A 58,552-nucleotide genomic window follows, 5' to 3' on the forward strand; every position below is an offset into this window, starting at 1 on the left:
TCTAATAGATTTTGTCGTTTAGTCTCTTGTTGCAGCTCGTACCAGATCATTGCTGTTGTATCTAATTATGGCAATTCTAGAAGCTCCCCGAGTCACTGTTAACTCTTAGTTTCTGGAAGATTGTGAGTTTTGAAAACCCCACAGCTAGATAATGTAATGTTACCCCCAATGAGATGTATGCATATTCTTAGATTTGAGATAATACTTTCTAAAGTCATGTATTTGATTTTCTATTTTGCTTGTCTATTTTACCCATTATGTATTTTCCATATGTTTTGATTTTGTCTTATTTTAAATAACAAAACTGTTGTGCATACTTTCTGTCAAACTGGATTACATTGCATCTGTTAGTGTGGAGAGAATTGTGTTTGTCTTGCACTTTAAAAGCATGAAATGTCAGGATTTTATGTATGTAAATCCACTTTTTTTCCCAGGTACTTCAGTATGTCTACTAGCACATTTTTTATTTGTTGTTATATTTTCTTTTTGAGCATTCATATTTTAAATGTTTTTTATTTGACCCTTTTTGTTTAACAAACATCCTAAATTCAAAATGTCAAGGTCTCGTCTTCTACTGGTATTCAGCAGTATGGTACAGTGTTACGACATGTCGTCCTCACTTGCGCACACAAATTACTTTTTTGTTTCAATCAACGCTTTTAATTATACATTTGCCAGTTGTCAATTACCATCAGTTTCTACTTCAGTTTCTTCTTGCTTTGAGGCTAAGGGTAATGACTGCTGTGGGGTTATTCTTCCCTCTTCTGGTTGAAAATTTACATTTACATTTATTCATTTAGCAGATGCTTTTCTCCAAAGCGATGTACATCTCATAGTAAATACAATTTGTGCATTGGGCTACATTAGGAGAAAGAGGCATAGTTGCAGACGTGTGATTCTTAAGTTAGTTTCTTTCCATCATATGCACCAATGTTCATAACTCGAGCAGCTGCATAAAACTCAGAATATCGACAATTCCTGATCAAATTCCAGATTCCTGAAAATGGTAGAACATTTCTACTGCTCATGTTTGCTCTCCCTGAAGACCTCATGATGTCTGTGGGACAAAGGATTTGAGAGAGGGCTTGGTGAGTTAGCAATTACTTAAGGGCCAAATTTTTAGTGACGCAAATAATATCGTAATCTTTATGAGTGTGTCTCAATTCTTTAGCTCTGGCTTTTATGTTTGGAGTGGGAGGAGGATCTTTTCCAGTATTTCTGTTTTTAACCGAGGTTTTGATGAGGATAAGATTAATGCTGGTCTTCCAAAAGCTTCAAAAGTTCTTGGCAATCCATACATTTTGTGACCAGGCCAAAATCTTTTATTTATTGGTCTCAGATAGATGCTGTCTTAAAGATAAATATTTAACATGGAAGCCTGGATTTTGTGTCTAAAGACGGTGTTCCTGATGACAAATAATAGTTATTTCTTTCTGGACCTACTGCTATGATGTAACAATCAACTTATTGTTTAAAAATCAATAGAACAAGGCTAGCGGAGTTCTGAGAAACACTTCCTCACATCTCCTTTAAATCAAACTAGATGCCTCTGTGAAACAACAGTATGAGGAGCTCTAATCAGCGATGTTCTGTATTCGGATCTACTAGTGGAAAGTCTGAGTCATTTTCCATGATGGATATGTTTTAGTGTCCATTTCTATGTCACTTCCTTCAGGGAGTCCAACCTAGTTCCTATGCCTCAGATAGGCCCAGTTAACTTGTTCTGTCTTTTGGACTCACCTGCAGAAATGCCATTGTCCCAACATACAGCTGCAGAAAAGACTGCACCAGTTACAACACACTGGGAGGACATGAGCAGCAGTGACCTAAATTTGACCTGAGTCATCTCCTCACAAAATAAAGGTAACTCTTTCTTGTCTTCTACGTAGCCTCATTGTTGCTAGACCACTTTATCTTCTTGTCCAAGTGCACCCCAAAGTACTTCTTTGTTCCCAAAACCTCTATATCCACTGCATCAACTGTGACTGGTCACACTGAACTGTTGGCCCCCCTGAAGCTGCAGCTGGTTCAGTTTACACTACTCAGTAAAGTCCTTCACTAAGTCTCTGTACACAACTTCCAACTCCTTGATACACCCAACAATTACTGTATCATCTGAGAAGTTCTGAGAATTTCTGAGGGTTGTTCATGATGTGGGATGTCAGAACTACTGGCCAATGGTCATTTCAATCTGTTGATCACCCTTTCTTGGGGACATACAACAAGCAACATTTTCAGTATCTTTGAGACCTTTGCCAGCCTCAAGCTCAGGTTGAAAACATGCTAAAGAACTCTCCATCACTGCTCTGAGCACACCTTCAACATTCTCGGGTCAATACAATATAGTCCAGTCCAGAAATCTTGTCCTGTCAGAGTCTTCTCAGCCTCTTCCTCACCTAGCCAGCAATGAAAGATAATCCAGATTTTCTAGAGGCTGAGGATAGCGGTGGGGATTAGTAGTTAAACACTAGTGGTTCACTGGATGGGTGGGGGTGTCTGTGATGGCTTCATCTGAAGCCATGGGTTTGGTTGAGTTTGTGTTTCCATGGAGAGTGACGGAGTTGGGCTGAGGGTGGGGAGAGGCTGAAAGAGTGTCTCATGGTGAGATTGGAATAGGAGAGGGCTGTGGCAACATGCATTTCCCTGAGGTGTGAGCTTGAGAACTATAGAGGTAATAGTTTGAGAGCCTTTTGCTGAATTAGATAACCTTTTATTTCTATTATGCCTCTAATCCTTTGTTCAGCGCTCTATGTCACTGTGTGAGACGAGAGCGCTATTAAAAAATGTAAATTCAACTGAATTGAATGGAATTTGCTGAAGAACTGGCTTAACTCATTTGCACTTCATGAGCAACTTCCAGGCTTCCACACCTCTTGGACATCATTCCTTCTGAGCTTTTCACCTACTTTCCTCCTGCAGAAGTCCTTGGCATCCCACATTATTATCTTCAGCTATTTTATGCACTTGCTTGACCTCATCCATGCCTGCTGCCCTGAATGCTCTTTTTAATGTTTGTTTATTGTGATTTCAAAACTTGCCAAATTTAGCAGTTTAAAGAATAGACACACATAGGCTTTGATGCGAAATAATCTCTTCTGTGGGCAGTGCATTTTTATATTGCCATACCAATATTGAGCTGAAATTCCACCTTAAATTTTGCATGAATTAACCATTCTGTCATTTTGTAATGTTCTGTTTCATAAAAGGGTCTATTTACTTTCATTTTTCCAATGAAACTGTATGTAAATAACAGAAGTCAGGTTTGGAAAAAGTCAATTTTTCATTTTTCATAGAAAAAGGGAAAAGCAATCATAGTTCAGTGTAGCACGCCGGGGCGGTCCGAAGAGGGGGCGGAGTCGGGGACAGGCCAGCAGCAGCTGGGACTGATCACAACCTCTATTTCTTCCTCCGGACCCGCCAGTGAGAGAGAGAGAGAGAGAGAGACACAGACACACACACACACAGACAGACACGGAGAAGTCGCTGAGACAGAGCGACCCGAGACGACCACAGCCACGACCCCGATCCCGATTGCAACCCCACGCTCAAAGCCCCCTCACTGTCTACCCGTTCTCCGCCCCCCCTTTGTCTCCTTCCCCACACGACCCTGAATAAACACCCCGCTTTAAGACAAAGTTCTTACCTTTCCCAGCACATCCTTTACATTCAGATTGCATAACAAGTTTTAAAATCATCATCAATACCAGAATGATTGACTAAAATGCACCAAAATGTAATATTCTACTACTAAATACCATGTCTTTGTGTTGTTCAATTTATATAATACAATATAATATATTTGGAATGTATTACATAATACTAAGGGCAGGAGTGCAATGGGGTGATGGCGCAGCAGGTTTGGCTGGGTCCTGCTCTCTGGTGGGTCTGGGGATTGAGTCCTGCTTGGAGTGCCTTGTGATAGACTGGCATTCTGTCCTGGGTGTGTCCCCTCCAGCCTTGCACCCTGTGTTGCTGGGTTAGGCTCTGGCTCTCCATGCCCCCCCACTTGGGACAAGCGGTTTTAGCCAATGTGTGTGTGTACATAATAATACATATGTGGAATAAAAGTATTGTTTCAAAGTTAAAAATTCAGTTTTTGACATTTTGTGACCTTGATTGTTCTTTCCATGGACTCAGATCTTGGATTTCAAATGTTGTCATTCCATAGACATATTCTGTGTAAACTCAATTTCATCAAAGCTTCTTATATCCCTTCCATTGCCCTCCCTCTTAAAGTTAAATGAAATGGATTTCATTCTCAAGACAGCATGGAGCGATAACAAAGCAACCAGTCACTGCAGAGATATACTTTTGGATCCCCCCTCCTTTTTACTGAGGGTTTGGTGCTATGCCCAACAGTCCAAAGATGCTCTACTACTAATTTCATTTGTTTTTGGCCTACAGCCTTGCTTAAATGCAGTGAGCTTTCCCTTTCTTTTTAGTGGTATTTTTGGTAGCTCACATCACTTTCAGGGCCCTTTCCAGTGGGACAAGCTCTGTCCCTGTTTCAACTACAAATAAGCAATTTTTTAATTTAAATTCAGGAGCAGGATTGTCAGAAACCTCGATATCCGTGAGGTTTTATTCAGATATAGTCATCATTTGTGGTTCATCATTTAAATTGACAGATTTATAATGAGGTAAACATGAAATTACATTTTGTTTTGATGTATATTGTATTTTGTTTTGGCGGGTGACCGAAAGGATTACTGAAAATTAACTGTGCATGCTTTTAGCATGTTCACCAGGGCTTCCTTACCTGCATTGCAATTTCAGTGAGTAACACATTTAATCTTTTTGTTTAATCTAACCTTAACAAAAAAAGAGAAATCTGTGGTGGCGCAGTGGGTTGGACCACTGTCCTCCTCTCTGGTGGGTCTGGGGTTTGAGTCCTGCTTGGGGTGCCTTGCGATGGATTGGTGTCCTGTCCTGGGTGTGTCCCCTCTGGCCTTACACCCTGTGTTGCTGGGTAGGCTCCAGTTCCCTGTGACCCTGTATGGGACAAGTGGTTCTGAAAGTGTGTGAGTGTGAGTGTGAGTGTGTGTGTGTGTGTGTGTGTACTAACTAAAGGTTCTTGCTATCACTCCTACACCATTAAGTCAAATGACTGCACCTGCTGCTTATCAGAGTGACCAGTGATAAAGGAAGCTGTGCCAATGCACAAGATTGTGGAATCTCATTGAGCCCACTGATTCTTCTGTGACAACCAGTGAAACCCATTTAACTCCTTGTCTTTACAGTCCCTCCCTGTTCTTTGTCCTTGATCTCCTGATCAAACTCAATTCCTGTCTTGCCCGAAGAACAACGTCTGCGCCTCAAACGACCTTTGCCTGTCCCTGGCTACAGTTCTTGCTTATTCCCTAGTTCATTCCTCCCAACATACCCAAATCTGCAATTGGGTCCTCACCTACACCTTGATCTCCTGTTCTCATTCCTGACACTTGCACATGTTGAATTCTTGCTCTCATACTAATCTGTATCTGTGGTTATTTGGATGTACCAGTCAGGGAGTGTTACACCTGTTTTGAGTTATTTTTCCATCCATCATCAACAACCGCTTGTCCCAAAACAGGGTCACAACAAGCCGGAGCCTACCCAGCAACACAGGGTGAAGGTCTGAGGGGACACATCTAGGACTAGACACCAGTCTGTCGCAAGGCACCCTAAGCAGGGCTCGAACCCCACACCCACCACACAGCGGGCACCGGCTGAACCCACCATGCCGCTGCACCCCCCTTGAGTTATTTTATTGAGTTTTATTGAGTTATTGTGATAAAGTATCATGAATTTCTATTCTGGTGTTTGCTGTGAGTAACAGTGCCACTCACAGCACCTGGGTGGTCTGAAAGAACATGGGTTTGATCTTCTTGATCTCTATGGAGGTTGCATGTTCTCCCCATGTCTATGCTGGTTTCTCCAGGTGCTCTGCTTTCCTCTCACAGTCCAAAGACATGCAGCTGTGGATTGGTGATGCTAAATTGCCTGCAGTGTGAGAGTAGGTGAGTGTATGCATATGTGTGGCAATCTGTGATGGGCTGGTGACTCATTCAGGGTCCACCCGTCCTCAGGCTTGTGTCTCCTCCGTTCTTAAATAAATGTTTATTCTAATTATGCGAGTAATTTGATGACTATATCGCTTTTCCATCTAATTATTGACAGACTGATTATGTTCTTAAGAAAAATAAGTCAGAACTGAGGTGCTCAGAACCATGAAATATATACCTACAACTTTTAGCTGGTGGCAATATTTTCAGTTATGCCAGAAAGGTTTATTGTGAATGCCTTAGTTTTTTCTTTTTTTTTTATTGCAACAACACTGGGTGGATCATAACAGCATCTAGAATATGGTAACTTAGAGTAACACCGGAACTGAAACGCTAAGAATAAATCAAGGAAAGCAAGTAATGTTTCTCAGAAGTGATCATTCACCATTATCCAAGTCAATTGTCCAAAGAATTATGAACTCATGAATTGTTGTTCAGGTCAGATTTTATCAGACAGAAGAAAATTCATCACTAACATCCTCCACGTTCAATTAGCAATATGAGCATAGACCACAACTACAACAAACTACTAAGTTATTGAGTAGAAATACATTAAATAGAACTGACAAGACTTTGAAAGAGTTCAACGAAATTGTGAACAGACTGAAAATTTAGGATATTTCAGCATATGAATGACTTCCAACCTAAAACTAGAAACATTCCAAACATTAATCATAACTGAAGACTCTAGTTTACTTTAAAATAATTTCCTTAAACCTGCAACTTTTGGATCCAAGGGCAGCAGTGCTATTTACTAAGGTACAAGGTAACATGGCTCATAATTAGAAATCCCTGACCACACCTCAGCCCCAGGACCCATCCTTAGTGGAATAAAAACGGATGAAAATTAATAAACATAAAAAAACATGGTGAAACACATGAACCAAGAAAGAAACACAAAATTATCTAAGAGCAGAACAAAAAGAAATTTCACTTTCAGTCTCAGTGCTCAGTGCCAGGAAAGCAGTGGTGGATGACGAGTAGATCTTTCCTTCATGGAGACACCTTAATTGGGGAGGAAAAGCAAAACCTTAGCAGAGTTTGTGTTGTTTAACCTTTAGCTTCTTCAGATTAGCATCTTTTCCGGATGACTTCAGTCAGCAATTTCAGGTTTAATTGCACATGAAAATCTTTACAGGTGAAAGTGTTCTTCTTTCTGGATAAAACATTTTATGTGGCCATCTGGAGAAATGCCAACTTGACCCGTATGTTTAGAATGCTAAATCACACAGCATGTAGTTGACAACAGCAGAGCAGTCGTAATCTTATGCAATCTCTGCCTTTCTTACATACACACATCAACTGAAACTGCTTATCCTGAGCAGGGTTGCAACAAGGTGGAGCCTATCCTGACAACACAGGATGTAGAGCTAGAGGGGGAGGGGACACACCCAGGACGGGACGCCGATCCGTCGCAAGGCACCCCAAGTGGGACTCAAACTCCAGACCCACCGAAGAGCAGGCATAGGCCAAAGCTGCTGCACCACTATGCTCCCTGCCTTTCTTACCACCCACAGATTTCATGCCATCTTCTAGTTTTTTAACACTTTGCAATGCTATTCATGAGAAAAAAATAGCCATAACAATGAAGATGATGGTTTTAACTGTGTAATTGCCCTGGCAGATTCTCACGATGCTGTGCTAAGATTCAACGCGGCTCCTACAGGGGGATACGAAAAGGATGTGGGCACCAAAACAACAGTCTGACTCATAAATTCCCAGGTACCAGTGTTTGTGACCATGGCTGTTTGTGTAGTCCAGTCCAGCCTGCGGCCCCTATTCACATTCAGCGCAGCTACCCCAGTTTCACCGAGTTCCTATCTATCTATCTATCTATCTATCTATCTATCTATCTATCTATCTATCTATCTAATACTGAAAATTTTAGATAGGCTACAGTTTGTATTATTCATACAGAAAGATGAACATTGCATAACACTTCCCCTGAAGTACAGATATGGTTGCATTTTATTCTTTAATTAATGTGTCAGATTATAATGCTTTCTTTGTTATACTCAGTTGTGATATGTGCTTGTCTGACTCTTAAATATTTGCTTTGTCACTCCGTTCCTTAACCGATTTGAAAATTTACAAAGCAAAGCAGTCACGTCTGAGAAGGAGTGCAACTATTACATTGTTCTCAAGACATGTTTGGAATCCTTTATCTGGAACAAATGCTAACATTGTGGTTTTACTTTGGCGTGAGGTGTTGAGCAACTAACGTTTTGGCAGAAATACTAAGCCCTGATAGATTTTGGTTGGACTGTGGCATTTTATTGCCCCAGTCCCTCTGATGCTACATTTCTGCTTTCCTTCCATCTCCTCAGTTTGGACTGTTCCTGAAACACATATGCATTGAGAGAGGTTGTACTTGCCTGGTAACCTATGCTAAGCCAAAGGTGTCACATATTTTTGCCTTTTGTGTTACTGAATGTTTCAGCAAGCCTAGAGGTACTTCTGTGATCAGTGTGTCATAGAATTCATTGAGACAGAAAGGCACAGGCTTTGGCATGAGCATCATATAAGGAAATGCACAAATGAGGGTCAGAACACTACTGAAGTACTTACACTAAAGATATATTCAATCAGGTTTATATAGTCTTTCATAGCATAGCGTACAATAAAAATCACACTTAATGGGAATTTATTATTGCTTTGTATCTAAATAGCCTAAGTAGAAGACGCCCTTCTGATTTTCAGTTTCTTTACTCCATGTCAGATTGATCAGTACATATTGTAATGACCTGAACGAGCACAGAACTGTACTAGGGATGATTCCAAAAGGTCTTGGGTTTATTTAAGGTGCTAATCAATAAGATGGCTCTTGCCTTGTCCACAACCAATGCTCTAAACTCTTAAGAACAACTCTAAGAGACCACGCGCACTCCCGAATCACACAGCTCCTTTCTCTCAGTCCCCTCAATTGTTCTCACACATGCGCACTCCCACACCTCTCACGTCCCATGCATTCCCTACACCCCACGCCCTGAGATAAAGAACACAATAAAACACAAACGTGACAAGAAACTATTTACAATTAAATAAGAAATAATACGGCAAGGTATTACAATATGTTATAGGTGTATGAAGAAGCATTTGTCACAATGTCATTTCGCTGTAAACGACAAGGTGACACACCCCTAGCACCAGATTAAGATGAGCAGTTCAGGTCAGGCTCACTGGGGAATTCATGTTACAAACTACCCCTTCTCCTATTCTTAGAATCACGAAATAGAAGAAGTCATCTGGATATATTTTTCCTCTGTTCTTTCATTGTCTATGCTGGCATCAACCATCAGCTCAGGATTCAACTGTGAATGTATCCTCAGAATAATTTACTTAGCCTGTAATGCTGCCTTAGTGGTCTTGATGCAGCAGACAAATACATCTGACCGAGTACTACAAATACCAAATATAAATATTAATACACTTTCAAGAACTCCTTTACTTCATATGCAGGAAATAAACCAGCAAGGCAGAAGAATTGTATAAATTATGTATTTCATGTGTTTGGAAGTGATACTTCATATCAGGATTAACTTAAGCAGGGTAACAAAAACAATGACTTGCTTTGCCTTTGTAGCTGTTTTTAATTTTCTCTAACCCTGTTACATGATGGCACCATCTATGCATATAATGGCTAAATTTAAAAAAATCTGAAAACTCAAAATAAGAATAATTTGCTGTCACGTCCACTCCCACAACTCAGTCGACAGCAACTGACTCCAGTTCAGCACCTACCCTTTAAAAGACACTCCGCAACTCCCAGACCTTTGTGGAATCTCATCAGGGACAACCGCCCTTTCTCGTGACTCTTCGTTCACAAGCATCGCTAACTCTTCGTTCACGTCCTCCGGTTTCTGACTCTTTGCTTCGTTTCCCGACCACATCCACAGATCCTCGTTCCTGTCCTGTTCGCCGTTCGACCGACCCTTCGCTAAGTCACCTGACCTCGCCCATGGATCTTCGGTCTGCCCCTGACCGCCGATTGACCGACCCTTCGCCTGTCCCCAACACCGAGAACTTGCCTCATCCCTCGTTTCCGGATGAACGACGCTGCACTTGGGTCCAGCCATCCCAGGCCCCTATGTTTCGTGTGACAACTGCTTCTTTCGTTGGAAAAATACAACTTAGCTGAAAGGATTGACAACAAAGGACTCAGTAAACAAAGGTTTGCATCTTGTATTTTTTAAGTGCAAAAGCAGGCTCACATGCTTAATTTTCCCCATACAGAACAGACAGAAGCCAGCAGTAGACATGAAATGCCATGGTACACATAGTGGCGGCAAGAAAAAAAAAGTTTTAAATATTGCAAATAAACCGCAAAGAATACCCACGTCAGTAAGAGTTCCATAACAGTACCACAAAACCTTTTATAAACACAAGAAATGCATACACTAAGCAACAAGGATCACCTCACTCCACCGCTGCAGTGTATTGTAGCACGTTGCGCTGTGGGTTTGGATGGGATGAAGAAGGGTGCACGGACAGCGTTCATTACAAACATTTATTGGAACACCGGCACAAAGCCAGAGGTACCGGCATAAACACATGGAAATAATGCTCTTGGTCCGAAGACCCCTCTTCCTCAAGGACCTGCACCTCAAGCCAACCTTCCCAGACTGCTTAGCGCCCCTCAAGCTTTCCTCCTCTTTCACTGGCCAACACACTCATCACCCTCCTTACATTCCCAACAGTGGTTCCCTTTTACCCACAATTCAGTTATTTTTAATAAACCCATTTTTCTGCTCAAACTCCCAGTAACACGCGTCGTTACAGTATAAAGCAACTTATACTGGTTTGCTCATTTGTACAGGAGGGCAATTTCAGAATATCTGTCTTGTTCAAGGGGGTGCGGTGGCGCAGTGGGTTGGACCACAGTCCTGCTGTCCGGTGGGTCTGGGGTTCGAGTCCCGCTTGGGGTACCTTGTGATGGACTGGCGTCCCGTCCTGGGTGTGTCCCCTCCCCCTCCGGCCTTACGCCCTGTGTTGCCGGGTAGGCTCCGGTTCCCCGTGACCCCATATGGGACAAGCGGCTCTGAAGATGTGTGTGTGTGTGTGTGTCTTGTTCAAAGGTACTGCATCAGGAGGGGGATTCAAACTGTGGTTCACTGAAGCCAAATGTGGCCCTGTGAAGAGTCCCATGCATCACTTATGCAAGTCCCATGCATCACGCTTGCAAAGTGCCTAGTCAAATCTGACCCATAGCAACCACTTGTGTGGTTTTCAAGGCAAGTCAAGGGAGGAACAGAGGTGGGGTGCCAGGTGCTTCCTCTGCATGTTGGGGGAGGCAAAAGAAGGGAGAAGCATGGAGCCGCCACACACCCCAAGCGGGACTTGAGCCTCAGACATGCCCAATGGTGAGGCACTGGTCAAACTTGCTGCACTACCACACCCCCCACCCCCCATAACTGTCTACCTCTTTCAAAATTCTCTGTCATTTATGTCACCACATTGTTTATCAGAAGCATCAAGCAGTTCCTGGTTTGCGCAACTCCTTCCAACGGCATGCGCTCATGCTGTATCACGCTTATGTGTTTGGAACACAGCGACCAAACATACGAACAAACCAAAACTTTTCAGGCAGCGACCGCACCCCAGGCTGTGACGTGAAAATGTCTACATGTGTCATTTTGGAATTGTTTTGTGTTCTCCACTGATGACGTGGTTGTCTCACATAAGTGTACCTTTAGTGTTAGCAGTCTTCTACCTTTCACTGAAAAAAATTAAACAATAAAAATGTCATGCTTACAGCATTTTTCACCCTTTCACAGCAATATAGTTAAATAATTTGCCGATAATATATTACACAGGCCATATCATGCTATACATTATGTACACTTTAAGTCACCTGTCCAATCTAATAATATCTTTATTGGCAAACTTTTCATTTTGTTGTTAATTCGTTGTTCGTTGTTAGATGTCAAAATGTGAACCTATGCCTTAACCTTAGGCTATATTTGGGGGAGGTCCTTTTATGGCTTTGCCTTTTGTGTAGGACGTGAAGGTCTGTTGTAAATTTAGTATGGCCAGATTTTCAGATGGCTTTATGTCATAGCAGTCTGCATTAATGAGTTTGTAGATTTTGCCAAACATCAGATTTATCACAGTTTTTTTGTGTGAGCCGACCTCTGAATTCTGTTTGTATGTGACACACAAGGCTGAATGCCGTTTCTACATGCATTTGGTACCCCTATTTCCAGCTGGAGCTGTTAAACAATGTTTCCATCTTTGGAAATTTGTATCTCACATATATCTGAAGGTCAAGGTGTTAGTGTACAATGTTTAATCCCTCATCTAAAGAACCAGAAAATCTCCATGTTTGCCATGCCCCTTGTCTCCAGCCTCAAATTCAGCTTTTAATTTCATGGAAACTGTATGATTAGATTACCCTTTACTTGCTGCCCTTCAGCTATTTTTGTTTCCTCTTATTCAGATCTGTGCTATTCACTTCTTTGATATAACAGAAGCGGCCTTTAAAAATATTGCCGACCTTTAAGTTTGTTTAGATGCCTAGGACCTCAACGAGGTTACTAAAAGAGGACATTTCAAAATATCGACAAGGGAAATTGTTAGTATCATGATTGCAGATTGAAGTAATTGGTTCAAATAGTCAGAATCTGAAGCGGGACAAGGAAAAATGTGAGCTTGAAGTATTTAAGCTTATATTTATTACTTTCTTGCATTGTCTTGCACACATGACCAAAAAGCGAGTTGATAAAATCTAAAAAGCACTATATTACAGAAGCAGTGCTTATGTTCTATGACCCAACCGTGGTGTTTACCTGTAACCTAACATCTTGTGCAATGGCAAGTGTTGAAACCTGATGTGCACTACTATAAAATGAATTTCTGAGGGCTTTTCGAACTTTTGCATGTGAACATTTCCCTCTTTACATACTGTATATGGACAAACTTTTGTAGTAAAAGTAACAAAAGTTTTCAAGAAAGTCACATCTCTGCAGTGGTGTCACTAGAATAATGAGACACAGATTCTACTTTACATTTATTAATTTAGCTAACACTTTCCACCACAGCAGCTTACAGTGTTAAGATATTTCTATTTACCCATTTATACAGCTGGGTAGTTTTATAGGAGCAATTTAGGGTAAGTACCTTGCTTATGGGTACTTCAGCAGAAAGTGGGAATCAAACCTGTGGCCTTGGGGTCCAAATGAAACATTTCCAACCACTACACTACTAGCTTTCAATGTTTGTGTGTTTTTATGCTTGTGTGTCTTGGTATGGGGGGTGCGGTGGCGCAGTGGGTTGGACCACAGTCCTGCTCTCCGGTGGGTCTGTGGTTCAAGTCCCGCTTGGGGTGCCTTGCGACGGACTGGCGTCCCGTCCTGGGTGTGTCCCCTCCGGCCTTACGTCATGTGTTACCGGGTAGGCTCCGTGACCCCGTATGGGACAAGCGGTTCTGAAAGTGTGTGTGTGTGTGTGTGTGTGTGTGTGTGTGTTGGTATGTCTTAAAGAGATGCACACCCCATTCTTGTGTGCCACACTATAGTTTTGTTATAATTGCTAAAGAAGAGTCATGGGAAGGTATTTGATGAGTTGCTATTTTTTAATTTTTGGTAAAATGGAGTATTTCTGTTTCTAATATGAGTGATCTTGTGGATGGTACACTGGACATTTTCAAAATTCATATTAACTTTTTATGATTTTCATGTGTTACTGTACATTGTACCGTGCTTTTTGACCTGAAAAAACCAAACATGACAATTATGACAACTGACAGTTATTTTGGTCTGTTGTTGGGATGTTGTTTGGTCTGATGTTGGGAAGCATTGGCTCATTACAGAAGGCAGTTAAAAATCTATTTTATATAGGCAAGTGACCAAAATTACTATAACTTCTGAACAAAACAAGATAAACCAACAGTTATGTAGGTGACACATACCCTTCATCATCTAAGATGGTGCCGCAACTGGGTGCCTCGGTGTGGTGCTCTACAGTACTTTTGTTGTTTTTGTTTGTTTGTCCTGTTTTTAGTCACTTTTTTCCAACCTTTGTCTATAAATACTGGAAGCGTCTAAAACCACAGCAAATTCCTTGTGTGTGTCAGCACACTTGGCCAATAAAAGTCATTCTGATTCTGATTCTGATTGAGGTAGTACAAATCTTTTTCTCATACAGAAAAAATAAAGTATTGGAAAATGAAGATATTATTAATGAATGTCTACTTTCATCCAAAAAACATTATTTCGTACGATAATAGCAAATTTTGTTTCATTTTCAACAATATTACAATCTAAAATGTCCTTTCAAAATCAATAACCAAAACAAACACACACACACACACACACACATTTTCAGAACCACTGGTCCCATACGGGGTCGCGGGGAACCAGAGCCTACCTGGTAACACACGGCGTAAGGCCGGAGGGGGAGGGGGCACACCCAGGACGGGACGCCAGTCCGTCGCAAGGCACCCCAAGCAGGACTCAAACCCCAGACCCACCGGAGAGCAGGACTGTGGTCCAACCCACCGCGCCACTACACCCCCTCAATAACCAAAACATCCTACAAAACTTATCATGCTTATCTACAAGAAAAGTTAACTTTTCAGTCATTGAGACAATCTTTCTTGAAACTCTCAAATCACTGTTTATCGTACACAACATCTTGTAGCAGAGTCACATTGCTTTGGATCTGTTGCAATCATATTTGCAAAATCATTCATAATTTTTACCAGAGCCTAACCTGGCAACACAGGGCGCAGGGGACACAGTCCGGACGGGACGTTCATCCGTCGCAAGGCACCCCAAGCAGGACTCTAACCCCAGACCCACCAGAGAGCAGGCCCTGGCCAAACCTGCTGCGCCACCGTGTTGTACATTACTTGAGTAAAAAATAAAATTTCTGATGGAACTGCTACCAGTACCCTCTAGATCTTGGTTCCATGTGCCGATAAATTTCTTAACAGACCTTCCCCCATCGAATGGCCACACTACCATCATCGTTGTACTTCACCAAAGTCTGTCGTCCAGTTCCCTTACCCCAGCTACACTTGGCCCTAGTCGCCGCTGAACTCCTGTTTCAGCAAGTGTTCCGCCTCTACGGTCTTCCCGAGGACATTGGGTCCAACCGAGGGCTGCAGTTCACTTCCAGAGTATAGAGGGTGTTTTAGCATAACCTAGGTGTGTTTGTCCGTTTAACCTCTGAATATCACCCACAGGCTAATGGCCATATGAAATGCCTGAACCAGGACATAGGATGTTTTCTGCTTTGCTCCCAGAACCAGTGGATGAGATTCCTACCCTGGGCCAAATATGCTCATAATGCACTACCTCACTCCTACACTGGGTTGTCACCTTTCCAGCGTTTACTGGGGAACCACCTTTGTTCCCCTGAGACCTGAACCCTGGCGAGGTACCAGCTGTGGACACCTGGAATCAGAGGAGCAGGAAGTCTGGCATGCGGTCCAAACAAACAAAACAAACAAAAAATAAAAAAAATTGTCTGTTTATACAGTATACTGTTATAAGCAGAAATTAAATTATGCTGTTAATTTGGGTTTTGTTCTGCATTTTAGTCCTGGTGGCTTATTGTTGCCTCAGCTCCAGCAGCCTAACATATCCCTGCATCTCTCTTTATAGAGAAATTAAGAAATGATGAAGGGATTTAATGGTCTTGACTAATCTTTTTTGATGTGCTCATCTAATCCACTGTGTCATTTTCTTTTGGATGGCACGTAGCGTTATATCATGTTCTCCTTACTTGCACACACAGTGTACTTGTTTGTCTTGTTTGACTTGTGTTTCAGTTCTTTTGCTCTGATTCTCACATTTGGTGTGAGAAGAGGATTGTGACACGCGATGCATACAATGGCCGGTACATGCTCCTGCTCCTTTCGGGGGGGGTACTCGTTGGGCGTGCGGGTCTGTGTGGGGTCATCGGGGTGCGTTGTGTGTGGTGTGCGTTGTGCATCCATCGGCTCCATCTCCCTCCTTCACTGTTGGGCACAGGGGTTAAAAGAGGTTATTATTAGCCTCAGGTGTGATGAGTCCCTCCCTCTCTCCGGCAGCCCGGGCGTGCTACAAGTATCTTTTCCAGTATTGCTGTTTTTAGGTTTTGATGAAGTTAAGATTAATGCTGCTTATCTTCCAATAGCTTCAAAAGTTCTTGGCAATCCATACATCCATACTTCTTATTTAAAGGTCTCAGACAGATGCTGCCTTAGAGATGAATATTTAACATGGAAGCCTGGATTTTGTGTCTGAAGATAGTGTCCCCAATGACAAATAGTTATTTCCTTCTGCACCTAGTGCTATGAATATAACAATGAAGTTATTGTTTAAAAATCAATAGAACAAGGCTAGTGTGTCATGCGGAACACAGGGAGCGGAGACGGCTGAACCCAAGTGCAGCGTTGTTTGTCTAAAGTTGAGGGAAGAGGCAAGTTCTCAAAACCAGGGACAGGCGAAGGGTCGGTTGATCGGCGAACAGGACAGGAATGAGGATCCACTGACGTGGTCGGAAAACAAAGCAAGGAGTCAAAAACCGGAGATAGTGAACAGAGAATAGAATAAGTGTGCGCGTGAAGTAACGTGAGGAAGGGCAGTTGTCCCAAACGAGATTCCGCAATGGTACGGGGGCTGAAGAGGGTCTTTATAGGGTGAGCTATTAATCAGGAGCTAGCGCAGAGTCAGGTGTTGTCGCTTGTGTTGTGGACGTGGACATGACATAGTGGAGTTCTGAGAGGCACTTCCTGACATCTGCTTTAACTCAAATTAGATGCCTTCTGTGAAACAACAGAACAAGGAGCTATATTCAGCAATGTTCTATATTCAACTACAGGTGGAGAGTCAGATTCATTTTCATATCCATGATAAATATGTTTGTTTAGTGTCCATTTCTATGCCACCATAAGGATATATAAACAATTAGCATGCATGAATGCTATGTCGTATAACAGGGCTTTTCCAGAGTTTTTCACTAATTTTAAAGACTATTTGTGTTAATCAAGAGAGGTGAATCATAGATACAAAGACAGAATACTGAAGTTAATATTGAACAGTATTTCTTCAGGAATAATGAGCATTCAGAGAATCACTAACAAAACGTTCTGCAAACAAAACACAATTTTTGCTAAACACCCAAACAGTTACTTAGACCCAAACAATGACAAATGCAGCTGTCTTGTGGAAGTCTGGTATAGTACCCTTGAGGAAGGCACTTACAGTAATTTCCCCAGTAAAACTAACCCATCTGTATAAATAACTGTAGGTAGGTTAACACTGTAAATTACTTTGGAAAAAAGCATTAGCTAAAAAATAAATGTATTCAAATACCCCAAACAATGTCACTGGAGGCACAAATGATGAGGAACTAAAGATCAGATTATCAAAAAAGACTAATGTCTAGGAAAAGCAGAAGGAAAATAAGAGGTTGACTATGAACCAAACTGATGGATTCAGCCACAGTGTGATACAGAAGAATACAGAAGATCGCTGGTGCTGGTTAATAGTAGTTGTTAGTCGGTAGTGTTAAAGCGCACACTGGGAGTGGCAGTTGTGTGTTTCCATTTAATGGGGACCATTGCGTGTTAAGAAGTATTCTTGTGTGTCTGTGGGGTTACACTGCATGTACTTTATGTTATGAGGGTCTTTTGCCCATGTGCTGATTAGAAAGAGTGGGAAATTGCCATTGATGGGTGAGCGCCAGGCCAGAGGTAGACAGCCTAGTTTGGGGTATTATTGCTGATCCCGCCAAGACCTTCTGTAGTTTTGGAAAAATCAAAGTGCATTATAATGATTATTGTAATGACATCAGATACTTTAAGTCCAGACTGTGGTTTTGTGTTTCTGGTTTATGTTCAGCTTTGTTGGGCTTTATTAATTAATGTTGTTTTGTTTTGATGTAGTGACAGCTAACTTTATAAGATCTCTTTAATAGCGCATGAATGCGTTCTGCTGTTTTAACCAGAATGCGAGTTTTTGTTTTATATTACAGTTTTCAGCTGTGTTTTTGGGTTTTTAATTTTTGTAACTGCGTTTTTTAAACACGTTCACTTCTACTTTAAACCGTTTTTTTTCTGCAGCTTCAGGGCAGCGAAGTACACCCATGTATTATCCTGAGAGTTCTCAGTCACTGCCTGTGCCTGGGGCTTAATAATCTCTGCATTAATCATGCCATCATGCCATCAGCAGCTCCATCTGACATTTTAGAATTCCACACCCCCTCAACCGTAGAAAGTTGCGAGTCACCTGACCGAGTCGTCAACGAACGCTGGCTTGAATTCCGTGGTGTAATCACATTTAGGTGAGAGGACGTGAACAATTTTTACATTTAACTGTGGACCACATTTGACTTCTGCACTAGTCTACAGTAACAGTTACTAACAGTGCACACGGAAACTCAGAAATCTTTTATACTATAGCGACGAGCCAGTAAACTTTCATCCTTTAGCGCTTGTGACACGGATGTGAGAATCGTAAGTAATTTTAAAACAAAGAAAATCTGATTTGTGTCGGTTTTTTATAAGGTAAACGATTTTTTTTTTTAAATTAATCAGTTTATTTTTTCGACTTTCTGCCTAACAACCTGTTGTTTTGTAGCTGGAGTATTGTAACGAAATTCACTTTGTCAGTACACTGACTGTGTACAGAGTGTAACGTTCATTGCACGTGGTAAACATGACGTTACTTTTAATACGGAAAACTATATAGGTCGAGCGTTTGACAGTTTCCAAACAGACAACTCGGTCAGTGCAACTGAAGATGACACAATGTAACTGAAAAGTTATTATGTCTATTTTCTTTGTATTTTCCATTCAGTTATATTAATCATTAAGAACACTCTGCCCGACACTGACTGTTGCGTTTCCTCTGGGTGTCGTGTGAGCGAGACGAGATTTTACATGACGATATATACTAACATTTCATTAGCAGACGCTTGTCCAAAGCGACATCTCAGCAAAAGTACAATTTATGCATTACATTGAGAAAGAGACATAGCTGCAGACGTGTGATTCTTAAGTAAACCTAGTTTGTTACTTTCCACTTGTCTTGTGACTTGATGCACCGATGTTCATCGCTCGAGTAGGTGCATAAAACACAGCATAGACAATCCTGATAATGATATCCTCCTACAAATTTTTCCTTTTTTTTTAAATATAATAATTATAAGATACACAAGCAAAAACAATGCTGGAGTATAGGCTGAATAAAGGCTTGGTGATGCTCATGAAGTTACTTACGGTGCCTGAATATTTGCACTGTATGAGCTGGAGAGATTTTGGGCGGAATGGGTCCGGAAAAGGTGAGTTTTCAGAGGCTTCTTGAATGTAGACAGAGATTCGGCAGTTCTGAGTGACAGGGGAAGGTCATTCCACCACAATGGAGCCAGAACCGAGAACCTCCGTGCTTTACCTTTCGTGCTTTTACACTGTTTACTGTAAACAGTTGAAGATTCTGGGCAAAAATGTGAAATTGTTCCTCTACCTCTCTGTGGGGGCTCACAGGGATTTTGAGAGGGTGAGTTTTCAGTGAGGAAGAGAAACTTGATAGACACTAACCAACCAGACTGGGAAGGCTGGTTTAGGTGCAGGTCTGGTTTCGGGAAAAGAAGCGGGTCCTCGGACCGAGAGCAATATTTCCATTGTGGTGCACCGATATCTCTCACACTGTGTGCTGGTGATGTTCCAGTAAATGTTCATAATCAATGAACGCTGTCTGTGTGTTGGGCGGGAGCTACAATATGTCAATTTTGAGAAAACTATTCCACGTTCTTGAAATAAGCTAATTTTGGCAAATTTTGGCACATGGTCCAAGCACCCAATATCCCAGTACCTGTTAGGATTTGATATTGGAATGGTGCCTTCTAGAATCTTTCAGTGACTGTAAAGTACCAGACTAAACATCTATGTCTAACATCTATCAGAGGGGACATTGTAGAGAGGGTCAGCAGCTTCAAATTCCTAGGGGTCACTCCCACTGCCAAACTCACATGGACTGAGCACACAACATCAACCATCAAAAAGGCCCGTCAATGTCTCCACTTCCTCAGGTGTCTGAAGAAAGCCAGGATGTCCACTACAGTCCTCACCACTTTCTACAGGTGTGCTGTGGAGTCCATCCTCACAGGGTGTTACATCCTGGTGTGGCAGCTGCTCCACAGGACAAGAAAGCCCTACAGAGGGTGGTCAAAACAGCTCAGGGAATCATCGGCACACAGCTACCAGCAGTCCGGGACACCTACACTACACGCTGCCTTAGAAAGACTATGCGCATCATGAAAAATCACAGTCACCCCGCATGGGAACTTTTCTCTTTTCTGCCATCTGGAAAGCGGCTCAGGTCTATTCGAACCCGCACTGCTAGGTACAGAAACAGCTTTTACCCTACTGCTGTAAGAGTATAGAACACTCACTAATGTGCCACCTTTAGTAACTAGAGTTGGACTGCTCCACCCAAGCACATTGGTAAATTACACTGTCACTTTAAGCATTCTCACGTCCTGAATTCTCTGGCTGTCTACTGGTATTATTGTTATTGTTACCGTTATTTATTGTTATTCTTATTAGCATTACTCATCGTCATTGTTTTGTTTTGCGCAGTATTTCTATTGTTTTTGTTCGTAGTCTGATGAGAAGCATTCAAAAAGAATTTCATGATACATATACACAGTACTTGTCCCTATGAAAATAAATTTGAAACTTAAACTTAAAGCTGACACTCTAGAAGAACTGGTGGTATTTGTCACGACCCACAGGGACAATAGCGCTGAGGTATAAAAGGGGTAAGTGGCTAAGGATAGATTGCAGATTCTTAATTAGTGTTTCTATAATTGTGCTCTCTTCATGATCATTAGTACCCTCAGTTTGTTACATAGTTGTTTATGTTCTGGTCCCGAGTGCCTGTCCTGTCTACTCCTGCCTCTTGTTCATTCATTGTTTCACCTCTACCCGGTACTTTACAGTGTGCATTGCGCACTTATAGATACACTCTGCACCTGGGGTCATTTACTTCTCGTCTGTGTTCGGACATAAGAGCAACGCGTGTCCCTGTCTGACTCCCGTCCGGACACTATTAAAGTGTAACGGCGGCGAGGGGAGCTGAAATAGCTCCGTGGAAATAGTTGTTAGTGTTCATGTCTGTACATAGTTGGGTGTCCTGTTGTTCTTGGTTGTTTTATTGTTTACGTGTAGTCTGTTACGGGGAATTTTGGGTAATTCTAGAGGAGGTCCCCTAGCTGTTGGGGACTGGGCATGACTTAGGGGAGCTTTCCACTGTTCTGTATCGCTTGTACTGTCTTTGTTAACAGCGCTGCCAAAGACAAGTACACAGTTAGTCTGTTCCTTTTATCCTGACTACTGAGCCCGTGTCTAGTAACTTCATGGGGGGATGCTACAGTATTTTTGTAATGAGTTAACTTTAACCAATTATAATCAACGCAAACAGCGACACACAACTAAGAACTTTGAAAACGTTGTGATTAATTATCAGAATCAGAATGAGCTTTATTGCCAAGTATGTTTACACATACAAGGAATTTGTTTTGGTGACAAAACTTCCACATGACAGTGTGAATGACAGTGACAAGACACAGATAAGAAAAAATAGATTAAGTGAATAAAATATATCTGTAAAATATAAAGTACACCATATACAAAATAGGCACTAGACATTATATGTATGTACAGGTATGTGCAAGGGAGTGTAGGTAAGAGATACGATGTGATAAATAGATATAATTATAAATAGTGTTGTGTATTGCACCAGTTTACTCCCTAGGGGGCATTTAGCTGTTCATGAGGTAGATGGCCTGAGGAAAGACACTTTTCTTGTGCCTGGCTATCCTAGTGCTCAGTGCTCTGTAGCGTTGGCCAGATGGCAGAGGTTCAAAGAGGAAGTGGCCTGGATGTGAGGGGTCTAGAATGATTTTGCCAACACTTTTACGCTCTCCGGATGAGTACAGTTCTTGGAGAGTGGGGGTGGGGGGGTGCCGATGATTCTTCCAGCAGTCCAGACTATCCGCTGTAATCTTCTGAGGTCTGATTTCGTAGCTGAGCCGAACCAGACAGTTTTAGAAGCGCAGAGGACAGACTCGATGACTGCAGAGTAGAACTGCATCAGCAGCTCCTGTGGCAGGTTGAACTTCCTCAACTGGCGAAGAAAGTATAACCTCTGCTGGGCCTTCTTCACGATGGAGTCTATGTGGAACTCCCACCTCAGGTCCTGTGAGATGGTGGTGCCCAGGAACCTGAATGACTCCACTGTTGCCACAGTGCTGTTCATGATGGTGAGTGGGGATAATGCTGAGGTGTTTCTCCTAAAGTCTACAGTCATCTCCACCGTTTTGAGCGTGTTCAGCTCCAGGTTGTTGTGACGGCACCAGACAGCCAGTTCTTTAACCTCCTGTCTGTAAGCAGACTCATCACCATCCCGGATGAGGCCAATGAGTAATTATCATAATTATGTTCTATTTCAACCAACTGACGTAAAACGAATTATGTTAAGTGGAAACATAGCTAAGATTGACAGAACATGCGTACAGTGAGTATCAAATGAAAATGAGCAGTAAAAGATTTAACAAGCAGCAGTTTTCCCGTTGTGTTTCACCACAACATGGTATGGTGAGTGAAGTGGGATAGGTAGGCTGTATATGGACTGCAAGTCATGTAACAGTACATGTTATGAATATTGCCAGAAATAACGTGCCATATAATCAGTAATATCTGAAATATCGGAGTGATGTTACTTGTAATATATCCCTTAATATTTAAAAAGTAAAAGAGATGGAACCGTGGTTCAAACGGCAGAAATCCGCACAAACGTAGCACTAACGAATGAGCCCGAATTCGAGCATCTGTGGCATTAGGGAGGCTGGTGACGTCACTTCCAGTGTAAACAACCTCCATTGTCTCAAAGTAAGAGGGAGTATGGGGGTTTGAACTGCACAAACGTATCACTAACGAATGAGCCCGAATTCGAGTTCCTACGGCGTTGTAGGGGGACTGGAGTGACGTCACTTCCGAAATATGTTAATATCTCAAAAACTGCAACGGCACAAATTCTAGTTTTTATGGCACAAATGATTATCGGCGATGGAGTCTATGTGGAACTCCCACTTCAGGTCCTATGAGATGGTGGTGCTCAGGAACCTGAATGACTCCACTGTTGCCACAGTGCTGTTCATGATGGTGAGTGGGGATAATGCTGAGGTGCTGTTTGTAGGGGGGCCCAACTTCACGGAGCTCCTCTAATGGGTTGTTTCATGTTACTCTTCAGTACAGTGCAGTATTTCCTCAAGTAACCAACCAAAACACACGTAGGCAAATTGTAGGGAAATTCTGTTACTGTATTACCCTAACACTATAAATTGCTGTGGAAAAAAACACGTCAGCTAACGTGATGAATGCAAATGTAGAATTTGGAGTCTAAACTTGGTAAATAATGAATGTGGATCTTGGGAAATATTTGGTGTGTAATCGGTGAAGGAACAGAAGTTAGTTAAAACTTGTGAAAATTGTGTATAACTTTTTTTTTCTTTTTTTTTAATCTGTGAGAATAAATTACTTGTTATGGGTGAATGACATGATTTTATTCCTCTATTCCCTTTTTCCACTTTTACTTGTAGCTCCAGGATTTTGTTTCTACACGTGAAAACCGGTATGGAGCCCCACTCCATCACAATTTTTCTCAAAATTGTCACCCTCCTTGTTATGATTATCTTCTGTGGACAAATACTTGGAGGAGTCCTCAGGCTAAAGTAAGGAACGATCTGTGGTTTCATGTCTCTCTGCATAAATATGTACAGATGCACTTAATTCATGTTTCTGTCTCTTGTTTGATTGACTCCCTCATAGTTTAAATACATCTTTTTTAATACTGTATCTGTTTTCATGTGTTTTCTGCTTTTGCATATTCGAGTTTTACATGATATGGGAGGAGAAGTTGTTAAATTGTAGCTGGCAAGATTGTTAATCCTTCCATTATGAAGCTCTGTGTTGTTACGCCCGTGATAATCAGGAAATGTTGTGATCTGTGTTGTCATCAAGTCAGCTGCCAGCTTAATTATTGTCTTTGCCTGTTGGATACCTGCTTATTACAAGGCTCATAAACTGTTTTGAGTCGCAAAATTAATTTATTCAGCGTAAGGTGAAGATGCAGATAAAACACGATGAGGAATAAGTAACGGAAGAGAGCAGGGCTGTACTGTATATTAAGCAATTCTTTGTCCCACCAAATTTGCTGTTCAGAGAGACATGTAAGCTTTGTCAAACTGTCTGTCTGGATCTTCATATACCTCTAACAGATTGTTTCATGCTAATCTTCAGTACAGTGCAGTATTTTCTCAAAGTAATACCAAACATAACATACCTGTAGGTTTATTGTAGGGGAGTTGTCTTATTTTTGTTGCCTTAACACTGTAAAGCGCTTTGGGGAGAACATGTAGGGTTTGGAGTTTAACACCACCCCCTGAATATCAAACCCCCCCCAGGTGTCCAAATATTGTGTTTATTATACTTCTGACAATGTTTGATTTTTAGCAACTATCCTGTGCAGTGCCCATCTATCCCTGTCAGTGGGCTTCATCTTGACACTGCTGTTCTCCGAACTTTTTCAGATGTTTAATCTATGATACTAAATTTAACACTGAATATTATTTTCAAGATTGTTGTGCTTTGTGTTAATTTTTCAGTCAAAAAATTCAAGTAATAGTTACATTTATACCTGGACATTTTGATGTAGTAATTTTTCAGATTTTCTTTCTTATTCTCTTTACTCATGGTCATTCCTCTCTGCAGTTGCCAAAATACAATCCTCCCTGGAAGAGCGACTGCTTCCTGCCGTCCCCACAAACACATCATGTTCCTGAAGACTCATAAGACAGGCAGCAGCACTGTACTTAACATGCTGTATCGTTTTGGAGATGAGAGGGGTCTATGGTTTGCATTACCCACAAGCGATCATTTTGGATATCCTAACTACTTCTCTGCCCATCATGTAAGGGGGTACCAGTCAGACAGTCAGCAGCATTTTGACATCCTTGCAAACCACATGCGTTTCCAAAAATCAGAGGTACAATTATCCTCTCTCTGTGCTTTGTGCTCTTTATCTGGTCACATCTGTGCTTCCCTTTTATTCCTACCTCCCTTTTCTCAGCTTCCACTCAGAATTTGTCCATACTTCATTTTTGCCTATTTGTAACAACTCTTTTTCTCTCTCTATCAGGTGGAAAAGGTTATGCCCCCAGACACTTTCTACTTCTCCATCATGGGTGATCCTGTTACCATGGCCAAGTCAGCATTTTCCTATTTCAAGACCATATCTCCTGCCTTTTCTCAGGCAGAGAGTTTTCATGCCTTTGTCTCCAAACCCTGGAAATACTACAACCCTTATGTTCAGTACAGCCATTTTTCTCGCAACATGATGTGGTTTGATTTCGGCTTTGACCACAATGCCAACTACTCAGAATCTCTGGCCATGAAAGGCGAGTCTGTAATCCGCAAGACATTTAATATGATCCTGCTTCTCGAGTACTTTGATGAGTCACTAGTGTTGCTGCGACATGCCCTCTGCTGGCCGATGGAAGCCATCATTACTTTCAGCATGAATATGCAGCAGTCAGGCAGCAATGAGGAGATGCTGCTGACTGAAAATCAGGAGCGAAGGCTGCGAGACTGGAATGCCCTGGATTGGCACCTCTATAAGGCCTTTAATCATACATTCTGGGAAGAAGTTGAACGCTTTGGAGTGGCTCGTATGGAGCAGGAACTGGTGATTCTGCGGAACTTGCGAGCTAAACAGATGCAAACTTGTCTGTTAGAGGATGGTAAACTGGTAGAAAGCAATAAGATCAGCGATGCTGACCTTAAGCCCTTCCAGACTGGTGTGAAGAAAATTTTGGGCTACCAGCTGAAGCCTGACCTAGACAATGCTACTCACAAAGCCTGTTTAAACATGGTCAGGCCAGAAATCCCATATAGGAAGCTGCTAGAAGCCAAACAGTCTCTGAGTGCTCCACCTTCTTTAGAAAAAAATTCTAAAATGTGATACTAAAGTATGAGAGTGCTTGGAACAGTTTTATCTTAAGATACAAATTACTTGAATTAGTGGAAACCTAGGTCTTCATGAAAATAAGAGATTAATTTCTTTCATATGAGAAATAGCCTTTTACTGGTAGAGGTGTAGAAGTTAAACTTTTTCTGACATTTTACTTCTATTACTGTTTCTGAATTTCTCCCTTACTTAGCAGTTGTATTATTTCTCTGTCCACACACTCCTGATTTTGATCAGAGCAACATATGTATGCAACTACATGAAGCGCATTGTGACTGGTTGTTTACTTGTTAATCAAATTCATATAGTGATTTGTGAAATACCCTAACTACTGATTTGATACTGGTAGTAGTGAGAAGGTTGTGTTCAGAATTGAATACCTCATTGCTTAGATAGCAGAAGAACTTTACACCCTGATACTTGAACTTTGATAGTCTTCAAACCCTTTGTATTTACCTTTATTTAGCTCTTTTATCCAATCCAATGTTTAACAAATCATTTCACTAACAGAGAAACACACACACACACACACACACACACACACACACACACACACACACACACACACACACACTTTCAGAACCGCTTGTCCCATACGGGGTCACGGGGAACCGGAGCCTACCCGGGAACACAGGGGCGTAAGGCCAGAGGGGGAGGGAACACACCCAGGACGGGACGCCAGTCCGTTGCAAGGCACCCTAAGCGGGACTTGAACCCCAGACCCACCAGACAGCAGGACTGTGGTCCAACCCACTGCGCCACCGCACCCCCCTTCTTGCACAATAGGAATCTGAAGAAACATATATACATTCAGACTATCATTGCAGCATGTGTGTGTTAGGTCAAAATGTCAGTTTAATCATAGATTGCTATATGGCAAGAGATAGCAGGACTTTTCAACCAAAAGGAACTAAAGCACACCCCCCTCAGACAAATTGCAACAACACAACTTATAAACCTCTTCTCTAAGGTCACTCTTCCAGTCAGTCCTATACCCAAACTACCCCTCCCAAAGACCTCAGGTCAGCTACCTTTATAGTCCCCCTTATTGTCCTTCAGTAGGTGCAGCTGGTCATCATTGTTCAGTTAGGGCAGGGACAGGTCCCTGGGAGCTGTCATTCATGATGCTCCTGCCCTGAGCTGGGCCACTCACCAGCACACAACTGATGTTGTTTCATAAACCTTTACAGACCCGTCAGTATATTTACCTGTTTATTGTGACTACAGTTGTTCCAGGAAACTGTAGCACATCTCTGGGAAGATTGTAAATTTGAAATAAATTACGGCAAGATGCAATAATGACCCCCTCCAGAAATAAGCACATGAATGTTTTTGCTGTCTGGTTAGGGATGGTGTTTTTCGAACATATGTATTAGTTGAGGGGTGCGGTATCGCAGCTAGCTTGACTGGGTCCTGCTCTCCAGTGGGTCTGGGGTTCGAGTCCTGTTTGGCGTGCCTTGCAATGGGCTGGCGTCCTATTCTGGGTGTGGCCCCTCCCCCTCCTCCTCTAGCCTCGCGCCCTGTGTTGCTGGGTTAGGTTCCGGCTTGCCGTGACCCCGGTTACAATAAGCAGTTTCAGACTGTGTGTGTTTGTGTGCGTGTGCATTAGTTGATTTAATGTCTGTTTTTACTTTGTGGTGTGTAGCATGTACTCTTTGTTAATTTATTAAAATATTAAACTTGTACACGCTTTCCATCCAGCTGGATTCCATTATGTTTGTTAAACAATTTGGGAAAAATGCGTGTTGAGTTCAGTTGATTCTTTTAACTGAAAAATGTACTGTATAAGCCATTAAAGTGAGATATTTGCATCTGTATGTTCGTCTAATCTATTTTGTCCTTCCAGATATTTAAAGATTTATTTCACTTTTTTTATGTGCTGTTACTTTGTTACATTTACATTTATTAATTTAGCAGACACTCCTCCAGAGCAAGGTACAGCTCAGACAAGAATGCATAAAGTGATGCCAACATGTGATTCCTGAGAACAGTCAGTTTGTTACATACCACCATATAAACCAGTATGCATCACATGAGGAGCTGCATAAAGACTTTTCTTTCATTGAAGAAATTATTGAAAAGTCATTAAACAAAAACACATGTTAATCATGCACTTATGAGATCAGGGAAATGTTATTTTGGGTTATTTTTATTGAGAGTCCTAAACTACATTAAATTTACATTTATTCATGACTATCAAAGTTGTCATGTTTTCTCGTGGATTGTTATTAAACTCAAGTGCATAGCCGTGTCAACAATATGAAGCAAATGTACTTTGCTGTGCAACTGGTGCGGGGTATGCGGACACAGGCAAGGGAAGATACAAAATGTTGCTTTAAAGCATCAAACACTGAGTAGAACACAGACAAAATAGGGTTTGGTGTCATGGGTGTGGGACTGAGTCATGATCCAGATCAACGTCTGAAGAGCCAGGAGTATAGAGCAGGGAAGAAAGTGAGGGGCAGGCCCTGAAAAAGTCAATTTTTAATTTTTCATGGAAAAAAGGGAAAAGCAATCATAGTACAGACTGCATAACAACTTTTAAAATCATCATCAATACCAAAATTATTGACTAAAATGCTCAAATGTAATATCCTACTGTTAAATACCATGGGTTTGTGTTGTCCAATTTTTATACATGGCAAATATATATATGTGGAATAAAATATTGTTTCAAAGTTAAAAATTCAGTTTTCTCCATTTTGACATTTTGTGACCTTGATCCTTCTTTCCATGGATTCTTCAAATGTTGTCATTCCATAGACACATTCTGTGTCAACTCACTTCCATCAAAGCTTCTTATATCCATTCTATTACCCTCCCTCTTAAAGTTAATTGGAATAGATTTCATTGTCAAGACAGCATGGAGGGACAACAAAGTAACCTGCAGAGACATACTCTTGGCTCCGCCCCTCCTTTTGACTGAAGGTTTGGTGCTAGGCCCAGCAGTCCAAAGATGCTCTAGTACTAATTTCATTTGTTTTTTGCCTACAGCCTTGCTTAAATGTGGTGAGCATACCCTTTCTTTTTAGTGGTACTCCTTTGACTGAATCCTGGCCCATGTGCCTTCCTCGAGCCTGAATGAACTCCAGTTCCTCTCCTCTCGACCAGTATCTTATACAACGCCCTGTGCCTGAGGAGGGTTGCTGCCTTCACCCTGCCCGCCGTGGTCTTACTCCACCTTACAGCATGGCTGTAATGAGTGGGCTGTGTCTCAGCATTCAGCCCGATGTTGGACCTGGACTTCACCAATTGGCGCATCAGAAGGGGCAACCAAAGACGCACAAAGTACTGATGGCAACGCTCGATTGGAGCTGCCAAGTGGTTACATACCTGGGAAAGGAAGAGACAATTAATTTTGAGAGGTATGTTGGGCACATCCTTCCCTCCCTCCTCATGTACTCATATCTGCCCCCTCAGGTAAGAACTAAAGCATCTTTAGTGAGGCCTCTCTGCATCATGCAGAGCAAGGGTTGCACTTAGATTCCTACACTTCCTTGTGTCTTAGGCATTTACATTTATCTGACACCTTTCTCTAAATCAACTCACAGTGTTAAGATCACAATTATTATAGTTACAAGCATGAAATTATTTACCCATTTACACAGCTGGGTTTCTTTTTTTTACTGAAGCAATTTTAGGGTAAGTACCTTACAAAAGGGTACAACAGCCAGAGGTAGGGATCGAACCTGGATCCCAAGGCAGTAACTGTACTCCTGCACTGTAACGCACTATTCCTGTAACGTAATGCAGGAGATACATATACAACGTAATTTTAATATGTATCTCAAAAAAAAAAATTACTAGGAAGGTAATCAGAAATCGTGGATATTCTGATAAAGTTGCTATATGGTGGAAAGAAACAAACTAACTGTACTTAAATATCACGTGTCTGCATCTAAGTTTCTCTTCCTGCTAATGTAATGGACACATTATATTTTCTATGAGATGTATGTCGCTTTGGAGAAAAGTGTCTGCTAAATGAATAAATCAAATGTAAATGTAAATGTAGACTGTAACCACTAGGCTACCAACTGTACCAGCTACCAACACAGACATAGAACTAAAGGGTCCATGTACATTAAAGTTCATTCATTTTTTATTCGGAACTGAACAACAATGGGAATTGCAATGCATTTGTTTTTTGATTTAATACACCTTACCTACCATTCTTGGGTATTTTCCTTTTCACAAGGCCCTGTGCTTAAGGAGGGTCTCTGCCTCGACCTCGGCTGTCGTAGTCCTTCTCTACTCTACAATGTGGCTGTAATGAGCGGACTGTGTCTCGGCATTCGGTCTGGTGTTGGACCAGGACTTCACCAACTGGCACATTGGAAGGGCCAACCAAAGACGGACAATGTATGGTGGGGATGCTCAATCGGAGCTGCCAGTTGGTTATATAACTGGGAGAGGAAGAGACAATCCAGTTTAAGAGGAATGTTGGCACATCCCTCCCTCCCTCCTCCTTTGGAAGGTACATGACCTCCCTCCTCACGTACTCGTACTTGCCCCACCACACGAAATTGAAAGCATCTTTCGTACGGCCTTTCCGCATCGTGCAGGGCAAGGGGTATACCTGCTCAAGGTAGAGCAACGTAGGGAGAATGTCCACCTTCAGCGCCAGCATTTTCCCTATTAAGGAGAGGGACCTTGTCCTCCACAAAGCCATTTTCCACCTGGCTTTGGGCAAGCATTCTTCCCAATTGGCTCTGGTGGCACCTGCCAAAAGAAAGTTGACCCCCAATACCTTAAGACAGGGGTGTCAAACTCAATTTCATCCCGGGCCACATCAGCATTATGGTTGCTCTCAAAGGGCCGGTTGTAGCTGTAAGACTATAGGAATGTATCTAATCTTATTACATTGCATAATTACCTCTGCATTCGATTACTACTGGTTTTGGTAATAACTCAATTAATACCTAGCTTTGAAAGTAGAAGCCCAGGACAAATAATGAAAAAGTGTATTCAAGTGTACAACTATTGTACAGTTTGTTTAAAAAGTAAATGTGGTAACAAAAACACATGGTTGTGCTGTATGTGAGCACATGCCCAGATTTCTCTGTGATATTCTAAATTAAATTAATTCATGAAATTAAGAAAAATATCATTACTTATACATCAAAGAGCAAAATTTCAAAATCAAATGAATAATAAAGTGTATTGTACCATAATACAAAAAATAACAAGCCCCATGAATTACTTTAACTTTTTTAGTCACAGCTGAAAGGGGCAAAAGTATGGTACAACAAATAATTGTGCTCTGATCTAAGGTGCAGTCTGTGGCATAGAAACTGTTTTTTTCCAACAGCTAACGAACACGCCAGAAAACTGCACACTTCTTCAGCCAGCTGTGTCATCATATTTCCCGCTAGTTCCCTGACTCGGTCCACAATAGTATTCCTTGACAAGCTAACATTGTTAAACGCCAGGCTGTTTCTGGTCGGGGCACACCTGCTCACATCATATCTTCAGCACACTGCTTTAAAAATGCACCTTCTGAAAAACACTTGGAAGCTCAGGTGATTTCTTCAGCCGCACTAAAGCTGGCTTTCACTACTGCATCATTTTTGCAGAAATGTTTGCAAACAAATTCTGCTGAGAATGCAGGCTGTTTTTCAATTCTTGTACCTTTTTTGTTGCTTTTCTCTGGTGGCTACGGTTAGCATACTTAGCTCCGTGTTTGGTGTCGAAGTGCCGATGTAAATTGTATTCCTTGAGCATGGCCACGGCCTCATAGAAAAGAAGACACAACGGCTTGTTTCCATTAAGCACAAACAAGTATTCGCTTTCTCATCTCTCATTATATAGCCTCCCCTCTGCATCAATTTTTCTTTTCTTCAACATGATGGGTCTACTTGTATATTTTCACTAATCCTATCACTCCACTAGAACGCTACTGCAGGAAAAACAGATATCCAGACGCTGCCGTCTACTGCAGATGCCTTCATCGCGCAGGTAATAAAATTGAGATGCATTTTCAGGTCCCAAAAATAAAATTTATAAGAACAATAAAATAATTTCTTAGCTCTCGCGGGCCACATAAAATGAGGGGGCGGGCCAGATTTGGCCCGTGGGCCTTGAGTTTGACACCTCTGCCTTAAGAGGACTGGGACTGTCACACTGGGAAAAACCACCGGTGCAGTCCTCTCTGTTTTTCCAGCTGCAAAGAACTTGATGAGACTTGACGAGGTTCAGCACCAAGCCTGAGGCACGCCCGAATGCCTGAACCAGGCTGAGCACCCGACCAAGCAACCGGTCTGAGCACAGGAACAACATAGTGTCATCCGCGTACTGGGCCAGCTTCACCGCCTCACCGCCACCCCCAGCAAGAGCAGGCCGTCAATCCCCAGGTGGGCACAAATGGCAGCCACCAGTGGCTTGACGTAGAGAACCTGATTGCATGGGCGGAGGACCAAAAGGTCCCCCTCACGCAGGTGCAATTCCAGAACACGGAATGCCCAGGCACTCCACACGTCTGGTCACGATGGACCAAGTCGGCTATTACTTTCTTCGGACGCTCGGTCAGGACTTTCGCAATTATCTTTGCGTCAGCGCAAAGCATTGTAAGGAGTTTCCAGTTGGCAAGATTGGCTTTATTGCCTTTTTTGTACAACAAGGAGAGTCCCCCTGTCCTCATGCTTTTGGTAAGCATGCCCCTGCCCAGCACCTCCTTGACAGCATGCAAAAAAGCCAGCCCCAAATCGTCCCAAAACGTGGAATAAAATACAACTGGTGAAGCATCGAGGCCAGGAACCCTGCGCCAATTCATGTTACTGAGCACGTCCGATAGCTCGAGCAAAGCGACAGGGCTCTCTAGGCTGCCAAGAGCATCTTCGGGAACCCACGACGTCAAATTCTCTAAAAAGCTCCTTTCTGTAACCGGGTCCGTTTCCATGACTTTAAAAAGATTTATATAAAGACAAGATGCAACCTCCAACATCTGGGTAGTGTTGGTGAAGGATTCACCCTGCTGGTTCTGCAGAGAGGTAAACCCTCCCTTACGCTTCAAGTCCTTCACCTTGTTGAAAAAGTAGGAGGTACACTTCTCATTCTCCTCTACCTCCTTAACTCTGGCGCCAAACAGAAAGGCTTTGGCCTGCCGCTCATGCAGCCGCCTCAAAGTAGCCTTTATCTCCACGGCCCTATCATAATCAAAGGTCCCTCCATTATTGTGGCAAGAATAAATCCTATGGAATTCCTCCTCAAGTGAGCTGATATCCTGATGTCGCAAAGCAGCACGTCAGATACAATAGTTGATGGTGAGGGTCTTGGCCTTCGCCTTGACACCCTCCCACCAATCAGCCACTGAGGGGTAAAAATTCATGGAATCCTGCCACAACAAAAAATTCTCATAAAAAGGTCTCTATTCTTCTTTTCTTAGAGGAGTTCAATATTCATCTTCCAGTCGCCATGGCCATTTGCGTCGTGGCCCCAAACATCATATGGTCCATAGGCCACTGTAACGTCAACAGAACCTTCTTAAAAGTAACGGAGGGCGATGCTAAAATGTAATCTAAAGGACTACAGGCACCACGGCTGTTGCGCCAGGTAATGCCCTGATCGGTGGTGTTTCTATGTTTTCTAAAACTGTCAGTAAGGTTAAAGCTGCTAATAAAACTTTAAAAATGTTTAATACTAGTATCATCCTTGCCTTTAAGAAAGATATTAACATCTCCTCTTATTATTAGTGTCTATCGATCACACAATGAGGGACCAGATCATCAAACAGAGCAATACAGGACTTGACAGCCCCCAGAGCATAGGTGCACAGAACGCGTACGTACAGACTTCTCCACATGACGTCCACCCCAAAACCCTGCCGGCACGAACAATAAAAGGCCTTACCTTCTTAAAGGCACAGTCCCCAAAAAGTATTCCCATGCCTGTAGAGTGGATGCCACCTACCCTCCAGCAGGACTCACCCTTCTTAAGACTTACTGGGAACAGCATGTTCTTGGATATTGCAGACAAGAAGCATCTCTAGCTTTTGGATAGTACAGGTTGACAGCTGGGCTGAGAGAATATGGGGAGGCATGTGAGGACATCAGGAAATGCAGTTTGTCAATACAAAATTAAACATTTATTATTTTAAGTACACAATATATTGTGACACGTGGCACTCCTGGTTTAGATGGGGCGAAGGATGCACAGGTAGCATTCATTTTGAACATTTTATTAGAACACCAGCACACAGGAAAATAATGCTTTTGGTTCGAGGACCCCCTTTCCTCAAGCTAGCCTTCCCAGCCTGCTTAGTGCCCCCACATTTTTCCTCTCCCACTGGCAACCACAGTTACCCCATTATTTTCCCTGTAATTTCCCCTAGTGGTTGAACACCTAAATCACATTATACCCAGCATGCAACTAGTTACAAGAAACATTTTCCCGCTTAAACACAGAGTAACCCCAGCCGTTACAATATGTTAGAGACTACAGGAATGCATCTTTAATTCACAATGTGTATTTTTTAATTTTTACTTAAAAAAGTGATGTTATTTGTTTAATCAGATTGTCTTTATCCATTATTATGCCTTGAACCACCCCATTGAGGAGCAGCTGATGCAGGAATCCAGGTTTTTGCGGTGTTTGAAAAATTTCCAAAGTGGAATTACTGAGGGTTGTTCATAACTAACCAAATTTATATCAAGAGAAGTTATAAGAAATATTCTGTATAAAACACACAAATTGTTTTCAAACTTTTGTTTAAACCTGTTTTGTTTTGTTCATGCTGCATTTCTAAAATCTTTGTAAAGGATATTGTGCAGATTCACAATAGCATTTCTCATGCTACTTCATGATAAAAAAGCCCTTCCCTGCTCTCGCTGTTTCAAAATACTAAAAGAATCGTGCTGACAAGTGCACAAAAGATGCATGTCAACACTGCTAGATAAAAACAAAGCAATATCATGTACCATTTACGAAACAGCTGTACCTGTTTGTCCACTTCAGTCATATGGAACTTTCCCCTGCTATGGTGCTGAACTCAGTTTCATGGATACCTGCTACAAGTAATTGCATCCCTAACATGGGTGCAGACAATGGGTACTGGGGTATGATCTCTGTCGAATTGCACAAAAATGTGATTTGCCCCATATCACATATACTACCCAAGTATTTTTGACCCACACACCTCTGGCGCGTGTAGCTCAGGTTGGGGCCAAGGTGCTTCAGGCTGATCATATCAACACAGCTAGGGATACCTTTAGCAAATATGCACCACCTGCAGGAGGGAACCACATATACACATCATTCAGAAACATGGATCAAGTCCTCAACTTCAACAGCAATCATCCCAGCTGTCACAAGAAGAGCTGCATACAAACTTTATTTAAAAGAGCATAAACACACTGCAGCACAACAGCCCTCAAAGCAAAGGGAAAAACTATCTCTTCAAGATGTTTGTACACAATGGCTATCCAAGAAACTTCAGACGCTGTTTAATCCATCAAAATGAGCAAACAAGTTCCAACAAACAACCAAACCAAAGTATCACTCTACTATACATCAAGAATATACCATAAGTGACAGCCATATTGCACCAACAACATGGCTTCACAATAGCCCATAAGCCAAAAGCCACTTTACGATGAATGATCTCAAGACCAAAAGAAAAACTCAAGACAGAAGAAAGAACAGAAGTCATATACAAAATCAGGTGAACAACTGTGACAAACACTATATTAGCCAAACAGGGAGGAAATTATCAACACGATTCCATGAACACAAACTGGCTACAAGAAGACATGACCCATTGTCCCTGATAGAGTATCTGTTCACCAGGACCAAGAAGGACATACTTTTAACCTGGACAACATGGAAATCTTGTCTCAGGAAGATACAAAGCAGAGAGAGTAAGAATTTGAGAGAGTTCCTCGAGGCCTGGTACTCTTCAACAAAGTCAATAAACAATCATGTCAAAATCTGGACCCAGTCTATGAGCCCATGCAGCGCAAGGACCAACCGACATGAACCAAAACTAAACTGGTATGGTTTAATAAGGTTCAGTCAGGTTTAGAACCAGTTACAGCCGCAGTGATCAGACAACTAGAAAGCAGAATGGGTTCCAGTGCTCAAGGTCATCTCAAACCAGGCACTCAACTTGAAGCCGAGGAAATTTCCAGCTTCTGGGCTAGACTGACATTCAAACCCTCCCCATTATACACACTGTGCACTGATGATGTCACCTTGACTGGTGATGAACCGTTTGCAAAATAAATGCCAAGCTTAGCAAACATCTGGATCAACAACCTGAGCTACAGACATCACCAACCTTCTCTGTCATCTCTAAATAGATGTATTATTGTTATTCAAACACCGGGGAGGGTAGTAATAAGAGCTGCTTTAAATCCCACCTCCTGCTGTGGTACCCTTAAGAATGGCAGCAAAATACATAAATGTGATAAAAATGTTATTAGAAGACTACCTAACTAGGCAATTTTTGAGAGTATTGTAATCACTCATAACCCCTCTCTGCTGAGTTGCTGGTAAGGCATCATTTGTGATAAATAAAATAAAATGAATATTCATGTTGCCTTTCAGGAGAAATCTATGCATTGTATCACTTCAGGCTTTAAAAGTTAAGTTTTCTTTGCATCTGGCACACAAAGGAGAACCCACATCTCCCAAGGGCAGAGAACTGTTTTGTGATGCAATGTCACCAAGGCAGGGGTGCAGTGGCGCAGTGGCGCAGTGGCGCGGTGGGTTGGACTGCGGTCCTGCTTTCTGCTGGGTCTGGGGTTCGAGTTCTGCGTGGGGTGCCTTGCAACGGACTGGCGTCCCGTCCTGGGTGAGTCCCCTCCCCCTCTGGCCTTACACCCTGTGTTGCCGGGTAGGCTCGAGTTCCCCGTATGGGATGAGCGGTTCTGAAAACGTGTGTGTCACCAAGGCATGTGTTTTGAATTTAAATGTCTGTTGTCTTAAGACATGTCTGTAAATAGAGTTAACAGTGTGTAAACGTCACAGAAGTGTAATTATGTGTATAAAAGTGCATGGTACATACCACAAAACTTTCCATCTAAAAGAGAAAGAGGATGGAATGGAATCCCTACACACCCTGTCAATCAACAGATCGATAAAACAATGGGCCATCTGACTGAATGGGGCATTCAACCTCAGCGAACAACTGTGCCTGCCTGTGCAATCAAGCATAGGTTTGATCCCCATTCAATCTATGCAGAATTTGCATGTTTCCATGAATGGGTTCCTACATGTGCTCTGGTTTCCTCCCAAAAAAATTTGTTTCAGAATAACCAGTGACTTGAAATGGCCCATAGAATGTGTGCAGTCCACGTTTTTAATCCCTTTGTCAGTACCAAGGTCGTCCATGCTTACTTACAACGCCACGTCAGCCTCCTTCCGAGCCACAAGGATGTTCAGGACAGATTTTGCATATGGAATGGGCTCAGGCGGTTTCAGGTGCACCTACGTCCCAACCCTGTGACTCCCAATGGACTGCACCATCCCCTGGCATATTTTAGTGTTTTAAATAATAAAGCATTTATCTTTTACCTTCAGATGCCTTCCTTCTGAAAACTCTGCCAGGGTCAGGGGTACACAGGAGAGGAATGTAGAAATATGAAATGCAGGAAGTGCTTGGAGACCAGTCATTTTGTCAGGAACTGCAAGGTCCCCCATTGCTGTAACATTTATAGCAGCAAAGATCATATGGCCTCTCTTAGCCTGCAGTACAGGCCCTCCAGGAGGGTCTTCAGGCCCTAACAGTGCAAGACAAAGAAATTGGCAGGGAGAAGACGGGGATGGAAATGGTGGCAGGGGCCGGAGAGGCCCTTGGCAGGGCTAAACATCTCCTAGAAGCAAGTCCTGCCCCTACCCTGGCAGAAGTCCTGAGGAGGACTCCACACCAAACAAGAAGAAGAAGAAAAAGAAGTCCAGAAGGGAGGCTGCAGCATCGGAACAGGACTTCTCGCTGGCTGAGTCCCCTTCAGAACAAGGTTGAGAGCGACCCTGCTTCCCGGAGGAGATGGAAACTGTATGGGGCCTGTGGAGCTCCCTGTCAATGTTTTTGAGTCGGCAGTTGTCATATGAAAGAAGATGGGCGATGCCAAACTCTGAGGCCTCCCTGCCAGAGGGGGACTCTTGTGGGGCAGCTGGGGCAGTATCTCCCAGGGAGGAGGTTTTAATAGATTAAATAATGGCAGGTTTTTATTTTAATTTTAGTGTTTTAATAGTCTTTTGTCCTTTTAATAACATACCACAATGGCTGACTTTCAAATTTTATTTCAACATCAGGGAGCTAAAGAACAATGTAAAAAAAACTGCTTTTTTTGTTCAGTTTGAGTGACGTGCCTTCAATGTGGTTTTTTGCAGGAAGTCCACCTCCAGGACCAGCAGGACGTGACTCGAATGGAGGAAGGGTGAGCCCTACTGGACCGTAGATGGGATCCCCTCTACAGGCATAGGGATTCTTTTTGGGAACCATGCCATTGAAAAGGTAAGGCCTTTTACTATTCATTCTGGCCAGGTTTTAGGGGTGAACGTCATGTGGAGAAGTCAGCAAATACGGATTCTCTGCTTCTGTGCTTCGGCGGAGGTCAGGTCCCACATTGCTCTGTTACATGAGCTGGTTCTTTATTGTGTAACCGATGGACGTTTAATAATAGGAGGAGACTTTAACATTTTTCTTGAAGGCAAAGACAGCACTAGTAATCACAGTAGACATGCGGGGTGCCCAGGCATTCTGCAGTCTGGAATTTGCTCCGGCCATTTGAACCAAATGCTGGCTTATTGGTGAATACTGAACATGGAAGCTTTGATTTTGTGCCAAAAGGCAGTGTTTCCAATGACACATTACAGAGTTATGTCTTTCTACGCCTACTGCTATTAATGTGACAAGGCACTTATTGTTTAAAAATCAACAGAAAATGGCTAAAAACACTTTCTGGCATCTGTCTTTGCTCAAACTAGATGTCTTCTGTGAAACAACAGGAAAAAGAACTCTAATCAGTGAAACAGCTATGTTCTGTATTCAGTACTACTGGTGGCTTTGAAGAGTACACACACACACACACACACATTTTCAGAACCGCTTGTCCCATATGGGGTCATGGGGAACCGGAGCCTACCCGGCAACACAGGGTGTAAGGCCGGAGGGGGAAGGGACACACCCAGGATGGGACGCCGATCCGTCGCAAGGCACCCCAAGCGGGACTCGAACCCCAGACCCACCGGAGAGCAGGACTGTGGTCCAACCCACTGCGCCACTGCGCCCCCCCCTCGCTTTGAAGAGTAATTATGGTATATTATAGCAAACACTAGTCAGTTTCTTAACAATCATCTTGTTTTCACTGAACCACTTAAATATATTTTATATATGATCTAAACATGATATAAACTAAATCAGAAATACACTCTTGTTGAAACCTCAGAGGAAAATTCCGCAATCGACAGCCATGGTAGCTAATCACAAATACATGCCACACACTTGCACCTAATTATACACTCTTCAAAAGAAAGCAACCTACTCACCGTAATGGTGAAATCTCCTTGCCCCTTGCCTTTTGGAACCACGACCCTTTGGATTACGAACTTTGCATTGAAACCATGACCCTTTGGATCTCAACGCTCCCTCTTTGAACCATGACCTTGAACTACAACCTTAAATATTCTCAGATGACACCCAGAACTCAACAAAGCCCCTTAGACCTCGAACCCACGCCTACCTGAGTGATACTCCTGAATCAGTCCTCCCAAGTCCTGTCTCCTTCCATCTCAGTTCCCTTTCCAATGGTTTCAGTTCCTTGGTGCCCATTGACACAGCTCAGCTGAAGATCTTCGCAATGGCGTTCAGAGAAATAACTCACAAGAGTCATGACAACACTTTCTTCCATACTGGACCTTTTCTATTGCTAACAATTTCATACACACAGTCAAACCCTGGCAGACTGGCTCCATGGTTTCTGGAAGTTGGAAAGAAAGATCAATGCTAGCATCAAATGTATGAGATGCTGCTATATAGGGTACAAGTCACCAACCTAGGCACACTGGAACTGATTGACCAGAGAAAATGCAAAACATACTATGCTATTAGGGGGCTCTCTGCAGCATTGCATTTACATTTTTTCATTTAGCAGGTGCTTCTCTGCAAAGCGATGTACATCTCACAGAAAAATACAATTGTTGATAAAATTAATAAGATCAATGCCGTTTCGAAGGATCATTTATTGCACTGATTCCAACTTGTATTACTTCGGAATTGTATACTAGTTAGCTCGTTTTAAATAGTAATGTTAATAATAATACTTGTATTGTTTTGCTAATCAGATGTTATAGTGCAACACGAATTCCTTTTTGTCCATTTTTACTTTACTCTTGCGATTTGGAGAGAAGGTTACGTTTTGTTGTTGAAAAAACTCTGAGGAAAGCTCTATTTGTGGGATTTTACATTAAATACATCACATTATTACATTACGTTTTGTTCTCAGTAACACCGCACCGATTTCTCCGGTGTAAATGTGCAGACACATCTAGACGACAAGTTGAGTAAATAAAAATGTAAATAGCCTCTTAAGGATCAAGACCTTCATCCATGATGACAGTGATTAATACTGACAGGCGTAAGTGGATAGACGAGATCTCCTGTGGCAGAGAGCCCTATTCACATATTTTAATGGTTTAAGTTATGCTGAAAGGTATTTTATTGGTGCATTGAAACATATGCTCTGTTTTCAGTAAGGTGACACGAGTTTGCTCCACAATCCAATGTAAATATGTCCAATGTAAATATTACTTTTTAAATAAGGTTGATAGCGCTTTATATCACTTTGCATACACAACCCCCTGAAAATTGCTGAACATGGAGGATGAAGAGGTCCTGCATATTGACCCAGACTTTGAGCCCAAAAGCAGGCCCAGGTCATGCACGTGGCCGTTACCAAGGCCCGACATCTCTGCTGTCAAACAGGAGGGCCTTGGCAACGGCGAGAATCAGCCACTGCAGGCTCCACCCACTCACGATAACCAGAGGCAGACGCAGCACACGGAGGGGCAAGTGGAGAGTGTGCCGCCGCCGGACTTAGGTGCTGTGGTTGGCGTGGGTGGAGCCACGCCGAGGAAGGGAGCCTCACGGCGCAACCCCTGGGGAAACCAGTCCTATGCGGACCTGATAAGCCAGGCGATCGAGAGCTCACCAGAGAAGCGCCTCACCTTGGCGCAGATATATGACTGGATAGTCAACTCTGTGCCCTATTTCAAAGACAAGGGGGACAGCAACAGTTCAGCGGGGTGGAAGGTAAATGCTTTTTTTACCACAGTATAGCGATTTAAATACGCCCTGCATCTTGTTTATATTGCACAGCAGATGATGATTCAGCATTGCATTTGTTGCCTTGCACAGCATTGCACTCTGTCAGTGCACTAAGGACTAAGGAATCACTGACCTAAATGTTGCACAATATTAGCAATTTGGCACAATCCATGACATTATATGGTAATAAACACCTTTTGAGAATGGATGTCATTTATTTCCATGCATTATTAACTGCATGTCAGTGCAGGATCATGATAGTCCAGAGTCCTTCCCAGCATCAGACTAATGTAAAATTTGGATTTACTGTGCTGTTAATCTAGTGTGAACACGTAGCACATAATTTGATAGGAAAAAAATGTTGACAGCATGCATAAGCTTTCATTACTGCAGAAAAACCTTTGACGTCTCTCTTTACTTTCTGTCCAGAATTCGATCTGCCACAACCTTTCCTTGCACAGTAAATTTCTGCGGGTTCACAACGAATCTACCGGCAAGAGCTCCTGGTGGATTCTGAACCCAGAGGGAGACAAGAGTGCCATCAAGATCGCAAAGGATCCTCGTCCACGAGCCACCTCGATGGACAACAGCAACAAGCTGCAAAAGAGCCGCAGACTTGCCAGACAGGCAAAGCAGGAAGGAGGAGCAGCTGCTTTCCAACAAAGGGAAGCCAGTGTTGGCTCAGTGGAAGCAGAAAGCCCCAGCTCCTCGCAATCGACCCTTGGACCCTCGTCTCGTAGTGGCCTTGAGGACCCAGATGTGTGGACTGGCTTTCGGTCACGTGCGAACTCTAGTGGCAGCACTCTGAGTGGTCGGTTATCTCCCATTGTGCCCTTGCAGGAGGATGAAGATGAGCCACAACGTGATGGCCTGTTGGGAGGGTATACAACTAGTGGCATGCCCACATCCCTTACTGAGCCGCTTATGGAGGAGCTGGACCTAATTGATGGGCTCACTCTAATGAATAGGCAGCTGGGAAAGACCACCTCTGCAACATCTTCCAGCTTTGCCGCACTGCAGCTGTTGCAAGCTGCAAAGCCTCCAGTGCCTCTAACTCAGAGTGAGCTGCAGTCTCCGGTCTCACAGGGTAGAGGCGCCACCTCAAACTTTGTCACTCCTGCCTTTAACTCTGTGCTTAGCCCTGGTTCTCAGGGTGAGGGCTACAGAGCTCATTTGTCATCCAGGCTTGAGGCACTTCTTGTCTCTGATTCACCCCCACCAAGTGACATTGTGATGGCCCAAGTGGAGCCAGAACCACCTAGTCAAGGAAGTACAGGGATACTTCACCTTGGGGGTTCTCATGCAGATAGACATGGGCTCCCCAGTAACACTGTGCTAGGAGAAGACCTTGACAAGAGCTTGTTGTTCCCCACAAGCCTACATCTGCCTCAGCAGCTGCAGTCCCAGTTACGGCTGCTCTTTGAAGGGGGGATCTCTTCAGCAAGTGGCAGTGGAAGTTTCCCTGCAGCTGGTCCTTTGGGGGAACCAAGTTCCTCAATAACAGTTGAGGGCCAGATGCCTACGGACTTGAACACTGAGATGTTCACAGAGGATCTAGACTGTGATGTAGACTACATTATCAAAAGTGACCTCATGGATGGGGAAGACATAGACTTCAACTATGACCCGATGCTGCCAGTGAATCAAAGCTATCCTGCCACTGTGAGCACACCGGACCCCTCGGTGAGCTGGGTGCCTAGCCAAGTGATCAGCATCCCCTACAACTGAAGCCAAGCTCAACACAGTGAAGGCCACACCCTGCCAAAGACTTTGCTGAACTGTTATATTAGTACAGATTGTTATTTATGCATCAGGTAACCCTTCAGAAAAATAGCTAACTATACCACAGTGCCATCATTCAGATCTTTTAACACTCTTAAAATTACCTCTTTTTGCCTGTTCCTCTCCCCCAAGCTAGCTAAGGGGAGTAACTTGAACATTAAAAAACAAAATTCTCTTTGCTGAGGATTTTCAGTGGTATCAATAAATAATTTTATCAATATCAGCACAGATTGGAGTGTAAGTAAAAACCAGGGAAAAGGCCTTTGCTCTGCCTGCATATGCAGTATACAGTTTCACCCTTGGGTGATGTGGTGCAGTGGCACAGTGGTGCAGTGGGTTGGACTGGGTCCTGCTCTTCAGTGGGTTTGGGGTTTGAGTCCTGCTTGGGGTGCCTTGCGACAGACTGGTGTCCTGTCCTGGGTGCGTCCCCTCCCCCTCCGGCCTTACGCCCTGTGTTGCTGGGTAGGCTCCGGTTCACCGCGACCCCGTATGGGACGAGTGTGTGTGTTTCACCCTTTTTCCTTCTCTCAGTACTTGTTTTCACTCCTGTTTTGCTGACTCATTGCATTCACTCTACGTACGCGTCTCTACATCTTTTATTCCTGCAGAACACATTCTCAAATCCCAACATTTCACTTCTGTTTGTAGCACACAAACAATGCACTTCTGTCAAAGCTGAGTGCAGAAAACACAATATTACATTTTATTGTGCTAACAATAGGGATGCTATAGAAATAGTGTCCCAATTTCTACAATTTACATTTAATGTTTAGCATATTTCATCTCTAATCTGTCTCATATGCCTGCAAGTTAATGTTACAAGAGCTCAGCTCAAACCCTGCCACGAACACTATGCATTAAACACGATGAACATTTTGGTGTGCCTCCCATTGCAGCAGGCTGTAAAATTTAATGATGGCTTGTTAACGTTGTACATAAACTGTGGTGGAGCTTGGGTGAGCACTTTCCATTGTGAAACAGTATGCAATTGCAGGCATTTTAAATGTCTGGGTAGAGATGTGGGGGGTGGGGTGTGGTGGTGCAGTGGTGCAGGGGGTTTGACCTGTGCCTGCTCTCTGGTGGGTCTGGGGTTCAAGTCCTGCTTGGGGTGCCTAGTGATGGCCTGGTGTCCCATCCTGGGTGTGTCCCTTCTCTCTCCAGCCTTGTGCCCTATGTTTCTGGGTTAGGTTCTGGCTTGCCATGACCCTGCTTGGAACAAGTGGTTTCAGACAGTATGGGTATAGATCTATTAAGATATATAGGGCATTTATGTTATTATTCACACACACACACTTTCTGAACCGCTTGTCCCATACAGGGTCGCGGGGAACCGGAGCCTACCCGGTAACACAGGGCATAAGGCCAGAGGGGGAGGGGACACACACCCAGGACGGGACGCCAGTCTGTTACAAGGCACCCCAAAGCAGGACTCGAACCCCAGACCCACCGGAGAACAGGACTGTGGTTCAACCCACTGCGCCACTGCACCCCCCTGTTATTATTCATACATTTACAATTAAACCTTTAGGTGGCTGAAATTATAATTGCTGAAGTGATATACATTTAAGGGTTCAAGGCCCTAGGGTTAGAGTTAGGCACCTACTTGAGCTGTGAACTCAAAATATAAGTATTTTGTAATTATGAAACTTGCTGGCAATATTTAATGTGAACGAAATACAGAAAATAAGAGTTTTAAACGCAATGTGTTTTTAATGACAGACTGTTTCTATACCAGGATAGAGCTGAGAGTAAAAATGTGGTCAGAGTTACTGCCTTTCTGTTCTCAAGTGGTAGTTCTGATAGTCATATCAAACTATGCTCTATGGTTACAAAAAAGCAATAAACTTTTAAATTACTAATATCCTTTGTTACCTATTAACCTTTTAAGATTTACTTTTCTGTATGATTTATTTTCTGAGGAAGCTGTTAGTATTTCTTGTTCAATTTGTAAAATTTTCTTCCATATAAATGTGTACATATTTATATGCGTATTTTCTTATATATAAAATGTTAAATATGGAACCGAACATCTTTTTTCACAACATACAGGTTGAGGGAAGTCTGAGTTGAGGGCAGATGGTGTGTAGTGAATCTATATTTTTTATCGATTATGTTAAATTTGTTCATGTTTATAAGGCTGGTAGTGTACTGTGGGTCCTGGAGACTTGGACACTGACATGCATCCTATGTGGTGTTTTATTGTTTTAATTCTTAATTAAATTAGGTTTACTTAAGTATCACATGTCTGCAATTATTTCTCTTTCTCATAATGTAATGTACAAATTGTATTTTTGCTGAGATTTACAGCTATTTACTTAGCAGATACTTTTCTCCAAAGCAACTTCCAATGGATACTATGTAGTATTATCAGCCCACACAACTTATTCACGGCAGTTACTTACACCACTAGATACACTACTTACAATGGGTCACTCATCCATACATCAGTGGAACACACACACTATGCGGGAACCTGAACAGCATGCCCTTGGACTGTGGGAGAAAACCCACGCAGACAACATGCAAGTTCCACACAGACTGAACAGGGATTGAACCCAAACCCACATTCTCTCGCACCACGCAGGTGCTGTGAGACAGCAGCACTACTTGCTGTGCCGCTATGCTTTGGAGAAAAGCGTCTGCTAAATTAATGAATGTAATTTATCTTTTATGTTTTGTTTTAGGGGTGTGGTGGCGCAGTGGGTTGGACTGCAGTCCTACTCTCCGGTGGGTCTGGGGTTTGAGTCCCACTTGGGGTGCGTTGTGATGGACTGGCGTCCTGTCCTGGGTGTGTCCCCTTCCCCCTCCGGCCTTATGCCCTGTGTTGCCGGGTAGGCTCTGGTTCCCCGTGACCCCGTAAGGGACAAGTGGTTCTGAAAATGTGTGTGTGTGTGTGTTTTAGGGTAGGGTCTTGCAGAGTTAGTAATTATGGAGTGCTGATTTTTACAAATCCAGTGTTTTTTTCACTTTATTTCCTACTGATATTCTACTTACTTTCCTGGAGCTTTTCATCTTAGACTACAAATTAAAATGAATATCTGAATAAAAAAACATTTGCATTTGACAGTTTTTAATGGCACCGTAAAGTAACAGTCTAGTTCAATGTAATGCAAATAAAATTGGCTTTCAGAAGTACAATTTAGAATACAGTGCACAAATGTAAGATACTGCTGCCAGTGGGTAACATGTTCATGATTTATCTTGGTAGTTATCATAGGTTAGTTATCAAAAGTAACGATGGATTCGCGACATAAATCAGACAATGTCTGAGAGAATTAAGAAAAGGTAAAGGGGCAGAGTTCAGCTCAATTCAGATCACATTCGGCTTGAACTAATACTTTGGCTCAGGCTTTGGGAGCGTTTAGCCTAGTTTGGGGTAAAATTATGGTTACCACTAAGGTTAGAATACAGTAACTGTTAAGGTTTTTAAAGTTCACCAATCAAACATATGCCTGAGATAAGAAGAGGTAAACAACCAAAAGTAAGCTTTAGACAAGTAATTCACCTCAGGCCCTGGACTGTTTATGATTGCAAAAGTTGCAGTCAGGTTTACGGTAAGGAATACGGTAACTTACTATATTTTACGTTGGTGGATCATCGCTCCAGTTCATTGTGTTTCGGGTTATTTTATAGCTTGCATTCTGGTTGTGCGGATTTGTGTGTTTGTGTAGTTGTTGGTGTTATTTTTATTAATTTCTTTGTCGGATTAGGGTGTTTGTTAGGGTGCATGTAAAGCCAATCAATTCTGTGTCCCGCAGTGTGGAGTGGGCGTCACTCCACCGATCGCTTAATTGCATCTGTCTGTCTGTTGGTGGACCGTCGCTGCAGTTCATGGTGTTTCAGTTAAGTTTATTCTTGTTACCGCTTTTTCCCCATGTGCATTCTTGTGTAGAGTTGTGCGGGTAGTCAGAAGGAATCTGTTGTGTGTTTGTGTAGTTGTCGGTGGTGTTTTGATTAATTAATTTCCTCAATTGTATTTTTCGGATTGTACAAGGGTTAGAGTTGGGGAGGAGCTTGGGGTTAGGGTGAAGGTTAGGGTTAAGTTGGGGTTGGTTAGTTAGGGTTAGAGCTATAGCGAGGGGTTAGGATTAAATTGGGGTTGGGGTTAGGGTTGTTAGGGCTAGGGCTACAGCTAGGATTAGGGATTAGGGTTGGGCTACAGTCTGGAATAGAGGCTTAGGGGTAAGGGTCATAAGGTTAGTGTTAGGGCTTGGGAGAGGGATTGGGGTTAGGGGTTAAAGTTAGGGGTAGGCGTTAGGGTTTAGGGATTAGGGTTAGGGGGTTAGGGTTAGGGGGTTAGGGTTAGGGTTAGGGTAAGGGTTTCAGCGAGGCAAAGGGTTTCAGCTTTAAGTGGGGCCGGCGCTGTAGTTTGCCCAGCAGCTGGAGTTCAGCTGGGAGCTAGGGTTAAGGCCGGAGATAGGGTTAGGGTTCGGGCTAGGGCAAGTGCTGGAGTCCGGCTAAGGGATTCAGCTTCTTGCGGGGCCGGCGCTGTGGCTTGCACAGCAGCCGGATTTCAGCTGGGAGCTAGGGTTAGGGCTGGAGGTCGGGTTAAGGCTGGAGCCTGGGCTCTGGATGGAGGTAGGGTTAAGGCCTGAGCTAGGGTTAGGGTTAGAGAATGGTAAGTGCTGGAGCCCGGCTAAGGGTTTCGACTTATTGCGGGGCCGGCGCTGTGGCTTGCGCAACAGCCGGATTTCAGCTGGGAGCTAGGGTTAGGGCTGGAGGTCGGGTTAAGGCTGGAGCCTGGGCTATGGCTGGAGGTAGGGTTAAGGCCTGAGCTAGGGTTAGGGTTAGAGAATGGTTAGTGCTGGAGCCCGGCTAAGGGTTTCGACTTATTGCGGGGCCGGTGCTGTGGCTTGCGCAGCAGCCGGATTTCAGCTGGGAGCTAGGGATAAGGCTGGAGGTCAGGTTAAGGCTGGAGCCTGGGCTATTGCTGGAGGTAGGGTTAAGGCCTGAGCTAGGGTTTGGGTTAGAGAATGGTAAGTGCTGGAGCCCGGCTAAGGGTTTCGGGTTTGTGCGGGGCCGGCGCTGTGGCATGCGCAAAAGCCGGATTTCAGCTGGGAGCTAGGGTTTGGGCTGGAGGTCGGGTTAAGGCTGAAGCCTGGGCGATGGATGGAGGTAGGGTTAAGGCCTGAGCTACGGTTAGGGTTAGAGAATGGTAAGTGCTGGAGCCCGACTAAGGGTTTCGGCTTATTGCCGGGCCGGTGCTGTGGCTTGCGCAGCAGCCGGATTTCAGCTGGGAGCTAGGGATAGGGCTGGAGGTCAGGTTAAGGCTGGAGCCTGGGCTATGGATGGAGGTAGGGTTAAGGCCTGAGCTAGGGTTAGGGTTAGAGAATGGTAAGTGCTGGAGCCCGGCTAAGGGTTTCGGCTTATTGCGGGGCCGGCGCTGTGGCATGCGCAGCAGCCGAATTTCAGCTGGGAGCTAGGGTTAGGGCTGGAGGTCGGGTTAAGGCTGGAGCCTGGGCTATGGCTGGAGGTAGGGTTAAGGCCTGAGCTAGGGTTAGGGTTAGAGAATGGTAAGTGCTGGAGCCCGACTAAGGGTTTCGGCTTATTGCCGGGCCGGTGCTGTGGCTTGCGCAGCAGCCGGATTTCAGCTGGGAGCTAGGGATAGGGCTGGAGGTCAGGTTAAGGCTGGAGCCTGGGCTATGGATGGAGGTAGGGTTAAGGCCTGAGCTAGGGTTAGGGTTAGAGAATGGTAAGTGCTGGAGCCCGGCTAAGGGTTTCGGCTTATTGCGGGGCCGGCGCTGTGGCATGCGCAGCAGCCGGATTTCAGCTGGGAGCTAGGGTTAGGGCTGGAGGTCGGGTTAAGGCTGGAGCCTGGGCTATGGCTGGAGGTAGGGTTAAGGCCTGAGCTAGGGTTAGGGTTAGAGAATGGTAAGTGCTGGAGCCCGGCTAAGGGTATCGACTTATTGCGGGGCCAGCGCTGTGGCTTCCGCAGCAGCCGGATTTCAGCTGGGAGCTAGGGATAGGGCTGGAGGTCGGGTTAAGGCTGGAGCCTGGGCTATGGCTGGAGGTAGGGTTAAGGCCTGAGCTAGGGTTAGTGTTCGGGCTGGGGCAAGTGCTGGAGCCCGGCTAAGGGTTTCGGCTTATTGCGGGGCCGCCGCTGTCGCATGCGCAGCAGCCGGATATCAGCTGGGAGGTAGGGTTCGGGCTGGATGTCAGGTTAAGGCTGGAGCCTGGGCTATGGCTGGAGGTAGGGTTAAGGCCTGAGCTAGGGTTAGGGTTAGAGAATGGTAAGTGCCGGAGCCCGGCTAAGGGTTTCGGCTTATTGCGGGGCCGGCGCTGTGGCTTGCGCAGCAGCCGGATTTCAGCTGGGAGGTAGGGATACGGCTGGAGGTCGGGTTAAGGCTGGAGCCTGGGCTATGGCTGGAGGTAGGGTTAAGGCCTGAGCTAGGGTTTGGGTTAGAGAATGGTAAGTGCTGGAGCCCGGCTAAGGGTTTCGGCTTATTGCGGGGCCGGCGCTGTGGCTTGCGCAGCAGCCGGATTTCAGCTGGGAGCTAGGGTTAGGGCTGGAGGTCGGGTTAAGGCTGGAGCCTGGGCAATGGCTGGAGGTAGGGTTAAGGCCTGAGCTAGGGTTAGGGTTCGGGCTGGGGAAAGCGCTGGAGCCCGGCTAAGGGTTGCGACTTATTGCGGGGCCGGCGCTGTGGCTTCCGCAGCAGCCGGATTTCAGCTGGGAGGTAGGGATACGGCTGGAGGTCGGGTTAAGGCTGGAGCCTGGGCTATGGCTGGAGGTAGGGTTAAGGAATGAGCTAGGGTTAGGGTTAGAGAATGGTAAGTGCCGGAGCCCGGCTAAGGGTTTCGGCTTATTGCGGGGCCGGCGCTGTGGTTTGCGCAGCTGTCGGATTTCAGCTGGGAGCTGGGGATAGGGCTGGAGGTCGGGTTAAGGCTGGAGCCTGGGCTATGGCTTGAGGTAGGGTTAAGGCCTGAGCTAGGGTTAGGGTTCGGGCTGGGGAAAGCGCTGGAGCCCGGCTAAGGGTTTCGGCTTATTGCGGGGCCGGCGCTGTGGCTTGCGCAGTAGCCGGATTTAAGCTGGGAGCTAGGGTTCGGGCTGGAGGTCGGGTTAAGGCTGGAGCCTGGGCTATGGCTGGAGGTAGGGTTAAGGCCAGAGCTAGGGTTAGGGTTAGAGAATGGTAAGTGCTGGAGCCCGGCTAAGGGTATCGACTTATTGCGGGGCCAGCGCTGTGGCTTCCGCAGCAGCCGGATTTCAGCTGGGAGCTAGGGATAGGGCTGGAGGTCAGGTTAAGGCTGGAGCCTGGGCTATGGCTGGAGGTAGGGTTCCGGCCTGAGCTAGGGTTAGGGTTAGAGAATGGTAAGTGCTGGAGCCCGGCTAAGGGTTTCGACTTATTGCGGGGCCAGCGCTGTCGCTTGCGCAGCAGCCGGATTTCAGCTGGGAGGTAGGGATACGGCTGGAGGTCAGGTTAAGGCTGGAGCCTGGGCAATGGCTGGAGGTAGGGTTAAGGCCTGAGCTAGGGTTTGGGTTAGAGAATGGTAAGTGCTGGAGCCCGGCTAAGGGTTTCGGCTTCTTGCGGGGCCGGCGCTGTGGCTTGCGCAACAGCCGGATTTCAGCTGGGAGCTAGGGATAGGGCTGGAGGTCAGGTTAAGGCTGGAGCCTGGGCGATGGATGGAGGTAGGGTTAAGGACTGAGCTAGGGTTAGGGTTAGAGAATGGTAAGTGCTGGAGCCCGGCTAAGGGTATCGACTTATTGCGGGGCCAGCGCTGTGGCTTCCGCAGCAGCCGGATTTCAGCTGGGAGCTAGGGATAGGGCTGGAGGTCAGGTGAAGGCTGGAGCCTGGGCTATGGCTGGAGGTAGGGTTAAGGCCTGAGCTAGGGTTAGGGTTAGAGAATGGTAAGTGCCGGAGCCCGGCTAAGGGTTTCGGCTTATTGCGGGGCCGGCGCTGTGGTTTGCGCAGCTGTCGGATTTCAGTTGGGAGCTAGGGATAGGGCTGGAGGTCGGGTTAAGGCTGGAGCCTGGGCTATGGATGGAGGTAGGGTTAAGGCCTGAGCTTGGGTTAGCGTTAGAGAATGGTAAGTGCTGGAGCCCGACTAAGGGTTTCGGCTTATTGCGGGGCCAGCGCTGTGGCATGCGCAACAGCCGGATTTCAGCTGGGAGCTAGGGTTTGGGCTGGAGGTCGGGTTAAGGCTGGAGCTTGGGCTCTGGATGGAGGTAGGGTTAAGGCCTGAGCTAGGGTTAGGGTTAGAGAATGGTAAGTGCTGGAGCCCGGCTAAGGGTTTCGACTTATTGCGGGGCCGCCGCTGTGGCTTGCGCAGCAGCCGGATTTCAGCTGGGAGCTAGGGATAGGGCTGGAGGTCGGGTAAGGCTGGAGCCTGGGCTATGGCTGGTGGTAGGGTTCCGGCCTGAGCTAGGGTTAGGGTTAGAGAATGGTAAGTGCTGGAGCCCGGCTAAGGGTATCGACTTATTGCGGGGCCAGCGCTGTGGCTTCCGCAGCAGCCGGATTTCAGCTGGGAGCTAGGGATAGGGCTGGCGGTAGGGTTAAGGACTGAGCTAGGGTTAGGGTTAGAGAATGGTAAGTGCCGGAGCCCGGCTAAGGGTTTCGGATTATTGCGGGGCCGGCGCTGTGGCTTCTGCAGCAGCCGGATTTCAGCTGGGAGCTAGGGATAGGGCTGGAGGTCAGGTTAAGGCTGGAGCCTGGGCTATGGCTGGAGGTAGGGTTAAGGCCTGAGCTAGGGTTTGGGTTAGAGAATGGTAAGTGCAGGAGCCCGGCTAAGGGTATCGACTTATTGCGGGGCCAGCGCTGTCGTTTGCGCAGCTGTCGGATTTCAGCTGGGAGCTAGGGATAGGGCTGGAGGTCTGGTTAAGGCTGGAGCCTGGGCAATGGATGGAGGTAGGGTTAAGGCCTGAGCTAGGGTTAGGGTTAGAGAATGGTAAGTGCTGGAGCCCGGCTAAGGGTTTCGGGTTACTGCGGGGCCGGCGCTGTCGCATGCGCAGCAGCCGGATTTCAGCTGGGAGCTAGGGATAGGGCTGGAGGTCGGGTTAAGGCTGGAGCCTGGGCTATGGCTGGAGGTAGGGGTAAGGACTGAGCTAGGGTTACGGTTCGGGCTGGGGCAAGTGCTTGAGCCCGGCTAAGGGTTTCGGCTTATTGCGGGGCCAGCGCTGTGGCATGCGCAACAGCCGGATTTCAGCTGGGAGCTAGGGTTAGGGCTGGAGGTCGGGTTAAGGCTGGAGCATGGGCTATGGCTTGAGGTAGGGTTAAGGCCTGAGCTAGGGTTAGGGTTAGAGAATGGTAAGTGCTGGAGCCCGGCTAAGGGTTTCGGCTTATTGCGGGGCCAGCGCTGTGGCATGCGCAACAGCCGGATTTCAGCTGGGAGCTAGGGTTAGGGCTGGAGGTCGGGTTAAGGCTGGAGCCTGGGCTCTGGATGGAGGTAGGGTTAAGGCCTGAGCTAGGGTTAGGGTTAGAGAATGGTAAGTGCTGGAGCCCGGCTAAGGGTATCGACTTATTGCGGGGCCAGCGCTGTGGTTTGCGCAGCTGTCGGATTTCAGCTGGGAGCTAGGGTTAGGGCTGGAGGTCGGGTTAAGGCTGGAGCCTGGGCTATGGCTGGTGGTAGGGTTAAGGCCTGAGCAAGGGTTAGGGTTAGAGAATGGTAAGTGCTGGAGCCCGGCTAAGGGTATCGACTTATTGCGGGGCCAGCGCTGTGGTTTGCGCAGCTGTCGGATTTCAGCTGGGAGCTAGGGATAGGGCTGGAGTTCGGGTTAAGGCTGGAGCCTGGGCTATGGCTTGAGGTAGGGTTAAGGCCTGAGCTAGGGTTAGGGTTCGGGCTGGGGCAAGTGCTGGAGCCCGACTAAGGGTTTCGGCTTATTGCCGGGCGGCCGCTGTGGCTTGCGCAACAGCCGGATTTCAGCTGGGAGCTAGGGATAGGGCTGGAGGTCGGGTTAAGGCTGGAGCCTGGGCTCTGGATGGAGGTAGGGTTAAGGCCTGAGCTAGGGTTAGGGTTAGAGAATGGTAAGTGCTGGAGCCCGGCTAAGGGTTTTGACTTATTGCAGGGGCCGGCGCTGTGGTTTGCGCAGCTGTCGGATTTCAGCTGGGAGCTAGGGTTAGGGCTGGAGGTCGGGTTAAGGCTGGAGCCTGGGCTATGACTGGAGGTAGGGTTAAGGCCTGAGCTAGGGTTAGGGTTCGGGCTGGGGAAAGCGCTGGAGCCCGGCTAAGGGTTGCGACTTATTGCGGGGCCGGCGCTGTCGCTTGCGCAACAGCCGGATTTCAGCTGGGAGCTAGGGATACGGCTGGAGGTCGGGTTAAGGCTGGAGCCTGGGTTATGGCTGGAGGTAGGGTTAAGGCCTGAGCTAGGGTTAGGGTTAGAGAATGGTAAGTGCTGGAGCCCGGCTAAGGGTATCGACTTATTGCGGGGCCAGCGCTGTGGCTTCCGCAGCAGCCGGATTTCAGCTGGGAGCTAGGGATAGGGCTGGAGGTCAGGGTAAGGCTGGAGCCTGGGCTATGGCTGGAGGTAGGGTTAAGGCCTGAGCAAGGGTTAGGGTTAGAGAATGGTAAGTGCTGGAGCCCGGCTAAGGGTTTCGACTTATTGCGGGGCCGGCGCTGTGGCTTGCGCAGCAGCCGGATTTCAGCTGGGAGCTAGGGTTAGGGCTGGAGGTCGGGTTAAGGCTGGAGCCTGGGCTATGGCTGGTGGTAGGGTTAAGGCCTGAGCAAGGGTTAGGGTTAGAGAATGGTAAGTGCTGGAGCCCGGCTAAGGGTATCGACTTATTGCGGGGCCAGCGCTGTGGTTTGCGCAGCTGTCGGATTTCAGCTGGGAGCTAGGGTTAGGGCTGGAGGTCGGGTTAAGGCTGGAGCCTGGGCTATGGCTGGTGGTAGGGTTAAGGCCTGAGCAAGGGTTAGGGTTAGAGAATGGTAAGTGCTGGAGCCCGGCTAAGGGTTTCGGCTTATTGCGGGGCCGGCGCTGTCGCATGCGCAGCAGCCGGATTTCAGCTGGGAGCTAGGGTTCGGGCTGGAGGTCGGGTTAAGGCTGGAGCCTGGGCTATGGATGGAGGTAGGGTTTTGGCCAGAGCTAGGGTTAGGGTTAGAGAATGGTAAGTGCTGGAGCCCGGCTAAGGGTTTCGGCTTATTGCGGGGCCGGCGCTGTGGCTTGCGCAACAGCCGGATTTCAGCTGGGAGCTAGGGATAGGGCTGGAGGTCGGGTTAAGGCTGGAGCCTGGGCTATGGCTGGAGGTAGGGTTAAGGCCTGAGCTAGGGTTAGGGTTAGAGAATGGTAAGTGCTGGAGCCCGGCTAAGGGTATCGACTTATTGCGGGGCCAGCGCTGTGGCTTGCGCAGCAGCCGGATTTCAGCTGGGAGCTAGGGTTAGGGCTGGAGGTCTGGTTAAGGCTGGAGCCTGGGCTATGGCTGGAGGTAGGGTTAAGGCCTGAGCTAGGGTTAGGGTTAGAGAATGGTAAGTGCTGGAGCCCGGCTAAGGGCTTCGGCTTATTGCGGGGCCGGCGCTGTGGTTTGCGCAGCTGTCGGATTTCAGCTGGGAGCTAGGGATAGGGCTGGAGGTCGGGTTAAGGCTGGAGCCTGGGCTATGGCTTGAAGTAGGGTTAAGGCCTGAGCTAGGGTTAGGGTTAGAGAATGGTAAGTGCTGGAGCCCGGCTAAGGGTTTCGGCTTATTGCGGGGCCGGCGCTGTGGCATGCGCAACAGCCGGATTTCAGCTGGGAGCTAGGGATAGGGCTGGAGGTCGGGTTAAGGCTGGAGCCTGGGCTCTGGATGGAGGTAGGGTTAAGGCCTGAGCTAGGGTTAGGGTTAGAGAATGGTAAGTGCTGGAGCCCGGCTAAGGGTTTCGACTTATTGCGGGGCCGGCGCTGTGGCTTGCGCAGCAGCCGAATTTCAGCTGGGAGCTAGGGTTAGGGCTGGAGGTCGGGTTAAGGCTGGAGCCTGGGCTATGACTGGAGGTAGGGTTAAGGCCTGAGCTAGGGTTAGGGTTCGGGCTGGGGAAAGCGCTGGAGCCCGGCTAAGGGTTGCGACTTATTGCGGGGCCGGCGCTGTCGCTTGCGCAACAGCCGGATTTCAGCTGGGAGCTAGGGATACGGCTGGAGGTCGGGTTAAGGCTGGAGCCTGGGCTATGGCTGGAGGTAGGGTTAAGGCCTGAGCTAGGGTTAGGGTTAGAGAATGGTAAGTGCTGGAGCCCGGCTAAGGGTATCGACTTATTGCGGGGCCAGCGCTGTGGCTTCCGCAGCAGCCGGATTTCAGCTGGGAGCTAGGGATAGGGCTGGAGGTCAGGGTAAGGCTGGAGCCTGGGCTATGGCTGGAGGTAGGGTTAAGGCCTGAGCTTGGGTTAGGGTTAGAGAATGGTAAGTGCCGGAGCCCGGCTAAGGGTTTCGGCTTATTGCGGGGCCGGCGCTGTGGTTTGCGCAGCTGTCGGAATTCAGCTGGGAGCTAGGGATAGGGCTGGAGGTCGGGTTAAGGCTGGAGCCTGGGCTATGGCTTGAGGTAGGGTTAAGGCCTGAGCTACGGTTAGGGTTAGAGAATGGTAAGTGCTGGAGCCCGGCTAAGGGTTTCGACTTATTGCGGGGCCGGCGCTGTCGCTTGCGCAGCAGCCGGATTTCAGCTGGGAGGTAGGGATACGGCTGGAGGTCGGGTTAAGGCTGGAGCCTGGGCTATGGCTGGAGGTAGGGTTAAGGCCTGAGCTAAGGTTTGGGTTAGAGAATGGTAAGTGCTGGAGCCCGGCTAAGGGTTTCGACTTATTGCGGGGCCGGCGCTGTGGCATGCGCAACAGCCGGATTTCAGCTGGGAGGTAGGGTTAGGGCTGGAGGTCGGGTTAAGGCTGGAGCCTGGGCTATGGCTTGAGGTAGGGTTAAGGCCTGAGCTAGGGTTAGGGTTAGAGAATGGTAAGTGCCGGAGCCCGGCTATGGGTTTCGGCTTTTTGCAGGGCCGGCGCTGTGGCTTGCGCAGCAGCCGGATTTCAGCTGGGAGCTAGGGATAGGGCTGGAGGTCAGGTTAAGGCTGGAGCCTGGGCTATGGATGGAGGTAGGGTTAAGGCATGAGCTAGGGTTAGGGTTAGAGAATGGTAAGTGCTGGAGCCCGGCTAAGGGTTTCGGCTTATTGCGGGGCCGGCGCTGTCGCATGCGCAGCAGCCGGATTTCAGCTGGGAGCTAGGGTTAGGGCTGGAGGTCTGGTTAAGGCTGGAGCCTGGGCAATGGCTGGAGGTAGGGTTAAGGCCTGAGCTAGGGTTAGGGTTCGGGCTGGGGAAAGCGCTGGAGCCCGGCTAAGGGTTTCGACTTATTGCGGGGCCAGCGCTGTGGCTTGCGCAGCAGCCGGATTTCAGCTGGCAGCTAGGGTTAGGGCTGGAGGTCTGGTTAAGGCTGGAGCCTGGGCAATGGCTGGAGGTAGGGTTAAGGCCTGAGCTAGGGTTAGGGTTCGGGCTGGGGAAAGCGCTGGAGCCCGGCTAAGGGTTGCGACTTATTGCGAGGCCGGCGCTGTGGCTTGCGCAGCAGCCGGATTTCAGCTGGGAGGTAGGGATACGGCTGGAGGTCGGGTTAAGGCTGGAGCCTGGGCTATGGCTGGAGGTAGGGTTAAGGCCTGAGCAAGGGTTTGGGTTAGAGAATGGTAAGTGCTGGAGCCCGGCTAAGGGTTTCGGCTTTTTGCGGGGCCGGCGCTGTCGCTTGCGCAGCAGCCGGATTTCAGCTGGGAGCTAGGGTTAGGGCTGGAGGTCGGGTTTAGGCTGGAGCCTGGGCGATGGATGGAGGTAGGGTTAAGGCCAGAGCTAGGGTTAGGGTTAGAGAATGGTAAGTGCTGGAGCCCGGCTAAGGGTTTCGGCTTATTGCGGGGCCAGCGCTGTGGCTTGCGCAGCAGCCGGATTTCAGCTGGGAGCTAGGGTTAGGGCTGGAGGTCTGGTTAAGGCTGGAAGCTGGGCAATGGCTGGAGGTAGGGTTCAGGCCTGAGCTAGGGTTAGGGTTCGGGCTGGGGAAAGCGCTGGAGCCCGGCTAAGGGTTGCGACTTATTGCGGGGCCAGCGCTGTGGTTTGCGCAGCTGTTGGATTTCAGCTGGGAGCTAGGGATAGGGCTGGAGGTCGGGTTAAGGCTGGAGCCTGGGCTATGGCTTGAGGTAGGGTTAAGGCCTGAGCTAGGGTTAGGGTTCGGGCTGGGGCAAGTGCTGGAGCCCGGCTAAGGGTTTCGGCTTATTGCGGGGCCGGCGCTGTGGCATGCGCAACAGCCGGATTTCAGCTGGGAGCTAGGGTTAGGGCTGGAGGTCGGGTTAAGGCTGGAGCCTGGGCTATGGCTGGAGGTAGGGTTAAGGCCTGACCTAGGGTTAGGGTTAGAGAATGGTAAGTGCTGGAGCCCGGCTAAGGGTTTCGGCTTATTGCGGGGCCGGCGCTGTGGCTTGCGCAGCAGCCGGATTTCAGCTGGGAGCTAGGGATAGGGCTGGAGGTCTGGTTAAGGCTGGAGCCTGGCAATGGCTGGAGGTAGGGTTAAGGCCTGAGATAGGGTTAGGGTTCGGGCTGGGGAAAGCGCTGGAGCCCGGCTAAGGGTTGCGACTTATTGCGGGGCCGGCGCTGTGGCTTGCGCAGCAGCCGGATTTCAGCTGGGAGCTAGGGATACGGCTGGAGGTCGGGTTAAGGCTGGAGCCTGGGTTATGGCTGGAGGTAGGGTTAAGGCCTGAGCTAGGGTTAGGGTTAGAGAATGGTAAGTGCTGGAGCCCGGCTAAGGGTTTCGACTTATTGCGGGGCCGGCGCTGTGGCTTGCGCAGCAGCCGGATTTCAGCTGGGAGCTAGGGTTAGGGCTGGAGGTCGGGTTAAGGCTGGAGCCTGGGCTATGGCTGGTGGTAGGGTTAAGGCCTGAGCAAGGGTTAGGGTTAGAGAATGGTAAGTGCTGGAGCCCGGCTAAGGGTATCGACTTATTGCGGGGCCAGCGCTGTGGTTTGCGCAGCTGTCGGATTTCAGCTGGGAGCTAGGGTTAGGGCTGGAGGTCGGGTTAAGGCTGGAGCCTGGGCTATGGCTGGTGGTAGGGTTAAGGCCTGAGCAAGGGTTAGGGTTAGAGAATGGTAAGTGCTGGAGCCCGGCTAAGGGTATCGACTTATTGCGGGGCCAGCGCTGTGGTTTGCGCAGCTGTCGGATTTCAGCTGGGAGCTAGGGATAGGGCTGGAGTTCGGGTTAAGGCTGGAGCCTGGGCTATGGCTTGAGGTAGGGTTAAGGCCTGAGCTAGGGTTAGGGTTCGGGCTGGGGCAAGTGCTGGAGCCCGGCTAAGGGTTTCGGCTTATTGCGGGGCCGGCGCTGTCGCATGCGCAGCAGCCGGATTTCAGCTGGGAGCTAGGGTTAGGGCTGGAGATAGGGTCGGGGCCCGAGCCTGGCCTATGGCTGGAGGTAGGGTTTTGGCCAGAGCTAGGGTTAGGGTTAGAGAATGGTAAGTGCTGGAGCCCGGCTAAGGGTTGCGACTTATTGCGGGGCCGGCGCGCGCTGCGCAAGCCGCGTCTTTCGGCTGGGAGGTAGGGCTATCGGCTGGATGGTCGGGTTAAGGC

General features: G+C 46.0%; 2 protein-coding genes across 2 annotated transcripts; both read left to right on the top strand.

Moving 5' to 3' along the window:
• Positions 1 to 18,253: 18,253 nt before the first annotated feature.
• LOC108921175 (galactose-3-O-sulfotransferase 2-like) lies at positions 18,254 to 26,621 on the top strand. The gene is made up of 4 exons (XM_018730521.2): positions 18,254 to 18,314; positions 23,634 to 23,765; positions 24,805 to 25,078; positions 25,232 to 26,621. The coding sequence occupies exons 2-4, from the start codon at positions 23,668 to 23,670 to the stop codon at positions 26,051 to 26,053; spliced, it is 1,194 nt and encodes a 397-aa protein (XP_018586037.1). The 5' UTR covers positions 18,254 to 18,314; positions 23,634 to 23,667; the 3' UTR covers positions 26,054 to 26,621.
• Positions 26,622 to 40,685: 14,064 nt separating this feature from the next.
• On the top strand, positions 40,686 to 43,049 carry LOC108941250 (forkhead box protein O1-like). The gene is made up of 2 exons (XM_029251111.1): positions 40,686 to 41,306; positions 41,751 to 43,049. Exons 1-2 carry the CDS (start codon positions 40,872 to 40,874, stop codon positions 43,047 to 43,049), a joined length of 1,734 nt encoding a protein of 577 aa, XP_029106944.1. The 5' UTR covers positions 40,686 to 40,871.
• The last annotated feature ends 15,503 nt before the right edge of the window (positions 43,050 to 58,552 follow it).

Source organism: Scleropages formosus, chromosome 4 (genome assembly GCF_900964775.1).
Source record: "Scleropages formosus chromosome 4, fSclFor1.1, whole genome shotgun sequence".
Lineage (NCBI taxonomy): Eukaryota > Metazoa > Chordata > Actinopteri > Osteoglossiformes > Osteoglossidae > Scleropages > Scleropages formosus.

Excerpts from the sequence above, each read along its gene's own strand:
- LOC108921175 (XM_018730521.2), top strand. The coding sequence starts at position 23,668 with ATGGAGCCCCACTCCATCACAATTTTTCTCAAAATTGTCACCCTCCTT. Across the intron at positions 23,766-24,804 it reads GGAGGAGTCCTCAGGCTAAA|TTGCCAAAATACAATCCTCC; the intron begins GTAAGGAACGAT and ends TCCTCTCTGCAG. Across the intron at positions 25,079-25,231 it reads TGCGTTTCCAAAAATCAGAG|GTGGAAAAGGTTATGCCCCC; the intron begins GTACAATTATCC and ends TCTCTCTATCAG.
- LOC108941250 (XM_029251111.1), top strand. The coding sequence starts at position 40,872 with ATGGAGGATGAAGAGGTCCTGCATATTGACCCAGACTTTGAGCCCAAA. Across the intron at positions 41,307-41,750 it reads ACAGTTCAGCGGGGTGGAAG|AATTCGATCTGCCACAACCT; the intron begins GTAAATGCTTTT and ends CTTTCTGTCCAG.